The sequence below is a fragment of the Aegilops tauschii genome, chromosome 7 (genome assembly GCF_002575655.3).
Source record: "Aegilops tauschii subsp. strangulata cultivar AL8/78 chromosome 7, Aet v6.0, whole genome shotgun sequence".
NCBI lineage: Eukaryota > Viridiplantae > Streptophyta > Magnoliopsida > Poales > Poaceae > Aegilops > Aegilops tauschii.
In genome coordinates this window covers 272,426,106-272,498,194 of record NC_053041.3, presented here as the reverse complement: position 1 = coordinate 272,498,194, position 72,089 = coordinate 272,426,106, and the positions used below count along the sequence as shown (strand labels likewise).

Below are 72,089 nucleotides of genomic sequence, written 5' to 3'. Positions count from 1 at the left end.
ACGGGACACAATAACTTTGCGAGTGTGAAGATCGAAACACATATATCCCTTCTGTTGGAGAGGGTACCCAATAAAAACACAGCGGGTGAACCGTGGAGCAAGTTTGTGAGGGCTAGTGGCGTAGAGGTTGGGGAAACAAAAGCATCCGAAAACGCGAAGATGATCGTATCAGGGTTGGACGCCGGTGAGAAGGAAGTATGGGGTGTGTGGTGCAATTTTGGTGGATGGGCGACGATTGAGAAGAAGGGTGGCAGTGTGGAGGGCCTCGACCCAAAAATGGGGAGGAAGGCGGGCTTGAAGGAGAAGTGTGCGGACAACGTCGTTGGCGGTGCGTATCATGCGTTCTGCCTTGCCATTTTGTGGCGATGTGTGAGGGCAAGAGAGGCGATAGGTGATGCCGTTGTTCAAGAAAAAGGTGCGGAGTGAGGTGTTGATGAATTCGCCGCCATTGTCACATTGCATGCATTTAATGAGTGTGTGAAATTGGGTAAGGATGTATAGAAAGAAGCGTTGAAGGGTGAGGGAGGTGTCGGACTTGTGGCGTAATGGAAAAGACCAAGAGTAGGGAGTATAATCATCGAGAATTATAAGATAATACGAATAACCAGAAAAACTTGTAATGGGAGATGTCCAAAGATCACAATGAATAAGATCAAACAGGGCAGAAGTAACATTATTTGAGGAAGGAAAAGATAAACGTGGCTGTCTTCCAAGTTGGCAGGCAGTACAAGAGGAGCTACGAGCATTATTACAATCGGGAAGTAAAGTCTTGGAAAGGGAAACTAATGAGGCCTTGCCCGGATGGCCAAGCCGCCTGTGCCATAGATCACCACTCGTAGTATGGAAAGCAGCGCCGCCGGTGGAAGGGTTGCCATGAAACGAGTAGAGTGGACCGGGACTACTGGACTTCATGATGAGTCTCCTGGTGGGAGAATCCTTCACAGAAAAACCATGGGGATTAAATTCAACGGAAACATTATTGTCAGTGGATAATTTGCGAACAGAGATTAGATTTTGGACGACACCAGGACAGACGGCTACATCACGAAGGGAAAGATGGGAGGGAGAGAGAGTGGTAGAGCCCGTGGCAATGATGGGTAGATGAGCCCCATTACCAATAGTAATACTTGAACGAGAATGCTTTGGAAGAGAACGAAACTTAGAGAGGTTACCAGAGTTGCCGGTGACATGGGTGGAGGCGCCGTAGTCGAGGAGGCATTCTGCACCAGTGTTGGGGAGGCCGTGCTGGCTGGAGGCGGTGTTGAAGAGGGCGGTGTGATCCCATGAAGGAGGGCCCGACAGGTACGGCGCGGGAGCGGCGTGAGGCAGGTGAGGCGCTGGTCCAGAGAACATCACAAGGTAGACCTGCGAGTGCATGCCGGGGCGAGGGCCAAGGACCCCCGCAGCATTGGGAGGTGCCCAGCCAGGGCATGGAGGAGGCAGTGCCATGCCGTAGGGCGCGAAGTAGCCCATCCACGGAGTCACCGGCGCCTGCTGAGAGCCGCGGCCGTCGGAGTCATGACGCCCCCGGCCTCGGTTGGAGCCACCGCGGCCACGGCCACGGCCACGATCAGAGCCGGAGCCATGGGCGCCACCGGTGCCGCGCCCGGCAGGGGCGCCAGGAGAGGCTCGGTCGCCGCGATCACCGGAGCCACCTGAGCCACCTGAGCCGCCGGAGCCTCCAGGGCCGCCGTTCGTGATGGAGAGGGCGGAGGCGCCCTCGGTGGCAGCGCGGAGGGAGAGATTGTACTCGGCGAGCTCGAGGCGCGAGAGCACCACGCCGAAGGGAGGGAGCGGGTTCGTGTCCCCCGGCACGATGCGGATCGTCTCGAAGCGAGGCGTGAGACCGTGGAGCAGCTACATGGTGAGCTCGTAGTCGGTGACGGCGGCGCCAACGTCCGCCAAGTTGTCCACCAGAGACTTAAGGCGGCGGGCGTACTCGACGACGGGTAGATCGCCCTACTGCAGATTCCTGTACCGACGAGTGAGATGGAGGACCTGGGCCCCCTGGTTGGCGAGAAAGTAGTCGGAGATGCGGTGCCACGCCGTGAGGCGGTGACGGCACCACCGGTGATGAGCTCGAGGAGAGAATCCGTGAGAGTGAAGAGGATCCAGAGCGTCAGACGGTGGTCGATGGAGAGCCAAGCGGCATCGGCATTAGCAGGTGGGGGGCGATCGACATGATCCTCGACGCGGTATTGGCTAAGAACGATGCGGAAGAAGGTGCGCCACTTAGAGAAATTGTTCTCCGCCGGATCCAGCTTGAATTTGATGTAGTTGGAGACGTGGTCGTTGTGGATGATGAGGGGAGGCTGGGAGGAGGAAGGAGCGGCGTTGAGGGAAAGGGTGGCGGCGGCAGTGGTGGAGAGAGGGGCCAGGTTGGTGGTGGGGAGGGGAGAGGTCCCATAGTGAACCGACGAGGAGGAGGAGGAGTGGGGCGCCGGGGAGGGAAGTTCGCCGAAGAGGTCCTCGAAGGCCATGGCGACCGATACCAAGCTAAGGTTGGGATTTCCACACACTGCTGTTATTGATAGAGAACAGGTACAGGGTACATATAGCGAGGAGCTGAACTGCTAGCGCAGATGTAGGCACGCATGCCACAGCTAGAGGAGCGGATCGTGATCCGGCAGAGTAGCGGGTGGTTACAACAGAACCGGCATGCAGGCCGTATACAATACATGTATGAGTACAAATATACAACACTTGTTAACACAAAGAATAATAAAACGACGAAGTGATAACAGTAAATCTATATAAGACCGAAACTATGCTTACGTCGAATGAGAAGGTGGACCGATGGTTGAATGCTACTACCCACCCCTTGAGCCCAAGCCAGCAAAACTGCATGATGATCACCGCACTACATGGTACAGTTCACGTACTAGCTAGATCGATCGCCAGCTGTATATCTCTTACCGATCTCAACACTAGCACAGTTCTAAATGTTTCTTTACACGTATGTAGGAACCGCATCTGCATGATGATCACCAACCAACCACTAGCGTACCTGAAAAAACAGTGCGTGCGCGTACGCGTGTGCACGCATTATGGATCTGCAAATAAATTTACTACTTCCTCCGTTCCAAAATTCTTGTCTTAAATTTGTCTAAATACGGATTCCTTTCTCTATCGGTCTGTGAGGATGATCTATCGATGATCTCCGCACAGTGCATGCATGCAGACTCAGCGTGCTTGATGGTCATCCGTACAGTGTATGCATATAGCACCTATATATTATCTCGGGTTTGCTTCCATGTTGCACCTGGTCCTCCAGATTCTGGCCTGTTCCAAGAGCATGCTATGTGATGCGAATCTGACAGGAGGTCTGGTCGGCACGAACATGATGGAGAAATTCGATATGTGGTCTGCGTGGTTGGCATACATCCGTCTGCAACTTTTTTTTTTTGCGGGTGATCAGTCTACAACTTCGAGGCTGCTGATGCCACATAGATACTCAGAGATAGGATAATTTATGAGAGAATATAATTCTTTATTAGCTATAGTTCTTCTCAAACACTTCCCCTTAGATTCCAGTGCTCAATCACCTATTATTCCATCATTTTCACTTTACGGCACATCTCATTAAAAGAAACCAAAATATAGCGCGCCCGCTCTTTTCGAAGTTTAACTTTGATTATAAATCTAACCAACGAGACCGACTGCGTATATAATTTTCGCTCCCGCCGCAGTCGGTCTCGTTGGTTAAAATTATGGTCAATGTTGAAACGCAAAAATCGAGGACGCACTATATTTTGGAACGGAGGGAGTATGTGATAATACACTTTCATAGAAGTGCGATTTTTAGTCATCAATGTACATCCATGATAAATTTATGAACGGATCAAGAATGTGATACCATTACTGTCGTACATTATTTCAGTTTTTTTTGTCATTGAAGTGTGCTCTTCCATGTCAGAAAATGAAGCATCATGTAAATGGTTTTTGTCACGGATGACCGGTTCAACGCGGACACAACTGCCACATGGCAGCCGCCATAACCGGTCTTCGTTAAGCTAATGAGTGTGAGTACTGGATCCAAAACCTATTAGCCACATGTCGTCCTATGGAGAGTCCACATGTCGGCTTCTTGTTGGCCGAAGCCTACCATGTGGTATTTGTTCATTGGAACAAGTGTCTTGCATCTATTAGCAAGTACAAATTAAGCTAAACAACTTAATAATGTTGTTCAAGTACTGTTCAAGTACAAATTCTTAATATGGCAGGCTCAACCAGTACACCAACAACTTAAGATAAACAAGATGAGAGCAACGAGGATATTAGCAAGCACAAGTAAGTTGCACCAACTTACACAAGGTATATCACAAGATATGGAAATGATTGATACACACAAGCACAAGTAAGCAACACAGGTTATATCACAAGATATGTAAATGAATGGCATAAGTTAGCAGTTCACACTAAGCACAAGATATAACAATAGTAGCAATTATGAATTGCAAAAAGTAGAGGGGACAAGAGAGAACCGATATGTTCCCGAAGTTCAAGTATCAACCAATACCCTAGTCTTTGATGGAGTGATGGGTGCTACCATGAAGGCACGCCAATAGCACCAAGGCTCACCTTATTCTCCTTGAGATATCACCCTGATTCCCAACCACTATGGCTAGCTTCTTCCTCCACTCCGGAGAAGGCAAGCTCAACGACCACTTCACAATTCCCACGAATGAGTAACGCGGGCCTCTTTATAATCCCCACGAAGGGGTCACCGAGGTCAATCCACCAAACCGTCTAGGAAGTGGTGGCCTACACGAGTAACAAACTCACGTGCTCTCACTCAAACAAATCGACGCAAAGAGCTCAAGCCGATGCAACAAATGCTAAGCAAGAACACAAAAATGCTCAAATTCATCTCTCTCCGCAATCTCACCAGATAACTCATGCTATGGAGGGATGGAAGAGAAAAGGAACAAGGGAGGAGGTCAACAAATGACTCCTAGTGAAGGGGAACGTAGTAATTCAAAAATATCCTACTATCACGCAAGATCTATCTAGGAGATGCATAGCAACGAGAGGGCAGAGTGTGTCCACGTACCCTCGTCGACCGAAAGCGGAAGCGTTTAGTTAACGCGGTTGATATAGTTGAACGTCTTCACGATCCAACTGATCCAAGTACCGAACGTACGGCACATCCGTGTTCAGCACACGTTCAGCTCGATGACGTCCCTCAAGCTCTTGATCCAGTAGAGGGTCGAGGGAGAGTTCCGCCAGCACGACGGTGTGGCGACGGTGTTGGTGATGTGATCCGCACAGGGCTTCGCATAAGCACTAGGACAATATGAGCGAGGTGGTAAACTATGGAGGGGGCACCGCACACGGCTAAGTAACAACTGTTGTGCCTTTGGGGTGCCCCCTGCCCACACCTTAGGGGGGAGGAGGAGGCCGGCCCAAGGGGGGGCGCGCCAAGGGGGGGAGTCCTACTAGGACTCCGTTCCTAGTAGGATTCGCCCCCCTTTCCTTCCAACAGAGAGGGGGAAAGGGGAAAGGAGGGAGAGGGATAAGGAAAGAGGGGGTCCGCGCCCCCTCCCCTTGTCCAATTCGGATTGGGGCAACGGGGCGCGCGCCACCTCCCGTGGCCTGACTCCTCTCCTCCACTATGGCCCATTAGGCCCATTAACTTTCCCGGGGGGTTCCGATAGCCTCCTAGTACTCCGAAAAGATCCCCGAACCTTATCGGAACCAGTCCGGTGTCCGTATATCCTTCCAATATATCAATCTTTACATCTCGACCATTTCGAGACTCCTCGTCATGTCCGTGATCTTATCCGGGACTCCGAACAAACTTCGGTCATCAAAACACATAACTCATAATACAAATCGTCATCGAATGTTAAGCGTGCGGACCCTACGGGTTTGAGAACTATGTAGACATGACCGAGAGACATCTCCGGTCAATAACCAATAGCGGAACCTGGATGCTCATATTGGCTCCTACATATTCTACGAAGATCTTTATCGGTCAAACCGCATAGAACATATGTCATTCCCTTTGTCATCGGTATGTTACTTGCCCGAGATTCGATCGTCGGTATCATCATAACTAGTTCAATCTCGTTACCGGCAAGTCTCTTTACTCTTTCTGTAATGCATCATCCCGTAACTAACTCATTAGTCAAATTGCTTGCAAGGCTTATAGTGATGTGCATTATCGAGAGGGCCCAGAGATACCTCTCCGATACACGGAGTGACAAATCCTAATCTCGATCTATGCCAACTCAACAAACACCTTCGGAGACACCTGTAGAGCATCTTTATAATCTACCAGTTACGTTGTGGCGTTTGATAGCACACAAAGTGTTCCTCCGGTATTCGGGAGTTGCATAATCTCATAGCCAGAGGAATATGTATAAGTCATGAAGAAAGCAATAGCAATAAAACTAAACGATCGTTATGCTAAGCTAACGCATGGATCTTGTCCATCACATCATTCTCTAATGATGTGATCCCATTCATCAAATGACAACACATGTATATGGTTAGGAAACTTAACCATCTTTGATTAATGAGCTAGTCAAGTAGAGGCATACTAGGGACACTCTGTTTGTCTATGCATTCACACATGTACTAAGTTTCCGGTTTAATACAATTCTAGCATGAATAATTAACATTTATCATGATATAAGAAAATATAAATAACAACTTTATTATTACCCCTAGGGCATATTTCCTTCAGTCTCCCACTTGCACTAGAGTCAATAATCTAGATTACATAGTAATGATTCTAACACCCATGGAGTCTTGGTGCTGATCATGTTTTTCTCATGGAAGAGGCTTAGTCAACGGGTCTGCAACATTCAGATTCATATGTATTTTGCAAATCTCTTTGTCTCCCTCCTTGACTTGATCGCGGATGGAATCGAAGCGTCTCTTGATGTGCTTGGTTCTCTTGTCAAATCCGGATTCCTTCACCAAGGCTATTGCTCCAATATTGTCACAAAAGATTTTCATTGTACCCGATGCACTAGGTATTACACATAGATCGGATATGAACTCCTTCATCCAGACTCCTTCATTTGCTGCTTCTGAAGTAGCTATGTATTCCGCTTCACACGTAGATCCCGCCACGACGCTCTGCTTGGAACTGCACCAACTGACAACTCCACCATTCAATATATATACGTATCCGGTTTGAGACTTTGAGTCATCCGGATCAGTGTCAAAGCTTGCATCGACGTAACCATTTATGACAAGCTCTTTGTCACCTCCATAAATGAGAAACATAACCTTAGTCCTTTTCAGGTATTTTAGGATGTTCTTGCTGGCTGTTCAGTGATCCACTCCTGGATTACTTTGGTACCTCCCTACTAAACATATAGCAAGGCACACATCAGGTCTGGTACACAGCATTGCATACATGATAGAACCTATGGCCGAGGCATAGGGAATGACTTTCATTTTCTCTCTATCTTCTGCAGTGGTAGGGCATTGAGTCTAACTCAACTTCACACCTTGTAACACAGGCAAGAACCCTTTCTTTGACTGATCCATTTTGAACTTCTTCAAAACTTTATCAAGGTATGTGCTCTGTGAAAGTCCAATTAAGTGTCTTGATCTATCTCTATAGATCTTGATGCCCAATATATAAGCAGCTTCATCAAGGTCCTTCATTGAAAAATTCTTATTCAAGTATCCTTTTATGCTATCCAGAAATTCAGTATTATTTCCAATCAACAATATGTCATCCACATATAATATTAGAAATGCTACAGAGCTCCCGCTCACTTTCTTGTAAATACAGGCTTCTCCAAAAGTCTATATAAAACCATATGCTTTGATCACACTATCAAAGCGTATATTCCAACTCCAATGCTTGCACCAGTCCATAAATGGATCGCTGGAGCTTGCACACTTTGTTAGCACCTTTAGGATCGACAAAACCTTCTGGTTGAATCATATACAACTCTTCTTTAAGATATCCATTAAGGAATGCAGTTTTGACATCCATTTGCCAAATTTCATAATCATAAAATGCAGCAATTGCTAACATGATTCGGACAGACTTAAGCATCGCTACGGATGAGAAGGTCTCATCGTAGTCAACTCCTTGAACTTGTCGAAAACCTTTTGCAACAAGTCGAGCTTTGTAGACAGTAACATTACCATCAGCGTTAGTCTTCCTTAAGATCCATTTATTCTCAATGGCTTGCCGATCATCGGGCAAGTCAACCAAAGTCCATACTTTGTTCTCATACATGGATCCCATATAAGATTTCATGGCCTCAAGCCATTTCGCAGAATCTGGGCTTATCATCGCTTCCTCATAGTTCGTAGGTTCGTCATGGTCAAGTAACATGACCTCCAGAACAAGATTACCGTACCACTCTGGTGCAGATCGTACTCTGGTTGACCTACGAGGTTCGGTAGTAACTTGATCTTAAGTTTCATGATCGTCATCATTAGCTTCCTCACTGATTGGTGTAGGAATCACTTGAACTGAATTCTGTGGTGAACTACTTTCCAATTCGGGAGAAGGTACAATTACCTCATCAAGTTCTACTTTCCTCCCACTCATTTCTTTCGAGAAAAACTCCTTCTCTAGAAAGGATCCATTCTTAGCAACGAAAATCTTGCCTTCGGATCTGTGATAGAAGGTGTACCCAACATTCTCCTTTGGGTATCCTATGAAGACAAATTTCTCCGATTTGGGTTCGAGCTTATCAGGTTGAAACTTTTTCACATAAGCATCATAGCCTCAAACTTTAAGAAACGAAGGCTTGGGTTTCTTGCCAAACCACAGTTCATATGGTGTCATCTCAACGGACTTAGATGGTGCCCTATTTAACGTGAATGCAGCCGTCTCTAAAGCATAACCCCAAAATGATAGTGGTAAATCGGTAAGAGACATCATAGATCACACAATATCTAATAAAGTACGGTTACGACGTTCGGACACACCATTACGCTGTGGTGTTCCAGGTGGCGTGAGTTGCGAAACTATTCCACATTGTTTCAAATGAAGACCAAACTCATAACTCAAATATTCACCTCCACGATCAGATCGTAGAAACTTTATTTTCTTGTTACGATGATTTTCCACTTCATTATTAAATTCTTTGAAAATTTCAAATGTTTTAGACTTATGTTTCATCAAGTAGATATACCCATATCTGCTCAAATCATCTGTGAAGGTCGGAAAATAATGATGCCCGCCGCGAGCCTCAACACTCATTGGACCGCATACATCAGTATGTATTATTTCCAACAAGTCAGTTGCTCGCAACATTGTTCCGGAGAACGGAGTCTTAGTCATCTTGCCCATGAGGCATGGTTCGCAAGCATCAAGTGATTCCAAAAGCCCATCAGCATGGAGTTTCTTCATGCGCTTTACACCAATATGACCTAAACGGTAGTGCAACAAATAAGTTGCACTATCAATATTAACTTTGCTTCTTTTGGCTTCAATATTATGAATATGTGTATCACTATAATCGAGATTCAATAAAAATAGACCACTCATCAAGGGTGCATGACCATAAAAGATATTACTCATATAAATAGAACAACCATTATTCTCTGATTTAAATGAATAACCGTCTCGCATCAAACAAGATCCAGATATAATGTTCATGCTTAACGCTGGCACCAAATAACAAATATTCAGGTCCAAAACTAATCCCGAAGGTTGATGTAGAGGTAGCGTGCCGACGGCGATCACATCGACTTTGGAACCATTTCCCACGCGCATCGTCACCTCGTCCTTAGCCAATCTTCGTTTAATCCGTAGCCCCAGTTTCGAGTTGCAAATATGAGCAACAAAACCAGTATCAAATACCCAGGCGCTACTACGAGCATTAGTAAGGTACGCATCAATAACATGTATATCAAATATACCTTTCACTTTGCCATCCTTCTTATCCGCCAAATACTTGGGGCAGTTCTGCTTCCAGTGACCAGTCCCTTTGCAGTAGAAGCACTCAGTTTCAGGCTTAGGTCTAGACTTGGGCTTCTTCACTTGAGCAGCAACTTGCTTGCCGTTCTTTTTGAAGTTCCCCTTCCCCCCTTTGCCCTTTTTCTTGAAACTAGTGGTCTTGTTAACCATCAACACTTGATGCTCCTTCTTGATTTCTACCTCCGCATCGTTTAGCATCGTGAAGAGCTCGGGAATTGTCTTATCCATCCCTTGCATATTATAGTTCATCACGAAGCTTTTATAGCTTGGTGGCAGTGATTGAAGAACTCTGTCAATGACACTATTATCAGGAAGATTAACTCCAAGTTGAGTCAAGTGGTTGTGGTACCCAGACATTCTGAGTATATGTTCACTGATAGAACTATTCTCCTCCATCTTGCAGCTATAGAACTTATTGGAGACTTCATATCTCTCAATTCGGGCATTTGCTTGAAATATTAACTTCAACTCCTGGAACATCTCATATGCTCCATGACGTTCAAAACGTCTTTGAAGTCCCGATTCTAAGCCGTAAATCATGGCACACTAAACTATCGAGTAGTCATCAGCTTTGCTCTGCCAGACGTTCATAATGTCCGGAGTTGCTCCTGCAGCGGGCCTTGCACCTAGCGATGCTTCCAGGACGTAATTCTTCTATGCAGCAATGAGGATAATCCTCAAGTTACGGACCCAGTCCGTGTAGTTGCTACCATCATCTTTCAACTTAGCTTTCTCTAGGAACGCATTAAAATTCAAGGGAACGGTAGCACGGGCCATTGATCTACAACAACATAGACATGCAAAAACTATCAGGTACTAAGTTCATGATAAATTAAAGTTCAATTAATCATATTACTTAAGAAATCCCAATTAGATAGACACCCCTCTAGTCATCTAAATGATCACGTGATCCATATCAACTAAACAATGTCCGATCATCACGTGAGATGGAGTAGTTTTCAATGGTGAACATCTCTATGTTGATCATATCTACTATATGATTCACGTTCGACCTTTCGGTCTCAGTGTTCCGAGGCCATATATGCATATGCTAGGCTCGTCAAGTTTAACCTGAGTATTCTGCACGTGCAAAACTGGCTTGCACCCGTTGTATGTGAGCGTAGAGCTTATCACACCCGATCATCACGTGGTGTCTCGGCACGACGAACTACAGCAACGGTGCATACTCAGGGAGAACACTTGTACCTTGAAATTTAGTGAGGGATCATCTTATAATGCTACCGCTGTACTAAGCAAAATAAGATGCATAAAAGATAAACATCACATGCAATCAAAATATGTGACATGATATGGCCATCATCATCTTGTGCCTTTGATCTCCATCTCCAAAGCACCGTCATGATCTCCATCGTCACCGGCTTGACACCTTGATCTCCATCGTAGCATCGTTGTCGTCTCACCAACTATTGCTTCTACGACTATCGCTACTGCTTAGTGATAAAGTAAAGCAATTACATGGCGATTGCATTTCATACAATAAAGCGACAACCATAAGGCTCCTACCAGTTGCCGATAACTTTTAAAAAACATGATCATCTCATACAACAATTTATATCTCCTCACGTCTTGACCATATCACATCACAACATGCCCTGCAAAAACAAGTTAGACATCCTCTACTTTGTTGTTGCAAGTTTTACGTGGCTCCTACGGGCTTCTAGCAAGAACAGTTCTTACCTACTCATCAAAAACCACAACGATTTTTCGTCAAGTGTGCTGTTTTAACCTTCAACAAGGATCGGCCGTAGTCAAACTCGATTCAACTAAAGTTGGAGAAACAGACACCCGCCAGCCACCTGTGTGTGAAGCACGTCGGTGGAACCAGTCTCATGAACGCGGTCATGTAATGTCGGTCCGGGTCGCTTCATCCAACAATACCGCCGAATCAAAGTAAGACGTTGGTGGTAAGCAGTATGACTATTATCGCCCACAACTCATTGTGTTCTACTCGTGCATATCATCTACGCGTAGACCTGGCTCGGATGCCACTGAAGGGGAACATAGTAATTCAAAAAAAATCCTACAATCACGCAAGATCTATCTAGGAGATGCATAGCAATGAGAGGGGAGAGTGTGTCCACGTACCCTCATAGACTGAAAGCGGAAGCGTTTAGTTAACGCGGTTGATGTAGTTGAACGTCTTCACGATCCAACCAATCCAAGTACCGAAAGTACGGCACCTCCGTGTTCAGCACATGTTCAGCTCGATGACGTCCCTCGAGCTCTTGATCCAGTAGAGGGTCGAGGGAGAGTTCCGTCAGCACGACGGCGTGGCGACGGTGTTGGTGATGTGATCCGCACAGGGCTTCGCCTAAGCACTACGACAATATGACCGAGGTGGTAAACTGTGGAGGGGGCACCGCACACGGCTAAGAAACAACTGTTGTGCCTTTGGGATGCCCCCCTGCCCATGCATATAAAGGAGGGGGAAGGAGGAGGCCGGCCCAAGGGGGGCGCGCCAAGGGGGGAGTCCTACTAGGACTCCGTTCCTAGTAGGATTCCCCCCTTCCTTCCAACGGAGAGGGGGAAAGGGGAAAGGAGGGAGAGGGAGAAGGAAAGAGGGGGTCGCACCCCCTCCCCTTGTCCAATTCAGATTGGGGCAACGGGGTGCGCGCCACCTCCCGTGGCCTGACTCCTCTCCTCCACTATGGCCCATTAGGCCCATTAACTTTCCCGGGGGGTTCCGATAGCCTCCCGGTACTCCGAAGAAATCCCTGATCCTTATCGGAACCATTCCGGTGTCCGTATATAACCTTCCAATATATCAATCTTTACCTCTCGACCATTTCGAGACTCATCGTCATGTCCGTGATCTCATCCGGGACTCCGAACAAACTTTGGTCATCAAAACACACAACTCAAAATACAAATCATCATCGAATGTTAAGCGTGCGAACCCTACGGGTTCGAGAACTATGTAGACATGACCGAGACACATCTCCGGTCAATAACCAATAGCGGAACCTGGATGCTCATATTGGCTCCTACATATTCTACGAAGATCTTTATCGGTCAAACCACATAATAACATACGTCATTCCCTTTGTCATCGGTATGTTACTTGCCCGAGATTCGATCGTCGGTATCATCATACCTAGTTCAATCTCGTTACCGGCAAGTCTCTTTACTCGTTCTGTAATGCATCATCGCATAACTAACTCATTAGTCACATTGCTTGCAAGGCTTATAGTGATGTGCATTACCGAGAAGGCCCAGAGATACCTCTTCGATACACAGAGTGACAAATCCTAATCTCGATCCGATGCGGAGCATCCCAAGGTCATCCCCATGGACCTACCTACATCTCCCATGACACCACTTGGACCAATGACAAGAGCCCATGCGAGAGCTATCGAAAACGAGGTTAACTCTCTCCTTGTTGAACTTCCCTTTGACCCACTTGAGACATGGCTACTACCTCAAACGGGGATGCTTTATGTGCTTAGGTACCAAGGAACCAGCCTAGGAGAAGCTATGGTGCAAGATGGACATCAAGAACATGGAGAGCATCTGCCCAGTCCGGAACGGGCGGTACTACCGCCCACACCAAGCGGTAGTACCGCTAAGCCCATCCAAGTGGTACTACCGCCGAACATCCGCTCTACTACCGCTCAACCCGACAAACTCCTGTGATCAAGCGGTATGAGTCCGGTACTACCGCCCAGCCCGAGCGGTACTACCGCCCTGCCTGTGCGCAGAGAACAGGACAAGGGCCCATGTATCCCCCCTCTCACTTACCCCTTCGTGGACGTATACTATATATACTCCCCCACCTCCTCCTAGCTAGGGTTAGCATTGTGATAGCTCATATGTGAGATAGAGACTCGCTCATCCATCCGGATCTACTCCACCGAGAGAGACCGTCGCCTCTTCGGAGAAGATCCACCTTGGATTCAAGACCCCTAACGAGAAGACATCAAGACCTCCTCACGGAGAAGAACTAGTTACCTATGTATCGTCCTTTGTTGGATTCGGATCGTGTATCTCTTTGTGTTTCGAGGATCTAGCATATGTGTGACCTAGTCTTGTTGGTTTGAGTGATTCTCTCGTGTTTCCCCTCGTGATTTCTCCTCGTGTTCTTCGTGTTCATCGCGAGATCCGCTCCTTTCATGAAATATCGGCCACCTAGGGTTCTACCCTACATCATCTTGGTTTCATGAGCCACGTTGATCACGATTTCGGAGCCTCCCCTCTTTGTTTTCTTGCCTTGTTTTGTCCCAGATTCGAAAATTCCCCACATAAATAGCCCCCAAATTTTTTTGTGATTTGTTGGTGTGATGAAGTTTTGTTGGATTTGATCCGTGGATTTGCTTTGTTACTAGTGGATCTAGCATCTCCCCAATTTTCTCCACTTTCCATCCACGAAATCTCTCGAATTTGGACCCCGAAATCATCCTTGTCCGCCCCAAAAACTCATCCCGATTCAGAATTGCGAATTTTCCTGACACCAGCGGTACTACCGCCCCCCGAGCGGCACTACCGCTAAAGTACCACAAGCGGTACTACCGCCCATCCTAGCGGTAATACCGCCCCGCGCAGTTTCAGCCAAAACTGATTGACGTTTTTGCCTAGGTCCTCCACCATATCATCCAGTTTACTTCCACCACTTCCGCATTGTCACCTTCGTTACGACCATTTGACATTGGTTTGGAGAATTTGAGTTGTGGTTCATCGTTTCCTACAGTGTTTCGGCTAACTAGGAACGGTTCGACATTGACATCACCGCCGCTCATCTTCGCCAAGGACTCGACATAGACAACCTCATCTTCATATGTCCTTGCTTACACACGACATACCACGGATGGTAACTTTGATGACATCTTTGTCTACTCCTTGCCATTGCATTGATAAACCCATAGCCCATTTTGCATAACTTACCCATCGAGACTAGCCTTTGAGTATTGCCGGCAACGTTACTTGTGCACATTAGTGATCATACTTCCCATAGCATACATAACATACCATCGTGGTGCATATCTTGGTATCATCTCTTGTGTCACAAGTTTTTCATCGCATATACACAATTGCTATCTTGGTTCGTGAAGTTTTGCATGAGAAAAGAGCTCAAAAGAGAAAGAGCCAAACAAGCTTTTAAGCAAAAAGGAAAGATAAGCAAAGAGCTCATAAGCAAGAACCATAGCATCATACTACATTAAGATTTTCATACTCGATCATCTTGGATCATATCACCGGAATACCATACATATAGCATACTTGGTATAGAAGTCATTGCATTTTTGCTTAGTAAGTTGTGCACAAGTTTCGTATCCGCCTATTGTGCAATCGTGCTAGCGTCTCTCTAGTGTTGTGCAACAAGAGCATTTTCGTGGATTCCACATTTTGGCTCATTCCTTGGTTGCACGACCCCACTTATCTATTTGCGTGTGTGTTTTCGGGTACCATATCTTGCTATTGGTCTACTTGTTGCATTTGCAAATTTGTGAATCTTTTCCAACATTATTGAGGCTCACTAACAATTGCATCAAATTTTGTGCCACCATCCTAACCGAGCTCCACTATAAGCTTTTACTTGTGTAGGTGCGAGGAACCGACAAGAATTGGTACCAATTGTGCTATTTCCTTGTTACACATTTGAGTGATCATTGATCCATCTTCAACATCGGTCAAGGTACATTTGGTATAAGTTCTTCTCTTTCTCCCACTCACATATTTGTTTGGAATCACTACTGCAAGATGCTGCTAACGCGACACTACAATCAGAGACCCTTCGAGAAACTGTGTGCGATGCCATAATCGCAAACGGTGTTGTATGAAAACCGTCAGAAATGTATAAAACGTTTGCGATGACGGATGCATCAAATACGGTTCAGGTTTTAGTTGCGTGTGCGATGAAGGGCATACGATTCAGTTCAATTAACTGTTTGCGATGAGGAGGAACAAAAGAAACAGGCAGCCACATGAAGGTGTGTGCGATACACAGCATACGGTTCACTCGGATGAACTATTTGTGATTAGGCAACACAAAAGAAACGGGCAGCCAGATGAAGGTGTGTGCGATATACAGCATACGGTTCACTCGAATGAACTGTTTGTGATTAGGCAACACAAAAGAAACGGTCAGCCAGATCAAGGTGTGTGGGATATACGGCATGCGGTTCAGTCGGATGAACTGTTTGCGTTGACACAAGAGTACAGAAACGGTTCAACTTAACAAGACGTGTGTGTTGTGCGATGGGATTGCATGCGGTTCACTCAGCCCTTGTCGTCAGTGTGTGACCTCTGTGGCAACCGTTCGCTCCCCAGGCGCCTCTTCATGTACCGTGGCAACCGTCCACCGACTCTTTGCCTTTCTCTCTTGATTTGGAACTGTTGTTGCACGCTAGCTCTTCCTCCCTCCTCCATTTGCCTTCACCCTTCCTTCTGCCATTGTTTGATCGTCTTCTCCATGGGGGAACAAGCCAGAAACGACCCCGTTATTCTTGCCCCAATCTGAATGATGACGCGGTGGAGGAACTCATTGATCGGTGCGACATCATCACCTCGGCTAGCATGGCAGGTTCGTTCAAGACCATTCTCGACTCAACTAATAACATCATTACAAGGAACCCAAGGGTTCAGAAGCGGTTTGATCTCCCCTATCTTCTTCGTCGTGACCTTGCTGACTGGCGCGGGGACGAGGGAAGCCTCGCCTTGTGTAAGTTGATGCCGCTTGATAATGATATGTATGATGTTAAGATGCCATCGCTTGAGGGCAAGGCTTTGGTAGGCGCAAATGGAGATTGGGTTGTTTATATTGGGTACAACTGCGAGTGGGAACTTGTGAATGTGCACACTCGTCACCGGGTTCCACTTCGAAAAATCTCAGACGACTGCCCAGAGGTTGAGTACACCGATATTCTACGTGAGTTCAAATACGACCATGCTGACTGTCGTCTACGTAAGATAGCAATTTGTCAAGTTCCCAACCGCTCTGGGGGTTATAGGAATGCTTATGTTGTCGCTATCTTCGACAAGCTTCTTGCCGCCCTTCATGGTTCGACTCGATGGATATTCCTCAAAAATCAGTTTCTATACACAGATGAGTACTATGATGCAATTCAATACGAGAGTCTTGTGTTTGCTGCCACCACTCGTGGCACTGTTTTTGCATGGAATCCTCATGATTTCGGTACATTTGTCTTCCACCGTAATTATAATTGTTTCATCCACATGCATGCGGGTTAGCTAGTTTCCCTTTACTAATTAACCTTCTTGTGTTTCCAAGGTCCTGTGAACATTCCACCACCTATACTTGAAAATTTTATTCACGAGCATGGGGACGAGCAGGACCCATATACTCAGTGGCGCCTGGCAACTTATTCCGATGGATCACCTCTTCTTGTCTGTATACGGGGCACTGCTAATGTTACTAAGGAAGCAGGTGTTGTCTCGTATGGTCGCACTCTCCGGACCTATTCCAACATCCATTGCAGGGTATTCGGGATGGATACTGGTGTACTAGCGCCAACACCTTCTCCCTGGTTCAGTATTGAAAGTCTTGGAGGAAACTCGCTCTTCCTTGGACACAACTATCCAATGATGGTGGAAGGCGATCCAGCTGCTGTTGACACAACGTTACTACCATTTATGAGAAGCAACTGTATCTATACCTCGGACATTACTATGCTTCCCTACCATCCCAATATGGGTATTGAAATAGGCCGCTTCGGCCTGGATGATCAGTCCTGCGTTGGTCTCGAGATTGACAGTAGCTGGCCCTTCCCAGAGAATCACTTCTGGTTCAAAGCAAGCGTTTCCAACGCCGACGAGTGGTTGAGCTGAAGTTCATTTCATCGCTTTGTTATTTTTTGTGTGAGAAAAACTTTACTAGAATGTTTTGTTGGAAATGATATATAATCCAACGTGTATCCTCGTTGTCGTTGTGGGTTGATGACTTGTTGTATGTAATCAATGGTATATTTGCATATGCGTCCATGAACTCACGCCTGCTAGTGGTGTCCATATGAACAGTGCTAGTGATTTTAGTTGCAAAAATTAGATAGTGCTAGTGATTTGTAGCTGCATATTCTGACAAATCGTAGTGTTACAAGGTTGACAAATGGCAATGTTACTAGATAAAATGTCAATCTTTCCAGTTTGAGAAATGTCAACATACCCAAAATGACAGATATGCAAATCTTACCCAATTGTTTGTACGTGGTTGCACACGGGTCATGCAAAACAACCGTTTGCGTTGAAGGGATGCAGAAATCCTGGTCGGCACATTTCCCTTGGCTTCCTGGGGAAGCTATCGGTTTGCATACGGGTGTTCTAACTAAAACATTTGCGATGAGTGTTTTATATTTAAAAACCGTTGACGTTTTTTTCAAAAGAAAATCGTTTGATAAGTCTGTACATTAAGAGAGAAAAATGCAAGTTCGTTCAAACCATATCTTTCATTCAGTCACACTGCGAATTTATATTCATATGATCGAGAATTCGAGATACAGTATTAAACCCCAAAAAACTATTTCCGGCGGCGGCGGAGGCGGCATGCCTCGCCGTCATTGTCGTTGTCGTCCTCCGGGACGCCGTTGTTGAAGTCTTCAAGGCAGCACAAAATAATCTTCACTTGTAAATCAAACATCATGTTGTAGCGTGATCGACGGGCGGGGCGCGGGAGGACGGCAACTGGCGCCGCTGAGAGATAGTGGTCGACGGCAGCGTCTCATGCCGCTGAGGGGGGGCGCACGGGCACGGGCGCGGCGGGTGCAGCCAAACGCACGGGGACCAACGCCGCGGTGGGTGGAGGGGCGTGCACGGGCGCAGTGGATGCAGCCAAACGCACGGGGGCCGGCGGCACGGTGGGTGGAGGGGCGCGCACGGGCACGGGCGCTGGCGCTGGCATGTACACGAGCTCGCGCGGGTCCGCGGAGACCTCGCTGACGCCCGCGGCTTCCAGCTCTGCGATAGTGCTCGGCGACCAGCCCGTCAATGCTACGGAGATGGTCGTTGGCGCGGGCGCGTGGATGGGAGCTGGGACGGGAGCGGGGGCAGCAACCGCCGCGGCCAGCTTGTTCTGGGCCATGTCCATGAGGCCCTATTCCTCCTTATTTTCTATCTCCTCCGGCTCAGAGTCGACTTCACCAAACTTGAAGACTAGTGGCAGATGATCATTCTGCGCCATGGCGGTGGAGGTCTGCGGGGGGGAGGGGAATGGGAGGCGAACAGTAAGGCCCCCCGTATTAAACAGCGGCTTGGGCACCATTAATGGAGAGGAAGGCAGGCGGCCATGGAAGTCAAAGGGCTCGCTTCCTAGTGAGCATGCGCAGCGTAAAGCTCGCACGCTTCCCGGTGAGCCTGCGCATTGGAGGACAGCTTGCACGCGTCTCAGTTAGCCTGTGCACTGGACTGCGCTCCCACGCCTCCCGTTTAGTCAAGGTCAAGCAGCTGTCTGCACGGCACCTCCTAAGCCATTAAAACCAAGACACGTGGCATCACGTGAATGATTAACAGAACACACACGTTTTGAATTATACAAACGTTTGAGATATTAAGTGGCAGCTATTTTTTCAAAATGCCTTTGTTGGCTGTCATTATTCGAGCGTGCCTTCTCTCAAAATGGACACGAAAAATACCACATCATGTCGGGCGCCATTCCATGATAGCATGCCAAGTTTCATGAATTTCAGACAAGTTTTGGATTTACTAGAATTTAAAAACCAGGCATCTCAATGTTTTGTCGGTAATCAACGGTGCCCTGGTGTTTGAAATTCATTCCCATTTATTGCATGGGACCTAAGCATGCAGCCAAGGCCACAGATTTGATTTTTCAACCAATTTATATGCACTGGAGCATGTGCATGTAGTTCAAATTTGAATTATGCACATAAATGCATTGAAAACTCAATTAATGCATAAAAATGTCCAAAAGAACCCCGAAGAATCACAAAAATTGACACAACAGTCCTGTTGTTCTATGTTGACATGAGAAAAAATTTGGAAGCAATAAGAGGCAGTGGATATCGTTTCGTCCCCAAAGATGGGACGTTTCCTACCGAAACCATGATGCTTGTTGTGAGAAGCTCTGGTTTGTGAGAAGCATATACCCAAATTTGCCCCAAACGGGACAAATTTTTTACCACGGCATGTTGATGCCGCTCCATGAAAGCATGCCAAGTTTCATAAATTTCAGACAAGTTTCGGATTTACTAGAATTTAAAAATGAGGCATCTCAATGTTTTGCCGGCAATCAACGATGCCCTGGTGTTTGAAATTCATTCCCATTTCTTGCATGGGACCTAAGCATGCACCCAAGGACACAGATTTGATTTTTCAACCAATTTATATGCACTGGAGCATGTGCATGTAGTTCAAATTTGAATTATGCACATAAATGCATTGAAAACTCAGTTAATGCATAAAAATGTCCAAACGAACCCCGAAAAATCCCAAAAATTGTCACAACACTCCTGTTGTTCTATGTTGACACGAGAAATTTTTTGAAAGCAATAAGAGGCAATGGATATCGTTTCGTCACCAAAGGTGGGACGTTCCCTACCAAAACCATCATGCTTGTTGTGAGAAGCTCTGGTTTGTGAGAAGCATATACCCGAACCTGCCCCAAATGGGACAAATTTTTTAACACGGCATGTTGATGCCGCTCCATGATAGCATGCCAAGTTTCATGAATTTCGGACGAATTTTGGATTTAATAGAATTTAGAAACCAGGCATCTCAATGTTTTGTCGGCAATCAACAGTGCCCTCGTGTTTGAATTTCATTCCCATCTCTTGCATGGGACCTAGAAATTCAGCCAAGGACACATATTAGATTTTTCAACCAACCTTAGTGCATTGGAGCATGTGCTTGTAGTGCAAATTTGAATTATGCACACAAAATGCCTAGAAAGCCCAGTTAATGCATAAAAATGTCCAAACGAACCCCGAAAAATCACAAAAACTGACACAACACTCCTGTTGTTCTATGTTGACACTAGAAAATATTTGAAAGCAATAAGAGGCAATGAATATCGTTTCGTCCCCAAAGGTGGGACACTCCCTATCGAAACCATCATGCTTGTTGTGAGAAGCTCTGGTTTGTGAGAAGCTTATACCCGAACCTGCCCCAAACGGGACAATTTTTTTACCATGGCATGTTGATGCTGCCCCATGATAGCATGCCGAGTTTCATGAATTTCAGACAAGTTTTGGATTTACTAGAATTTAAAAACAGGCATCTCAATGTTTTGCCGGCAATCAACAGTGCCCTGGTGTTTGAATTTCATTCCCATCTCTTGCATGGGACCAAGAAATTCACCCAAGGACACACATGTGATTTTTCAACATACTCTAGTGCATTGGGGCATGTGCTTGTAGTTCAAATTTGAATTATGCACATAAAATGCCTAGAAAACCCAGTTAATGTATAAAAAGGCCAAACGAACCCCGAAAAATTCCAAGATTGAACACAACACTCCTATTGTTCTATGTTGACACTAGAAATTTTTTGAAAGCAATAAGACGCAACGGATATCGTCCCGTCACCAAAGGTGGTATGTTCCCTATCGAAACCATCATGCTTGTTGTGAGAAGCTCTGGTTTGTGAGAAGATTATACCCAAACCTGCCCCAAATGGGACAAAATTTTCACCACGGCATGTTGATGCCGCTCCATGATAGCATGCCAAGTTTCATGAATTTCAGACGAGTTTTGGATTTACTAGAATTTAAAAACCACGCATCTCAATGTTTTGCCGGCAATCAACAGTGCCATGGTGTTAGAATTTCATTCCCATCTCTTGCATGGGACCTAGAAATTCACCCAAGGACACACATGTGATTTTTCAACCAACTCTGGTGCATTTTGGAGCATGTGCTTGTAGTTCAAATTTGAATTATGCACATAAAATGCCTAGAAAACCCAGCTAATGTATAAAAAGGCCAAACGAACCCCGGAAAATTCCAAGATTGAACACAACACTCCTGTTGTTCTATGTTGACACGAGAAATTTTCTGAAAGCAATAAGAGGCAACGGATATCGTCTCGTCCCCAAAGGTGGTAAGTTCCCTATCGAAACCATCATGCTTGTTGTGAGAAGCTCTGATTTGTGAGAAGCTTATACCCAAACCTGCCCCAAATGGGACAAAAATTTCACCACGGCATGTTGATGCCGCTCCATGATAGCATGCCAAGTTTCATGAATTTCAGACGAGTTTTGGATTTACTAGAATTTAAAAACCAGGCATCTCAACATTTTGCCGGCAATCAACAGTGCCCTAGTGTTTGAAATTCATTCCCATCTCTTGCATGGCACCTAGAAATTCACCCAAGGACACACATGTGATTTTTCAACCAACTTTGGTGCATTGGAGCATGCGCTTGTAGTTCAAATTTGAATTATGCACATAAAATGCCTAGAAAACCCAGTTAATGTATAAAAAAGGCCAAAGGAACCCCGGAAAATTCCAAGATTGAACACAACACTCCTGTTGTTCTATGTTGACACTAGAAAATTTTTGAAAGCAATAAGAGGCAACGGATATCGTCTCGTCCCCAAAGGTGGTACGTTCCGTATCGAAACCATCATGCTTGTCGTGAGAAGCTCTGGTTTGTGAGAAGCTTATACCCAAACCTACCCCAAATGGGACAAAATTTTCACCACGGCATGTTGATGCCGCTCCATGATAGCATGCCAAGTTTCATGAATTTCAGACAAGTTTTGGATTTACTAGAATTTAAAAACCAGGTATCTCAACGTTTTGCTGGCAATCAACAGTGCCCTGGTGTTTGAAATTCATTCCCATCTCTTGCATGGGACCTAGAAATTCACCCAAGGACACACATGTGATTTTTGAACCAACTTTAGTGCATTGGAGCATGAGCTTGTAGTTCAAATTTGAATTATGCACATAAAATGCCTAGAAAACCCAGTTAATGTATAAAAAAGGCCAAATGAACCCCGAAAAATCCGTTCCCATTTCTTCCATGGGACCTAAGCATGCACTGAAGGACACAGATTTGATTTTTCAACCAATTTGTATGCACCGGAGCATGTGCATGTACTTTAATTTTGAATTGTGCACCTGAAATGGCTAGAAAACCAGTTTAATGTATGAAATATCCAAATGAACCCTGAATAATTCCAATTCTTTTCGACACACATACAGTTGCATGTTCACTTCAGATAAAAGGTCTAGCAATTCAAACACCGTCCATTGCCGCTGTGACCCCATTTTGTAATTCAAATCAAGTAGATCCCACACAGTTTATTCTCACCAACCGTGTGAGATGTAGTACAAAATATCTTGGAGCACCGTCGGTGTATAGTACGCCTATGGATTACTAGAAGGTGCGTCGGCTACAGTCCACAGCCGGCATGTCAAGCACACTAGCTCGCTATCCCAAAACTCCCGCCTCTGCATCCCTCTCTGCTTCAGTCCCTTGATTCAAATTTTCAGTAGCCCCGGCATTTTACTCCCGCCTCTGCATCCCTCGCAATCTCAAAAATATCTGCTCGCCCTTGATCCAAATTTTTAGTAGCCCCGCCTTGTTAATCCCGCCTAGTAAAATTTTCAGTTGCCGCAGTATTTCCTCAAACACAACCTCCGCTCACACAGACACACACAACCCTCGAAACCATTGGTAGGTCGCCGCCATCGCCGGCGCCTCCATCCTCAACCTCTGCCTGTGTGCCAGGGAGCTCGAGTAGCCAATGGCCAAAAAGAGGTTTATTGCGGCCTTTTCGCCCGACGCCGGCGAGGTGGCCACCGAGGTGTCCCCGTCGTCCTCCGCGGGCCCGATCCGCCGTCGCCGGTCCCCCGATCCGCCCGCCTCCGCGCCCCTACGCCGGTTCGAGAACTTCCCCGTCCTCCCCCGGACCCGGCAGCCGACGAAGTCCTACCTCGGGGTCCGGCAGCGGCGGTGGGGAACCTGGGTCGCCGAGATTACAGATCAACAGACCCACACCCGCCGGTGGCTCGGTAGCTTCCACACGACCGAGCTTGCGGCCATGGAGTACGACCGCTGGCAGGTTCGCTACCACGGCGCGGCGGCTAGGCTCAATTTCCCCTTCGGCACACGTCCGGTCCACCTCGTTCCACCGGAGCCAGGGATGGTGAGCTTGGCTATGGCGCGGGAGGACCGCGAGGCGTGGGAGCGTCTCAAGGCCGAGGCCGCCGCCGAAGCCTACATGCAAGAGCTCCGCCGGCAGCACCCGGAGCTCATGGAGGCGGAGCGGGTGATCTTTGCCGGCGCGGAGGGCGGCGAGGTTATCGCGCTCTCGTCCGATGACGAGGTCGAAGGCGGCGAGGATGGCGACGCGGAGGGCGGCGAGGTTATCGCGCTCTCCTCTGATGACGAGGTCGAAGGCGGTGGCGACAGCGACGCGGAGGGCGTCGAGGTGGGCCCCCAGGACGGGGAGATCGACCTCGACTAGTGGAGGAGTGCCTTCCCCAACGACCCCGACGACGGTACTGGCCCGGACCCGGCTCGCGGCACACCGTACATGACGAGGAAGGATTGGCTCGACCTCTACTTCGACCGAAAGTAGTTTAGCTTAGTTTAAATTTATGTTTTATGTTCGGTTATGCAAAACTATCTATGTTTATGTTTGAATGCATTCTACTTTCGGCTGAACCTGTTTTGAACTTGATCAAATTGAAGTTTACAACTTTAAGTTTAGGGGATCGACTAGAAAAGACCAAAAATTGCTGGAGTATATATATATATATATATATATATATATATATATATATATATATATATATATATATATATATATATATATATATATCCTCTAAGGGTTTTAGTCCTTTAACTTTTTAAGGTTCGCCTAGAGATGTCCTTATGACTTGTTTATTTCAGTTCTTCACAATGTGATGCTCTATATGTGCAACTATTTGTTGTGCGGATCAATTTCATCAATAACAGTTTCAACAATACCACTATGAATTACGATATTTGGTTGCTGTTAAGGATATTGCAGTTAACATGCCTTTTCGTTTTTCAATTTTTGTTTAGCAACACGCATTGTACTGAATGACTAAATATGCAATCCCAGGCTACATAGCAACAAGGAAGAGTGTTACCTTAATGTTCTGATGATGTCTAGATATACATGTAAAAAAATCTTATATAATGGGATGGATGGAATGTTGTACTACATCATTTTTCAATTGTTGTTTAGCTTCTAATATTAACTTGGTGCTTTTAGGTACATATATCATTGCCAAAGATCCACACTTCGACCCTTCCTGCGCATGGGGCAATGAGATATTCATGAACCAGCATCAAGTGAGGAAACTGATAAAGATTGTTACTAAAATGGGTCAAAAGATGTCAATCGAACTATTTGTTTACACTTTATGCAAGACAACAGTGAACTGCAGGATGGTAAGTAAGAACCATGTAGCCTTCTTTTTACTGCCTGTAATGAGTTGTGTTAGATGACAATATCTGAATCTTTTTTCTTTTGCAGTGGATCCTGAAGCAGTTTACTCAAGATTACCTCTCAAACTACATGATTGGCGGCCGACCATCACAAGGGGTTGGACTAGAGTCCTGCATGCCTTCTGCATCCAAGCGAGCACAATAGGGCCATTCCGCTTCACCTTGTTCAGCAACTGGAATGTCTATCGCCTCTTTCTTTACCATCTATAATAGTACAAGTATAGAACCCTGGTACATCATTCTTTATTTGGTGCTTCGGCAATTCTTAAACATATGCACCTGTGAATCGAATAATGCATTGGTTGTTTGAACCTGATGGATATGAATAAAGCTATAGCCTACTTTTAAGTTTAAATTAGGTACAGTTTTAAATAGCAACAATTAAATTAGGGCGAAATTACGTTGTGCAGGTCATTACGGCACACACGGTTGGTAAAACACAAACGTTTGCGGTATACACCATAAGCCGAGACAGTTCATAGAAAGGAAACGTGTGCAAGCATGCACACAGTTGCCGTTCGCAAAGCGTGTGTGATGTCAGACACTATCACATACGGTGCGGGAAAACTAAATGTGTGTGATTGTCTACCCTATCGTACACGGTTTATAATCATGAACTGTTTGTGATGTGCCAGGCATCGTAAATCTCCCGTGCCTGGAATCTGCCTAGAATCTGCCTGGAAAGCTCACGTGCCTAGAATCTGCCTGGTTTTAGGCAGAACCACAAAACTCTGACTGCGATGGCAATGCGAGCACAAACGAGTAGCAAGGATGAAGCGTTTGGGATATTCGAGATATCGGAAACGGTTATATAGGGACAATTGTATGCATCAAGGCTCCCTATCCCCGACGGTTTCTGGGTCGTGTGGGAAGGACCCCCCTATCGCCCATACTCACTTGGCGACGGTTCCAAATGCCGTCGCGGAAAGGGGTAAAAACCGTTTGTTTAGGACCGACGCGCACCAGTGAATGATGGATAGGCCAAGTTCTTCTACCAACCCACCCTTCCTTGAGCAACACGACGACCCGAACAACTACGTCACCAAGCTCCACCTATTTGGCACACAACAAGCTTTGCATCAAGAGCAACAAGCAATGAGTGACCGCATCGACCATCTCGCCACCGACTTGCGACTCTCCGAGCAACGTACAAGAGACTACTTCGACAACAAGCTCGACGAACAAAAGCAAGAGAGCAATGCAAGAATGGACGAGATTCGTGCTTTGTTGGTCAAGCGCTCTTCTACCACTTCGTCCTACTCAAGGCGGAGCCGCTCGAGTTGACACTCCGATGACACTATCTCCGGCTCAAGTACTCCGACATCGAACACTCTTCGTCGTGCCGCGCATCAAGATCGTCAAGCAAACCATAATCCTCTACACGACAACGACTCTCAAGAGCAAGTTCGCGCGCAAGAACATCGACATCATCAAAACCAAGCTACTTTCGCGCAAGCACAAGAACGACAATGTCTACGCCAACAACAAGAGGAAGAGCGAGCGCGGCAACACCAAGATGCACAAGATACCGAGGCACAACGTCAAGAACAACAACTATGTTAAGCTTAAGTACTTGAGGCACAACGTGCCCTCCGAGATTCAAGTCGAGTCGTAGCCATGCGCAACCGCCAAGCTCATGAGCAACAAGAAGCGCTTCGCGTTGAAGTTCAAGAGAGGATTTATCAATCACGTGTGCGTTGAAATGCTCCTCCACATGCTCGACAAGCTCCTCCACAAGCTCGACAAGAACCCCAAGTTCAACAAGAGCAAGAAGACATTTGAAATCCTCCACGACAAGAGCAAGTTGAGGGGGACAATCCTCCGCATCAAGGACGTCATCACCCTCGACCCCAACACAATGAAGAGCAACGCTATGGCAAGCTAAAGTTCACCATGCCCAAGTTTTTCGGAAGCAATGATCTCGAAGAGTACCTTTCACGGGCATTGAAGGTTGACAAAATTTTCCGCTTGCACAACTATGAGGAAGAGAAGAAGATCGCGATGGCATCCCTTGAGTTCCAAGACTACGTCCTCATTTGGTGGGAACAAGTCATTGAGCGCCGTGAGGCAAGAGGTGAACCACCCATCACTACTTAGGCGCAAATGAAGGATCTCATGAGAGCACATTTCGTGCCAACCTACTACAACCGCGACCTTTTCAAGAAACTCCAACTCCTCAAGCAAGGAACAAAGACCGTTGAAAGAGTACTACAAGGAAATGGAGATTGCCATGATACGAGACAATGTCACGGAAGATGATGAGCAAACTATGACACTCTTCTTGAATGGACCCAATCATCCCATAAAGAAGATCGCCTACTTCCAACCATACTCGAACCTCATCGAGCTAGTACATCAAGCTACCAAAGTGGAACGCCAAGTGCAAGATGACTTCAAATATTCAAAGTTCTCATCCAAGTCCTATGGTTTCTCCAATTCTCAAGCTTCAACGACTCCAACACCTTCTACCTCAACCAAGCCATCTACAAGCAACGGCGACAAGTCAAGTTACAAGAAAACTTCGACCACCTCAAGTCGCCGAGAGCTTCATCATCCTCTGCCCCAACCGATGAGACCATCAAGACAAGTTCTTTCAAATGCTTCACATGCGGCGGCCGAGGCCACAAGTCCTTCGAGTGTACAAACAAGTGCACCATGATCTTCAACGACGATGGTACATATGACTCCATGAGTGAAGGAGAAATGGAAGCCCTTGAGCAAGTGGCCATGCACCGGCAAGTGAACGAAGATGAAGATGATCAAGTCTTTTGTGACGAAGATACGAGCCCCGCTCTTGTTGTATCTAAGGTCTTGACTCTTCAACATCAACAAGACGAAGACCAAGCCATATCTTCCACACCAAGTCCGGTATCAATGGAAGGTCCGTCAAGGTCATCGTCGATGGAGGGAGTTGCCATAACTTGGCAAGTGAACAACTATGCTCCAAGCTCCAATTGGTCAAGATGAAGCACCCGCATCCTTACAAAGTCCAACGGCTAAGCGACTCCGGCACTATCCAAGTCGAGCATATGGTACAAGTTTCCTTCAAGATCGGCGCTTACGAAGACACTTTGGAGTGTGATGTCGTTTTGATGTCCGTTTGCCCCCTCCTTCTTGGACGGCCATGGAAATTTGACCGCGGCGTCATCCACAACGGGCCTACAAACCACTATAGCTTCAAGATGAAAGGAAAGGAGTACGTGCTATGACCTATGGCTCCAAGCCAAGTAATCGCCGACAAGCAAGCCACCCATCGTGGAGAGAATAGTGAGAGAGAACCACCAAAAAGAGAGTGAGCGCCACAAGCCCAAATTGAGTGCCTCCACGATGAGCGACAAGAAAAACCTAGTCCTATTTCCCACCAAACGTGAGATGAGAGAAGTGTGTGAGAACCCATCAAGTGTCATGCACTATGTCCTTTTGTGCAAGGACGCAGCACCAAAAGCTAACGCCTCTCACAATCTACCTTTAGTGTTATCTTCTCTTTTGCAGGAATTCCAAGACGTTTTCCCCGACGAGCGACCTCCAGGTCTACCTCCTCTACGAGGCATCGAGCACCGTATCGACCTCATCCCTGGTGCACCCCTTCCCAACAAGGCTCCCTACTGCGTCAACCCCGAGGAAACTAAGGAGATCCAACGGCAAGTACAACAACTCATCGACAATGGCCATGTACGAGAAAGTTTGAGCCCTTGTGCCGTTCCGGTAATCCTTGTTCCCAAGAAAGATGGTACATTTCGCATGTATTCCGATTGTCGTACTATCAATGCTATTACCGTGCGTTATCGTTACCCTATTCCACGCCTAGATGATATGCTAGATGAGCTTAGTGGAGCCACCATTTTCTCTAAGATTGATCTTAAGAGTGGCTACTATCAAATACGCATCCAAGAAGGTGATGAATGGAAACCGCATTTAAAACCAAATTTGGCTTATATGAATGGCTTGTTATGCCAATGGGTTTATCCGAAGCACCCGGTACTTTCATGCGAGTCATGCATTTTGTTCTTCGATCCTATATTGGTGTATTTGTTGTGGTCTACTTTGACGACATTCTTGTGTTTAGCAAATCTCTCAAAGATCATGTCACCCATCTTAGAACCGTGTTGCAAACCCTTAGGAAATTAAAGAGCACCTTTATGCTAATATGGACAAATGCCTTTTTGGCGTTGATAAGCTTGTTTTCTTCGGTTTCGTTGTATCTTCTAAGGGTGTTCATTTAGATGAATCTAAGATCAATGCTATTAAAACTTGTCCCCAACCAACCAACTTGCAACAAGTGCGTAGTTTTCTTGGTTTAGCCGGTTTCTATTGTAGATTTGTGAAGGATTTTAGCACCATTGCTTCACCTTTGCATGCTTTGAGTAAGAAAAATGTGCCATTTTTTGGGGGACCATCCCAAGATACCGCATTTAATGAACTTAAGAATTTGCTTACTCATGCTCCCGTGCTTTCATTACCCAACTTTGACAAACCTTTTGAAGTTCATTGCGATGCTAGCGGTAATGGCATAGGCGGTGTGTTAACGCAAGAGAAGCGCCCCCATAACATACTTTAGTGAGAAACTCTCTGGAGTGCAACTCAACTATCCCATCTATGACAAAGAACTATATGCTTTAGTGCAAATTTTGCGTGAATGGGAACATTATCTTCGCCCTCATGAATGTATCATTCATACCGATCATGAAACGCTTAAATACCTTAAGGGTCAAACTAAGTTGAACAAGCGTCATGCTAAATGGAGTGAATCCATTGAGTCATTTCCTTATGTCATCAAGTATATCAAAGGCAAGGAAAATGTTGTGGCGGATGCGCTTTCTCGAAAATGCATCCTTATTACTGAACTTGAATTGAATGTCATTGGCTTTGAGCAGATAAAAGACTTGTATGTGCATGATCCTACTTTTGCTATTCCTTATGCCAAGTGTTTGACGCATACATCTTGGGAACGCTATTACATCAAAGATGACTATCTTATGAGAGCTAACAAACTTTGCATTCCTGAGTCTTCACTTTGTTTGTTACTTTTGCAAGAATCTCATGGAGGACTAACGGGACATTTTGGACGCGACAAGACATTTGCTACGCTCTCTAAGAACTATTTTTGGCCAAAGATGTTCCGCGACGTCTCACGCTTCACCACTCGATGTTCGACATGTCGCAAAGCTAAGTCCAAAGCTCAATCTCATGGTCTTTATACACCCATTCCAATTCCATATCACCCATGGGAAGATATTAGCATGGATTTTGTGCTTGGTTTGCCTAGGACTAGAAATGGAAAAGATTCTGTGTTTGTTGTTGTGGACCGATTCTCTTAAATGGCTCATTTCATTCCTTGCAACAAGATAGACGATGCTTCACATGTTGTAAATATTTTTTGTAGAGAAATCTTGCGCCTACATGGAGTGCCAAAGACGATTGTCTCGGACCACGACGTCAAGTTCTTGAGTTACTTCTGGAAGACCTTATGCGCCAAACTCAGAATCAATCTACTTTTCTCCACGGCATACCATCCACAAACCGACGGCCAAACGGAAGTGACGAACCGAACGCTCTCCACTCTACCACGCTGTTGATCAAAAGGAACATCAAGGAGTGGGAGGAGTGCTTACCCATCGCCGAGTATGCCTACAACCGCGCAAGACATTCGACTACCGGCAAGTCCCCCTTCGAGGTCATCTACGGTTTCAACCCGTTGTCCCCATTATACATTCTTCCTCTACCACTACAAGAGCGCATCAACTTGGACGCTAGTGCAAGAGCGAGCTATCTCAAGAAGGTGCATGAAGATACACGGCACACCATCGAGTGCCAAGTACCTCGCGACCAAGCTCAACTTCAACAAGCAACCCATGATATTCAACATTGGTGATCTCATGTGGCTACACCTTCGCAAGGACCGCTTCCCCAAGGAACGCAAGTCCAAACTACTACCATGAGCCGATGGACCATTCAAGGTGATAGCATGCTACAACAAAACGCTTACAAGATCGACCTTCCAAGTGACAAGTACACCGTGAGCGACGTTTTCAACGTCAAGGATCTCTTGCCCTACCATGGTGATGAAGATTTCGATCCGAGGTCGGATCTTTCACAAGGGGGGGGGGAGATGATGCAGAGCATCCCAAGGTCATCCCCATGGATCTACCTACATCTCCCACGACACCACTTGGACCAATGACAAGAGCCAGTGCGAGAGCTATCAAAAATGAGCTTAACTCTCTCCTTGTTGAACTTCCCTTTGACCCACTTGAGACATGGCTACTACCTCAAACGGAGATGCTTTGTGTGCGTAGGTACCAAGGAACCAACCTAGGAGAAGCTATGGTGCAAGATGGACATCAAGAACATGGAGAGGATCTGCCCAGTCCGGAACGGGCGGTACTACCGCCCACACCAAGCGGTACTACCGCTAAGCCCATCCAAGCGGTACTACCGCCGAACATCCGCTCTACTGCTGCTCAACCCGACAAACTCCTGTGATTGAGCGGTATGAGTCTGGTTCTACCGCCCAGCCCGAGCGGTACTACCGCTAAAGCGGTACTACCGCCCTGCCTGTGCGCAGAGAACGGGCCAAGGGCCCATGTATCCCCCCTCTCACTTACCCCTTCGTGGACTTAGACTATATGTACTCCCCCACCTCCTCCTAGCTAGGGTTAGCGTTGTGATAGCTCATATGTGAGATAGATCCTCGCTCATCCATCCGGATCTACAACACCAAGAGAGACCGTCGCCTCTTCGGAGAAGATCCACCTTGGATTCAAGACCCCTAACGGGAAGACCTCAAGACCTCCTCACCGAGACGAACTAGTTACCTATGTATCATCCTTTGTTGGACTTAGATCGTGTATCTCTTTGTGTTTCGAGGATCTAGCATATGTGTGACCTAATATTGTTAGTTTGAGTGATTCTCTCGTGTTTCCCCTCGTGATTTCTCCTCGTGTTCTTCGTGTTCATCGCGGGATCCGCTCCTTTCGTGAAAGACCGGCCACCTAGGGTTCTACCCTACATCATGATCTATGACAACTCAACAAACACCTTCGGAGACACCTGTAGAGCATCTTTATAATCACCCAGTTACGTTGTGACGTTTGATAGCACACAAAGTGTTCCTCCGGTATTCGGGAGTTGCATAATCTCATAGTCAGAGGAATATGTATAAGTCATGAAGAAAGCAATAGCAATAAAACTAAACGATCATTATGCTAAGCTAATGGATGGGTCTTGTCCATCACATCATTCCCTAATGATGTGATCCCGTTCATCAAATGGCAACACCTGTCTATGGTTAGAAAACTTAACCATCTTTGATTAACGAGCTGGTCAAGTAGAGGCATATATACTAGGGACACTCTGTTTGTCTATGTATTCACACATGTACTAAGTTTCGGGTTTAATACAATTCTAGCATGAATAATAAACATTTATCATGATATAAGGAAATATAAATAACAACTTTATTATTGCCTCTAGGGCATATTTCCTTCACCTAGATCCATCTGATAGTTTCCCCACAAATGGATGGAGTGTTGAGACTGGTGGGGGGTGGAGAGAGCTCAAAAGAATGGGAAATCCTCATATCAAAAAACTCTCTCCCCGCCTCATGTTGGGTAAGAAGATCCCTATATTTATGGTCAACCCAAACTCGCCCATTGGGCGTTTTGTGGCACCGGGACTATCAGGCCACAATTCTCCCGGATAGTCCGCCAAACTGTCAGGTTATGATTTTTCACTTTTGTTACCGGAGCACAATTACCCGGACAATCCGACCCTATAAAATTATTATGTAGGCATACAAAGAAAAGGTTGTAAATTTCTCATATGAACTCCATTTTTGATGATGTCAGCTCGTTTTGAAGCTAACAACATGCTCGAAGTCCTCTGATAGAGAACCACCCAAGAACAACTAGAGAATAGGATTAATGATATGCAAAGGTTTGAGCAATATATGTACGATGTGATTGAACTACTTACCCGATAGCCCCTCTTGATAGTACAACTATCAAACTTATAATCTGGTCTCCCCGAAGCACCATGAGACCGGTATAACTAGGGAAGCCTCGATAGGTTATACCATGCCTTTGATCATTCCACTTGAGCTTGATGCTGACGTTCACGCTTGGCTCAAGTTGAAAACACAATCTTGATAATGTCACTTGGTGAAGACTTCACGTAACTCCATAAGCCATGTAGGGAGCATTGCATTGCATACCATATTCACATGTACCAATCATCCATGGATGAAGCTTCAAAATTAAGGCATATATATGTCCATTCATCAATGTCTCTCAAAATCTTGGTGAAGTTATCGAATCTCTTCACCAAATAGCATGTAATCCCTCTGGCGGCCTATCTTGAACTTTCCCTTATCAACCTTGAAGATTGTCTTCACTTGATGTCATCTTCACACATGCTACTTGAAATATTTCTTTCGAGCATGCCCATGAGAATCTTCTAACCCACATAGACGTAGAAAACACATAGTATGGATTAGTTCAAAAAACACAATTCACAAGCGCTTACCATACACTAGATCCCGTGCTCTATGTCATTTGAGCTTGTCTGTTGACCATATAAAATTTGGTCTTCTAGCTTTATCTCGGTCAACATTTTGATGGAAATATGCCCTAGAGGCAATAATAAAAAGGTTATTATTATATTTCCTAAATCATGATAAAGGTTTATTATTCATGCTAGAATTGTATTGACCGCAAACTTAAATACATGTGTGGATACATAAACAAATACCGTGTCCCTAGTGAGCCTCTACTAGACTAGCACGTTGATCAAAGATGGTTAAGGTTTCCTAACCATAGACAAGAGTTGTCATTTGTTAACGAGATCACATCATTAGGAGAATGATGTGATGGACAAGACCCATCTGTTAGCTTAGCATATGATCGTTCAGTTTATTGCTATTGCTTTCTTAATGTCAAATACATATTCCTTCGACTATGAGATTATGCAACTCCCGGATACCGTAGGAATACCTTGTGTGGTATCAAACGTCACAACTTAACTGAGTGATCATAAAGATGCTCTACAGGTATCTCCGAAGGTGTTTGTTGAGTTGGCATAGATCGAGATTAGGATTTGTCACTCCGTGTATTAGAGTATCTCTGGGCCCTCTCGGTTATACACATCATCAGAATCCTTGCAAGCAAAGTGACTAAAGAGTTAGTTGCAAGATGATGTATTACGGAACGAGTAAAGAGACTTGCCGGTAACGAGATTGAACTAGGTATGAAGATACCGACGATCGAATCTCGGGCAAGTAACATACAGATGGACAAAGGGAATTACGTATGTTGTCATAAGGTTCGACCGATAAAAATCTTCGTAGAATATGTAGGAGCCAATATGGGCATCCAGGTTCCCGCTATTGGTTATTGACCGGAGAGGTGTCTCGGTCATGTCTACATAGTTCTCGAACCCGTAGGGTCCGCACACTTAACGTTCGTTGACGATATAGTGTTATATGAGTTATATGTTTTGGTGGCCGAATGTTGTTCGGAGTCCCGGATGAGATCACGGATATGACGAGGAGCTCCGGAATGGTCCGGAGGTAAAGATTGATATATATAGGACGATGGTATTCGGACACCGGATGTGTTTCGGAGTGTACTGGGTAGTCATCGGAATACCGGAGGGGATACCGGACACCCCAGGGAGGATAATGGGCCTATTGGGCCATTAGAAGGGGCACACCAGCTCACATGGGGCTGGCGCACCCCCTATGGCAGCCGGCCAAGTGGGAGAAAGGAAATGGGGGGATTCGGCCTCCCCCTTCCTTCCCTCTCCCCCTTTCCTTCCCCCCTCCAGCAAATATGGTAAAAGGGGGGCGCCACTTGGGAGGGACCCCAAGTAGCATTCTGCCTACTTGGGGGTGCCTCCTGGCTGCTCCCTCCTCCCCCCACCTATATATATGTGGGAGGGGGCGCCACACAAGAACACAACAATTTTCTTAGCCGTGTGCGGCGCCCCGTCCACCATTTAGACCCTCGGTCATATTTCGTACTGCTTAGACGAAGCCCTGCGGAGATAGCATCACCGTCACCGTCACCATGCCGTTGTGCTGCCGGAACTCATCCACTATCTCGCCGTCTTGCTGGATCAAGAAGGCGTGGACGTCACCGAGCTGAACGTGTGCTGAACGCGGACGTGTCGTACGTTCGGTACTCGATCGGTTGGATCGCGAAGAAGTTCGACTACATCAACCGCGTTACTAAACGCTTCTGCTTACGGTCTACGAGGGTACGTAGACACACTCTCCCCTCTCGTTGCTATGCATCTTCTTGATAGATCTTGCGTGTGCGTAGAAATTTTATTGTTTTTCATGCAACGTTTCCCAACACATTTATCTTTACTCCATGCTATATCTTGATGTCTTGAAGACCACAATGACCTTCACTTCACTTCATTGCTTGAAGGCAAGATCACCAATATCTCAATTTTGTCATGACCATATCAAGTTTCTACATGAATATCATATTGGTCATCACTTTCTCTTCTTCATGCTCTATCAAAATCTCTTGGGAGGCATAATGAACTCTTCACTTGAATTACTTACTTCAAGGCTTGATCAGCCATGACTACAGATGATCTCATCTTCAAGCCATATATAAAATTCTTATCAATAAATACTCACAAAATCTGGATCCTTCATAGCGCCGAACCTCTCGATTGCAAACAACAAACATTTATTCCAGTACTTCACTTTTATGTTATTTATGTACTACGCTTGCTACTTTGTTTCACCCCTCATTCGCATGTTTTTTCGACGCCATGCTAATCACTACGGATGCCAAAACGGTTTATTCACACAAAATCTATGACAACTTGCGTGCGACAAAAACACATGTATTAACACTCCCTCGCTCCTCGTTGGGAACGATACAATTTTAGGATACTTATATGAAGGTGCTACAACTAACCATGTGTGTCTTATAGGACATCAGCTGCCACAATAGCCAAATTGATTGCCATGGCAGATTTTCCCGCGGAGTCCCCCTCATCCACGAACGCTACCTTGGAAAAGAAATTTGCCTCGCCTCCATCACGATCCACTGCCATGACAGCGAAAGTTGAGCCACCAGTGAAATGGACGAAGACGCCAAGAGCGTTCGTATCGGTGCACCCGATGATGACTTGCTCCGATGTTCTCACCAAGAAACTTGGGCGTGCCAAGTTCCAGGAACTGCAAGCGAAGACCGACATGGCAGAGATTGACAAGGAGCGCAACCTTTAGGGAGTGAGTATTGAATAAATCTTGTGCACTTTGTCTAGGTAGTTTTTCCCATTGTTTTTCTATCACATGAAATAACAGCAATTCCACATCCTGTGCATGAGCTGCGCATAGTTATAGTTGAGGCACTGGGCGATCTTGTCACGCCTAGACCGCGTCCCTTGCCACGGTGATCACGCCCCGCACTCCTCTGATCGTGGCACGCCACAATGTGAATAGAGGGGGTGGAGCGCTCTCCTGGCCGTTTGCTTGTTGGTTGTTGCTACAAATAAGGTGAAGTAAACCGCAAAAAAAAATGAAGTAAAACAATGCCGTGTTTACTAAGTTCTCTCTCGAGTGGTTTGATTAGCTGAGCTTAGTGTGACATATCCTACCACTCCAACAACCACCACCTACCACATTCAAAAACAGCAATTAGGCTCTTCAATTAGCATGCTGTTTTGGCAAAGGGTAGCTATACATAGTAGCGGAGCAATCGCTTGCTATAGGCTAAAGGAAACAGCAGACCTAGTTGAAGCTATAAAGGAGCGTGCCGCTAGTACTGTACTAGCATAACATTGGCCCGTAGCTTAGCGAAAACAGCTATTGCTAGATAAGATACTCCCTCAGTTCCAAAGTACTTAAAGTTCAGATGGTTACTAAGTCAAGTAACTTTATGTTTGACTAAGTCTATTGAAAAATATACCAACATTACAGTACTAAATATTTTAGAGAAAGTAGTGGCTGCACCCATCTTCAGTGCACCCACGCAAGAAAACGTAGACAAATATTTCAAAAAATTCTGAAACTTTGTGGGAATGGTCATCAACAAATATTATAGGTGCTTGCAAAGTTTGATGGTCAAATGATATTCAAGGAGCTTCGTACAAAAAAGACAAAATTACAAAATCTGCTCAAACAGTGCACGTACATTTTGACTAATTTTCAATGATTTTATCTTTTTTGTACAGAGCTCCTCGAACGTTATTTGACCACCAAACTTTCCTATAACATTTGTAGATGATCATTTCCATAAAGTTTTAAAAAAATTAAATGTTTTGTTATGTTTTCTTGCATCGGTGCATCGTGGGTGCACCGAGCTGGGGTGTAGAAAAACCACTCTCAATATTTTAACGTACGTCTAACATCACTCGTACATGGTATGAAGATCAACAATGCTACACCTACAGGCAGATCTTTACAGGATTGATGTTACGGACTGAGTTGTCAAACTATGTTTGGGGATTAGGGAGGGTGGGGTCCATCACTTAAAATTAAGGGGAGCAGTTATTGGTGGCCTGGTGGGAAAGGAGTCCGTAAGCAGCAGTCCGTAGGGGATCCCGTAAGTATGGCATACTATACACAGTCAAACGTAACCTAGAATTTTAAATATTTTAGAACAGATGGAGTACTTGGAACATTACGATAAATGCGAGGACAGATGGGCAACATCTACTGTAGTGTAGCCTGTATCAGATGGTGCAGATCCAGGTCCTGCTCCTATCATTATCATTACAGGCCCACATACTTTCCTGAAGATTTTCAAAGCCCACAGATCCATACACTGTAGCCAAGTAAACTAGCTAGGCAGCTGTGGTCTTGTCAAGAAAGGACATGCAGCTGCCTTCATCGTGCAGAGCTAGATTGTTGTAGAGCTCCAAACCAAACAGCTAGAGGCCTAGAAGCACCATTCTTGTATTGCTGGGGACAGTTAGGAATGGGTGATGGCATCTGATCTCTGAATGCATATGCACTAGAGGCTAGACTAGCCCAAGTCATCCATGGTGTACTTGCTCTGATCCTGCGTTAGGGACATGCATCGACAGTCTCCATCTGAGCAATATATGTGCACAAGCATAAAATATACATAAACATCTTGTGGCTTGGGTAATAGTTCGATTTGAAAATAACTATGCATGTCCATGATCATGCCAGCCATTCATTTTTATATGTCGATATGTGCATCTCTCCACTAAGTATATTATCCTAGAGACACCGAAAGTGTAGAGTACAGTTCAGACTTACAGTAGTAGGTGCAATCACTAGCAGAGTGATCACTGTTATTGAGTACTAGCATCTTGGAGGATATCTTTTTGGCGGAGGCTGATCGACCGCTTGCTTTATATTATATATACTCTTTTGCGGTGGCGGAGCTACCATAAAATGTTAGGCGGGCCGAATATACAAAACACTGCTACCAAATTAAATGATACATTTGTTATGGGATAAACTTCATGTATTGCTCCAACCCTGGGCGGGCCATGGCCCTTTGAGCCTTGTAATAGCCCCGCCAGTGCTCTTTCGGGTCGATTCAGCCATGCACTCATTTCTGGTTTCGAATGGTGGAACTTTTTGTAGGAAGATGAAACACATTTTTATTTAAACCACATCATTTCTGATAAGCCATAAAATTCAACATAAAGCTATCGTCACCATAAAAATATGTGTAGAAAAATACCACAAAACCAATTGCCGAATATATTGTGTGCCTATATGGTGGGTAAAGGTTTGAAGCTACACTTGAATTATGGCCTTCACAACAGGAGCAAACTTACAATAAAAAAAGATGTTTGATGTATTCATCATGTTGGCAAAAGATCCATGCCTTGCGACCTTATCAATTGCTACGATTTGAAGCACTAGGGTGCATAAACCAAATAAATCCTGCATAAATAAATGGATAATTATCATCAATTGCTACGGACGTGAATTGGTTAGGGTCGTGCTTTGTAGAATAACAATTTTTATAAAAGGATGATAACCTCCGGCCTCTACATCGAGCGATGTGCACATCCGTCTTTATTATATTATTCAATAAATAAAGTATTACAAAATAAATACATGAATCGATCCAAAGCCATTTTCTTGGTGAAAACTATCGCCCTGCCTACAAGCTTGATGATGTGTTATGACCTCTTGCCGACACATACCATGAAAACCGGTGACCTCACCAGATTGCCCGCAGGCTAGCCCGGAGCACCAATCGGTGTAGCAGACCCTCAACACACCGCATGCGCACGCTCTAGAATCCGTCGCCGCCATCTTCTGTCGTCCCATCTTCAGGCATGATCCGAGCATTGATCTTGCATACTCTTCTGTCGTCGCTAGACAACGCCTCCCTCCTGCGGGCGCCCATGAAACGGTGTCCAGAGATGAGTCCGCATTGCACCATGCCGCCCAGACTTGCCATCGTCCGCTCCATCTTGTTCACCGCATGAGAAGCATGCAGAGACTTGCGTCCGGCCACCGAAGCCAGACACTCGTCCCTCCAGCCGATGTATGGCTCCAAAGATGTACTACTGCAGGAATGCCCTACAGTAGCGGGCGCTAAATGCTCAGCAGTGGCGGGCGATGCTTTTAGGGCCGCCCACCACTAACTTCCCGCCACTGATAATATGTCACATGTGGCGGGCGGCACCGGTGATTGTTGTATCAGTGGCGGGCAATTTACATCGCCCGCCACTAGAGCTGAAATTTTATAGTTCTCTTCTTCATTTTTTTATGCTGACCACAGTGGCATAATCTTCTTTGTTTTCTTGATGTTGCATAGAGCTGGGATTAGATAGTTTTCTATGTTACGGTTAGAAAAAAGATCAGCTCCTGATCAAGCAGAATATTGACTATCTCTTGCGACGCAACCTAGAACGAGAAGTTGAGTTCGTCAATCTGGTGGACAAAAAACTGCTCTGCCAGCTCACCAATAGCCGATTGAAGGATGGTGGCAACGAGCGTGTGTTTAGGAAGAATTTGGCGAAGGCAAAAGAAATTATGAGAGCATGAGACTCAGCTGGGTTGGGCGAGTTTTATCTTTTTTTAATTAACCGAAACCCGTAGAACATCGTTCTACGGTATATATATATTAAATAAAAAAGTCTAATATGTACAAGCAGCTACGAGAAAAGAAAAAGGAGGAGGTCTATGCAATCCCTGTTCTAGCGAAACCTATCATAGTCCAGTAAAATTAACTCAAGAACTGATCAATCCAGCTGGAAAGTTGAGCTGTAAACTTATTCTTGATTCTGTGTTGGAGAAGAAGTAAGTCGTTCTTCAACAATCTTCTCCATGACTGAACTGAGTGTGGCTGCGATCTGAAGATTTTTCCAATTTCTCCGAATCTAAATGTTCCAACAACCCATGATTAGGATTTCATCGCAATGGATGTAGGTAGAACTTGAGCTAAAAGAATGATCTCGTCATAAGGGTTGGGCGAGTTGACGAGAGACCACCGTGCAATGGCGATTTAAGCTTGAAAGTGGAGACTCATGGCATCGCCGATGCGTGGGATGAAGTCGTAGCGCCACTTGAGCAGCGCGAACGTAGATGGACTCCAAGGGTTCATCAGGGAGGGGCGCTGGTGGTGTGGGGGTGGGTGTGGGAAAAAGAGAGAGCCGTTGCCATCGCCTTTGGTTTCCACAAGCATGCTAAATTAATGCTAGTCCTTGTATTTTTGGTTCGAAACTTTGGTAAATTAATTTCTATGGAGCGCCGTCGGCATGCATGCACCAACCAGCTGCACGTTTGGTAAACTTCAATAATTGCGTGACCACCGTCGTCAGACAAACCCCATGCTAAGTCGTCGTCGCATTCGCCTAGCTAAGGAGCCTATGTGCAGTACAGCCTCTGATCTAGCTGCTCGCTCACATCTCCTACTCTTCCCTCGCCCCTCTATATATACCAGTCACGGCGCACAGCACAGCAGCGCTATACATTTGCTCGATCAGTCTCTCCATCGCAGTCGCAGGCCGCCAAGTGCAAGAAATGGAGAGCGCAAGGGCGCCGGCCGGCGACGTGAACCTGGACCTGCGGCTCGTTCACCCAATGGCGGCGGCGGCATGGCGCCCGCACCCGCAGACGCCGGTGGCCGCCGACCGGACCTTCTCGTGCACCTACTGCCGGCGCAAGTTCTACAGCTCGCAGGCGCTGGGCGGCCACCAGAACGCGCACAAGCTCGAGCGCAGCCTCGCCAAGCGCAGCCGCGAGCTCTCCGCCGCCAGCCAGGTGGCGATCGCCTCCTCCAGCGCCGCGTCTTCCCCGCCGCCCTCCGACTTGATCAGCTGGTATACGCCGGGAGGCGGGGATAGTGGCCAAGCTACAGGGTCGGCCGCCGCAGCCGCGGCCGTCGTCAGCTGGATCGCCGATGGCGGGCGCCGCCGCTACGTTCATCGCGTGCACGCGGCCGGCAACGGGGAAGACGACATCGATCTGTCGCTCAAGCTGTAAGACGCACGCACGCACGCCCGCGTATGGAGTGGACTAGAATGCATCTAGTAGCTTGTCCGTCCGTACGCTATAGTTCTACTTCTACTACGTACGTACGTCAGTTGTTTCTGTACGTGCAGGTACGGCACGACGTTATTTGTTGTTTAAATTCTTTTATTCAAGTCCAGTTTGTTGGCCGGGTTGATTATACAATAAACCAGTACCCCCTACGTACGTACATATAGAAGCCACCATCATATCATAGTAACCAAATCAGCTAGCGTATGATGCTTTTGCGTTGCTCCCTTTTCGAAGGCATTGATCAGATTTGCTCCGACCTATTCTTCAAGATGAAAACCTAGAATTTAATGGTTGGATCCGATAACGGATGCGCTTGAGCGTCATTTTCTTTATGAAGACGTTGTTGTTGAAGAACGTCGTTGTCCTTGTGGTGTCAAGAGATGGTTGGTGGCGGATATGGTTCATAGTTCATATTAGTTTGTCGATCGATGTTGATCGCTTCAAGGTCTATATATATATATATATATATATATACTCGCTTGGCATAGCTTTGGTCTGGTATAACTTTGCTATTTGCCGGTGTTTTTATGCGTGTGTGTTGGAATTGGCTGTGTACATCTTAGATATGCAGAGGCCGAGTGTTGCTCATTATGTCTGTATCATCTTTATGCTTCATTCAGCTAGTTGATGCAGTTACGCAGTTCATACTTGCTTCAGTTGAAATTTTATCACACACGCTAGTATCGCATGCTACTCCCTCCTTTCAGAAATTTCTGACTTGTGAGATTATTGATGTGATTTGTAAGATGAGCGATGGTGCTGCCATACTAGATACTATATCTGTCCGGAACACATAGGGCAAGTCCTGAAGCAACTGGGATCGATGTACGTAATACCACTTCACATTCGATCACAGCCACTGGGTCTACTGTCATGCTTAAATCGGACATCAAGCATTGGATGAGTAGTACTCCCTCTTTTCCGGTTTCGGAACTATTCTGTGCCCTGACACTTCATGCCTGATTTTCAGACGATACTGGATCCATTGGCTATGCGAGACTTGCTCCTAACCATGCTTGGCTGGATGAGTGGATGCATAGCATCCTCTCAAAATCGGGCATGAAGTGTCGTCCGTATAGCAACGCTCTTTCGATTTATAAGGCTTATCTTTAAAAAAAAAATTTACAACTTGTCATCACATGTTTAGATTTTAAGATACATTAAATTACTGAATGCGAGGATCAAGAGAAAAGTCATCAATGCATGTAAAAATTCTTGGTCATTTAGTGCTCATGCATGCATGCATTGTGAAACGCAACTTTTTAAGAAAAATGAGTGCACTCCCTCCTTCCGGGTGCATAGGACATCTAAGGCTAGTCATTGTGAGAAGTAACTTAGAGTAGTAACATACATATGTTACTAGTGTATATTACTACATTCATAGTAAAAAGTGTCATGGGTGTAATAATATACATATCTTCATTTATTACTGTGTAGAATCATTTTACATTGGGAATCGCTATGTGATGGTAACATAATATGTTACACTATTTGCCTTTCTCCTCATTAATTGCTTGACACATCATCATTTTTGCCTATGTGGCATCTTTGTTACTACCTATGTTACTCCCAGTATGACCAGCCTAAAAATACTATAATGGAAGTAGCATAAGTGGTAGCATCACATATATCTAGGCAAAATATATGATGTGGCAAGTATTAATAAGGAAAGAGAGTCATGTGGTAACATAGTATGTTACTCACACTATGAGTAACGTCACACATATCAAGACAAGATGAGTCTACAACCTAATAAATAAAATGTTGCATGACATCACACATATGTTACTCTTCGCCGTAGAGAAAGTAACATTGACTAGTAACATACTCCCTCCGTCCGTGAATAAGTGTACATCTAGTTTTTATTTTAAGTCAAAGTTTTAAAATTTTGATCAAATTTATAGAAAAGAGTAGTACCATATATGACATCAAATTGATATATTATGAAAGTACATTTCAAAACGAATCTAGGGATACTAACTTGGTGCCATAAATGCTGCTACTTTTTCCTATAAAGTTTGTCAAAGTTTTAAAACTTTGACTTAGTACAAAAGCTAGATGTACACTTATTCGTGGACTGAGGGAGTATGCATGTTACTATTTACTTCCTCCTTTTCAGTTTATAGGGCTCAATTCAAAAATCTCACCAACCAAGGTAGATGGTGAATGGTGGAAAACTTTTTGTAGTTTGTAAAAACACCCAATTAATGCTCTTGTTTTTCTTAAAAAATTATGTTTACCAATGCATTAATTGCAATACATGCATGCATAAAGTACATGCATTGGTCAATTTTCTCTTAATACTTGCATGCAATGATTTAATGCACCTTGGAATCTGAACTTGTGATGGGGAACAACCAAACTGAGCCTTATAAAATGGAAAAACTAAAATTTTGAAATAAGCCCTATAAACCGAAAAGGAGGGAGTAAGTTACTATAGCATCAGCGCATCGCAATCTAGGAGATTGGGCTAGATGCAAAATAACATTAATCTCTCCCCCTAATAAATGAATTCTCCCGCGCCAGTGCATGAAGGTTTTCTTGTTCATTAATTGGACCATGCATGTGTGTAGTATCTTGGAAACCGAACAAACACCTCCACCGGTGCATGGGAGGCAGTCGTTTCACGTGCATTAATCATGAAAATTAAGGCGGTACTAGCTTCTTGTCCCGCTGCCTATGTTTTTTATTTATTTATTGGGCTTGTTGAGTTGTGCCTTCAGACTAGCCACAACGGGGAGTAACTTAGACTAGTAACATAGGCATGTTACTAGTTTATGTTACTACCTCTATAGTGGGAACTAACATATATGTGGTAACATGCAATACTTCATTTATTAGGCTATAGACTCATATTTTCTTGATATGTGTGATGTTACTCATACTATAAGTAAGTAGCTATGTTACCACATGTCTCTCTTTCTTCATTTATTGCTTGTCACATCATCTATTTTATCTAGATATGTGTGATGTTACTACTACCACTCTCTCGGTTTACAGGGCGTGCGCGTACCCCTAGGTCATCAATTTGACCAACCTAATACAAATCATATATTACAAAAAATATACCAACATAAACTTCGGAGTTTCTATTTTCAAAAGGTATAATTTTTGTGTTATATAGTTTATATTAGGGTGATAAAATTAGCAACCTAGGTATACGCGCAGGACTTGTAAACTGAAACGGAGGTAGTACCTATGTTACTTCCACTGTGGGTAGTCTCAGCAGAATCTTTTCATACCTTGTATTGTGCTACCTTGTGTGCGGCGTTGTTGCGTGTGTTTGCTTGGTGGTTTGCTTTATAAATAAAGCAGGGTGAAACTCTTTTCCAATAAGGCGGTACTAATCACATAATTAAGGGGGTTTTGTTGGATTTTGATTGGCTATCTTTCATAGGTGAAATTATTGCTCAGGGCAAACGAGATGCATCTTTGAAGATGCATCGTGACTTATTATTGGATTATACTCCCTCTTTTCTGGTTTATATGGCTCATCTCAAAAAGTTTGTTTTTCTGTTTTATAAGTCTCAATTCTACTACTTATCATCACATGTTCAAATTTCAATGTGTATTAAATCACTGCATTTAAGGATGAAGAAAAAACTCACCAATGCATGTAAAAGTTCTTGGTTATTAAGTGATCATGCATGCATGTGCTGTAATTAATGCATTGATATATATAATTTTTTGAGAAAAATGAGAGTACAAATTAAGTACTTTTGCAAACTATGGAATTAATTCCACCATTCATCCTCTACCTTGGTTGAAGAGATTTTCAAATTAAGCCCTATAAACCGGAAATGAGGGAGTATAATTTTAGTTAGACTACCCACAGTGGAAATAACATAGGTAGTAACATCACATATATCTAGATAAAATAGATGATGTGACAAGCAATAAATGAAATAAAAAGAAGAAGAAAGTGGTAACATAGCTAGTTACTACTACCTCCGTCCTAGTTTATTAGTCCTTTTTAGATTCTATGCCAAATTTTGACCTTAAATTTAACTAACAAAATATTAATGCATGTCGTAAAAAATAATATAATTAGAAACTATGTTCAAATATGAATCCAACGATATAAATTTTGGTGGCATGCATTAATATTTTGTTAGTTAAATCTTTAGTCAAAATTTGGCACAAAATACAAAATGGACTAATAAACCAGGACGGAGGTAGTAGTAGTATGAGTAACATCACACGTATCAAGGTAAGATGAGTCTATAGTCTAATAATAAAGTGTTGTATGTTATCACACATATGTTACTCCCCTCTATAGAGGTAGTGACATAGACCAGTAACATATGCATGTTACTAGTCTATGTTACTACCCATTGTGGCTAGTCTTAGGTGCCCTATGCACCTGGACGGAGGGAGTACTAATTAGGTACTTTAGCAAACTATGAAATTTATTTCACCACTCATCACCTATCTTGATCAAAGAGATTTTCAAATTGAACCATATACAACCACTTCCAATGTAAAGATGCTTAGATGGGGTGCTAAATGCATTAAATAGCTTAGCAACTCAACTCCCTAATGCATAGGTGATCAACTTGTTGTTGCTAAGCTCATTTTATTTAATGATGTAGCACATAAACTCTTTCATGCATTGATACGTTTCTTCCATTTAAGTGGTTTGACTAGGTTCATGGACTTCATTGGTGCTTCCTGAGGTCATCAAAATGCTCTCTCTCATTAATTACTGTGTCATTTTTTTGCTTATGTGACATGCTTAGCAACTATACACCGCGAAGAATTGGGAAGGACCTACTAAACCGCATAGGAGCGAGTAGAAATAGTAGTTTCGCATTTGATATTGTGTGTTGATTTTCCTGTGGGCATCTGCAGTTCAATTACTAGGGAGAATATCTGGTGCACCAGTGCTTGTGGTGCTACCGGTGAACCGAACTCAAGTTGCACATTTTAAATGTTTGTAAAATTCTGAAGAAAAAAGTATAGCACATTCAGACAACATTAATGTAGATTGTCACAAAATTTCAAGTCAAAATTCGAAACACAGCTCCTAAAACAAAAATGACAAATTCAACACTAAATAGTACATAACATAAGTTGGGCTTTAGATTTGGCCCATTATCACACTGATGTGAATTTTGTCATCTTTGTATCTTAAAAAATATTTTAAATTTTGATATGAAATTTTGTGATGACATACATTGATGTTGTGTCAATATGGTAGAATATTTTCAGTTTTTTTAAATATTATACAGCATCCGGTGTACCGGTAGCACCACAAGTATGGTGCACTTCCCTCAATTACTACTACTCCTTTTCTTTTGGTCGACACTTCTTGGTCCTGTAGCTTTCAGTTGCAGATCCTACGTCCATGCGTCATAGCGGACACTAGCTAATGCTTACCCCTAGTTCCTATGGAGCTATAGACGACTTTCTTTTTGTAAAACTTACTGCTGGCATGTACCTTTTCTTTTTGTAAAACTTACTGCTGGCATGTACCTTTTTCTTTGTCAGATACTACTTTTTGTGCTAATCACGCTACATCCAAAAGCCAAGCCTGCAATTAATGGATCCAATGATCTGGAGACGTACATGGATTGGTGAACCGAGGATGGCTAGCTCTGGCTCTGGCGACTCGCCCGCGGCGGCCGTCGCGCCCGGCACCCTTGCCTGCCCCGACCTCTCGACGGCGCCCTCGCCACCCCCGCCGTTGCCGGTCTCACCTCCTCCTGCTCCAGCCGTGGTCCCCCTCCCCCCCTCCCCCGCCCCGGCTCGGTTCCGGTGGGCGGATTTGGCCGAGGACGACGCCGACTCCCCCCCACCTCCCCTCCAACCCCTCTGCCGCTCGTCTGTCCCGTCCCTACCCGGCCACTCGGCGAGCCGCGTCGCCCTGCGTGGCCGGTAGCTCAGCCTCCCCCGTGCGAGGCTATGCTGCTGCCTCGCGGCGGCCGCTGCACTCCGCCCCGGCGCCCGGGCCGCAAGGCTCGACCTTGCGGGGAGCCAGTGCTCGACACCGCCGCCAGCGCTCCTGGGGCGTGGTCGGCCGCTCGGAGGTGGGTAGGGCCAGGGCTTCGTGGCGTCGGTTCCCGGCCGGTTCTACTCCCTCGCCGGCGCCGCCCCCGCCGATGGTTCGTCGCGCCGATGACCTCGCCGCGCCCATCGTGCGCTCCTCCCCCTTCTGCCCCTTCATTGCGACCTTCGGGTCATCCTCGCTCTGTTTCCAGTCACTTCAGCATTTCAGTCGGCCCTGGTTGGCCCTATCCAGCGGATGCGCGCCGCCGGCGGCGGTCGCCCGTGGAGGGGAAACCCTTCGGGTGGCTACCCCCCCCCCCCCCCCCGGGGCCCTGCCGATCGGAGCCGTGGCCTGCTGGGCCCGTGCCCGTCCCAGCGGCCCCTAGCTCTTGCTGGGCCGCCTCCTCGCGGACTGGGCCAGCCCAGCCACGCTGGGCCTCTCTTGTGCCCTAGGCCCGCCTTAGCCGCCCCAGGGATTTGGCCCCCCTATGGTCTCCCGCACGCATCGACGCCCCTCCCAGCCGCCACCAGCTCGCAGGTCTTCGCTTCCCCGAGTGCTCCGCCCGCCGCGTCGTCCCAGCCGCCTGCCCCGCCGCCCTGCGCCCTGCCCCCTCCCCCTCCTCCCTCCCCACTCCCCTCGGTGCGGCCGGCCATGCCGCGGGAATGGGATGATGGGGAGGCCCGTCACAAGCGACGCTACGACGACAGACCCCGGCCTTCCCCGGACGCGGTCCGCCGTGAAGAGGAGCTCCGGTGGGAGCTTCGTGAGCTCCGTGACGGGCATCGGGAGGATCGCCGTTCCCCGGGTCGTTCTGACCGTCGCGGCCGATCCCGCTCGCCCTCCCCGGCCCGCGTCACGGCCGCTCCCCATCGCCTTCGCGCGCTCCCCGCCTCCTGTCCCCTCGACCCCAAGCCCTTCCGCCTCCCGCCGCGGCCCGGAAATACGTCCCTCCTCACGCAGCTGCCGCGGCTACTCCGGCTTCCGCGGCCGTTGCGGGTGGTGCTCCGGCCCGTGGCCACCAAGGCCCGAACAAGAAGAAGAAGCGCCGCGGTCAGGGCCGCGGCATCTTGGCTGCTCCCGCTCCGCCTGCCTCGGGCTCTTCGACCGCCCCGGGGCTGGTGTCCGGTCTCCCCCGCCCTCCGTGCTTCAATTGCGGTGTGGCAGGCCATTCTCAAGTCAACTGCATCAACCCACAGTGCTACTACATCTGCAAGGACCCGGGCCACCCCGCCCTTCTATGCCCGGATCGTCCTGTGCCGGCTGAGCTCGTGATGTACGGTCACGGCATCGAGGGGTTGGGGTTCTTCCACCTCAAGGTCTAAGGTCGTCATCCGCCAGATGTCCCGGATCCTGGGCAAGGTGGTGGTGGTGGACGAGCTCTCCCTCCGCAAAGAGGAGGATGTCCGGGTCAAGGTCAAGTGCCTAGACTCCTCCAAGCTGTGTGCCACCATCCGGGTGTTCTTCAACGACCAGGGCTTTGACCTCCGGATCGCCCCTGAGCCCCCCAACCACGTGGGCCGCCCTTGCTTCTTCATTGATGGGCCTCCCGGTGGCAACCACGGGACCGACGGAGACTACCACAGCCGTCACCACCACCGCTCCCACCGTTCCCACCGCTCTGATGATGACGTGGGCTCCGACGACTCGCGCTCCCGCTCTCCTTCGCCTACTGCTGGGACCCAGGGCTGCCAGGCAGCGCTTGCCCCCCTCCCCGCCTTTCCGCTGCCCCGGGACAACTCCCCGGACCCGGGCGGCGAGACCATAGAGGGGAGCGACGCGTCGAGCGTCGGCCTGGTGGTTTTCCCGGCTTCCTCGCCGCGCTCCCCTGTCGGCCTCTCCTTCGACTTGCCGGTCATGGGGGAGGCGCCACCCCCTCCCCTGGACGTCTTGGGCCCCTCCACTGACGACCACACCCCGACCGTGGTTGGCCCCGTGGGCGACGCCGTGGACCAGGGGGCTGACCCGACAGCCGTCGGCCCCCTCCTCCTCGGCCCCATCGCCACGCCCGAGTCGGGCCCGCTAACTCCTCCTGACGGCTCGCCCGCGTCGCCGGGTCTGTCCGCGCCAGCCCCTCTCCAGCGACATCCCCTCCGACTCCTGCTTTGCTTTGGCTCTTCGACCCTCGTCCCCGACGGCTTCGCCCCCAACTCCTTCGCTCCTCGGCTGCGCTAAGCCAGCTCTCCAGCTCATCCCCATGGCGGTCCCCGACGCGGACGGGGAGACCCGGGTGACCATCCCGTAGCCTCCCAGCCTCCCCCTCCGCGGTCCGCTGCCTACTCCCGCCGCGGCCGGTCTGCCTCCTCCCCGGTGACGGCCTCCCGCCGGAGCGCTCAGCTCGACGCTGCGTGACCCGAGGGCAGTCCAGCTCTGCCCATCCCCGCGCGGGCGGAGCTCCGAGCTGTGGCCCGGAACCTGGAACCAGGTACCCCTACTGCCCCCCCCTCTGCCTCTACTTGCTTGTTTTCTGCTCTCGAGTCGGCTCCGCTTGGTCACCTTGCGAAGGTTGCGACTGACTCCGCGATCATCTTCAGTGGGGAGGCTGCTCCCCCTTAGTCCAGATCGAGGCCATCAGGACCCGCGAGATTCTCGACGGTAGACTAGCGGAAGCCCATGCGGCTCTGCTCACGCCTCCCGCTCCCCCGCCCTCTGAAGTGGACGCCACCCCGGCGCAGCCTAGGCGTGTCGGTGGCCTTCTTCCACTCCCTGCGGCCGAGCTCCGTGGTCGCACGCGTTCTCATACCGCCGCCCTCTACGCCCAAAGCGCGTCTTGTGTCCTGGGGTCAAGCAGCCCCCCAATGGCTCCTTAATGCGTGCCCTCTTCTGGAACATCCGCGGCTTCGACCATGATGGTCATCGCCGCCAACTCATTGAGTACATGCGAGATGAACACATTGACATTGTTGCCATCCAAGAAACCATGCGCATGGAATTCTCTCTTCCGGAGCTCGACCGTCTGAGCTCCCACCTCTTTGCTTGGCATTGGCTCCCTTCTAGTGGGAGCACCGGCCATTCGGGTGGCATCCTTTTAGTGTGAAGGATGCCACCTTTGAGGTGGGTAGCATGGACCGGGGCCAGTTCTTTGTTAGCATGGAACTCTACGAACGGGCACTTAACTTCAAGTGGGAGGTCATCATCGTCTACGGCCCGACAGACCATAGTAGGCATGCCTCCTTCCTCGAGGAGCTCCACCGGAAGATCTCGGCCGCCTCTCTTCCGGTGGTGGTTGGAGGCGATTTTAACCTCCTCCGATTCGCGGAAGACAAGAACAATGCGAATGTCAACTTTGCGCGGATGCAAATGTTTAATGACTGCATTGCTGACCTTGGTCTCCGCGAGATAGGTAGGATTGGTGCCAGGTTTACCTGGACCAATCGTCAGACATCCCCGACCCAGTCCGTCCTGGACAGGGTCCTAGTCTCCCCGGAATGAGACCTCCGCTGCCCCCTAGCTTCCCTTCGGGCCATCACCCGGATTGGCTCTGATCACATGCCCCTCCTCCTGTCCTCTGCCAACGAGCGGCCGCCGACCCCCCCCCCCCCCCCCCGATTCCGGTTTGAGACATTCTGGTTGTCCCAAACTGGTTTCATGGCGGCAGTCGGCGCTCGCTGGGTGGAGGCTCGTGCGCACCCTCATCCCCGCCCTCCCTCGGCCATCGACTCGTGGCAATTATGTGCCAAGCGTGGCCGGCAGTTCATGAAGGGATGGGGTGCCAACCTGGGGCGTGACCTCCGCGAACGCAAGAAGGCCCTGTTGACCGCCATCCAGGCCCTGGACCTGCGTGCGGACGCGACCGGCCTCTCTCCTGACGAGTGGCTCTCTCGATACGACTTGGAAGACCAACTCTCCGTCATCTACACCGATGAGGAGGCCTACTGGCGTCTCTGTGGTGCCCAGAAATGGGTTTTGAAGGGTGGCACGAACACGGCCTACTTTCTGGCCATCGCGAATGGCCGCCGTAGACACAACACGATCCCCCTCCTCTGGGATGGCGCGACCCTCTTGCAGGCCCCCTGTGACATTCGGTCCCATGTCGACGGGTTCTATAGGTCCCTGTTCTCCGCCGCTCCTAGGAGCGGCCTTTCTCTGGCCCGTGATTGCTGGACCGGCCTCCAGCTGGTCTCCAATGCGGAGAATGCGGCCCTTACGGCCCCCTTCTCCGAGGGAGAGGTCTGGGCTGCCATTAGAGGCATGAACCCTACCTCAGCTCCGGGTCCGGATGGCCTCCTGGTTAAATTCTTCCAGACCTTCTGGAACGTGATCAAGCCTGAGATCATGGCCATCTTCGACGAGTTCTACGTTGGGTCCATCGACCTCGGGCGCCTCAACTATGGGATCATTTCGCTCATCCCCAAGGTGCTTGGGGCTTCCGACATCCGCCAGTTTCGACCGATCACAGTCATCAATGTGATTTTCCGGATTCTGGCGAAAGGGTACGCCAATAGGGTGACCCTTCTTGCTGATCACATTACCCATCCCAACCAATCCGCCTTCATTCAAGGGCGGTATATCCTAGATGGGGTGCTAGTTCTTCATGAAGTCCTCCATGAGGTCCGGTCTAAACACCTCAGGGCGGTTTTCCTGAAGATCGATTTTTATAAGGCGTACGATACTGTTAGTTGGTCCTTCCTTCGGGAAGTTCTACTCCGGAAGGGCTTTGACGACCGGTGGATCACCAGAGTGATGCAGATGGTTTCCTGCGGTCGCACTGTTGTGAACATCAATGGGGAGATCGGCCCTTACTTCCCCACCGTGGGGTTAGACAAGGCGACCCCTTCTCCCCGTTCTTGTTCAATATGGTGGTGGACGTGCTTGCCGCCATCTTCAATAAGGCTAAGGATGCTGGCCATACGTAACGCCCACGATGCGGCTATATCTCCCACGTGTCGAGGCACGACTTAGAGGCATAACCGCATAGTGGTTTTGTCGCAAGAAGGGTCATCTTCACACAATCCCATGTAATGAACAAGAATGGGATAAAGAGTTGGCTTACAATCGCCACTTCACACAATACATAAATAAATATCATACATCATCCAAAATACAATCATATAGACCGACTACGGTCAAAATCCAGATGAAAATAAGACAACCCCAAATGCTAGATCCCCGATCGTCCCAACTGGGCTCCACTACTGATCATCAGAAAAAGACACATAGTAACGGCCACGTTCCTCATCGAACTCCCACTTGAGATCGATGCCATCCTCTGCACTGGCATCGTCGGCACCTGCAACTGTTTTGGTAGAATCTGTGAGTCACGAGGACTCAGCAATCTCACACCCGCGAGATCAAGACTATTTAAGCTTACAGGAAAGGGAGGTGTAATAAGGTGGAGCTGCAGCGGCAAAAGCATATATGGTGGCTAACTTGCGCAAATGAGAGCGAGAAGAGAAGCAACGGAACGGTCGTCATCTAGCAATGACCAAGAAGTGATCCTGAACACCTACTTACGTCATGCATAACACAGACCGTGTTCACTTCCCGGACTCCGCCGAGAAGAGACCATCACGGCTACACACGCAGTTGATGTATTTTAATTGGGGTCAAGTGACAAGTTCTCTACAACCGGACATTAACAAATTCCCATCTGCCTCATAACCGCGGGCACGGCTTTCGAAAGATAATACCCTGCAGGGGTGTCCCAACTTAGCCCATCATAAGCTCTCATGGTCAACGAAGGATAAACCTTCTCCCGGAAAAACCCGATCAGTCTCAGAATCCCGGTTTAGAAGACATTTCGACAATGGTAAAACAAGACCAGCAAAGCCCCCGAATGTGCCAACAAATCCCGATAGGAGCTGCACATATCTCGTTCTCAGGGCACAACGGATGAGCCAGACGTCGGGTTGGCATAGACCCTGGTTGCCCAGGGGGCGCCGGACATCGCTCGGTTTGGGCCAGCACTCGAAGGAGCACTGGTCCGGGGGTTTAAAATAAAGATGACCCTCGGGCTCGCGAAAACCCGGGGGAAAAGGCTTAGGCGGCAAATGGTAAAACCAAAGTTGGGCCTTGCTGGAGGAGTTTTATTCAAGGCGAACTGTCAAGGGGGTCCCATAAATCACCCGACCGCGTAAGGAACACAAACTCAAGGAACATAATCCCGGTATATCAGTAACTAGGGCGGCAAGAGTGGAACAAAACACCAGGCATAAGGCCGAGCCTTCCACCATTTACCAAATATATAGATGCATTAAATAAATAAGAGATATTGTGATATCCCAACATATCCATGTTCCGACATTTAACAAACTTCAACTTCACCTGCAACTAGCAACGCTATAAGAGGGGCTGAGCAAAAGCGGTAACTTAGCCAAACAACGGTGGTCATCTTGCCTGCAAGGTTCTCAGAGTTTTTCGAGAGCTTGATCCTCGTAAGCGTACTCAACAGGTTCCTCGTTCACGTACTCGTCTCCCGGCTCTACCCAAGACAAGAACACAAGCAACGAAACCACAATCAATCACGAGAAAAGCACAAGCAACATGATGCAAAACATGTATGATATGCAAGATATGATATGCGATGCATATGCGTGCCCCGAAAGGAAAATGATGAACAAGGCAGTAACTTGGCAAACCAAGCATGCCACTGGAAAGATGAGATGATTTCGATCGAAATCGATATAAAGATCACCGGAAACGGATGCATGGTTTGCAAATGGCAAGCAAAACAAGAATGACACGAATCTGCGATAAACAGCAAGATAGCACTTAAAATGCAACACGTAACAATGCTGCAGCACCCCAACATAGCAACAAAGCACATGGTAGTAATCTACAGGAGATGCTTGACAAAAGATGAACACTGAGCTACGGCTAGTTCACAACATATCAAGCTCAAACAAGCATGGCAAAAGTGCAAAAGATAACAGGTTCACAGACTTAGTGAAAAACTGGACATGGCAGTAAACAGCATCAGGTAACAATGTTCAGAGCACGAAATCAACATGCTACAGGAACTTAACATAGCAAAACAAGGCATGGAAGTGTTTTACTAAATGCACATGACAAAAGTCCCTTACTGACCATAAGCCAAAAAGAACCAGAAGATATGATGGCAAGCATGTAAACATAGCAAGTTTCGTTATCAGGTCTCCAGACTTAGCAGAAAACAGAGCATGGCAGAAACGATAACATGCAGGCCTCTTTGTGAGCTTGATGCACTCACTACAGAGCAATGCATGACAAACCAAGCACACCTACAGCAAGATGGCATGTTTATGAAGCTATACATGGCAAGAACAATTGCATAGCATGTATGGATCAAATACAATAAGCTTGGCAAAAATGAATATCATGTTAAGAATCTGCCAGGAATATTTTATAGCAAAAGTAGAGCAAGATTGAGTCATGCTATGGCACTCCATAATTGCAAACAATTGCAGGAACGGATCAATTACAACTGTAGCTACAAAACATCCTTACTGAACATCACCAAAATATGCATGGATCTCTCTGTAGCATCAAGTTTACATGGCAACAAAATAACAGCAGACAAGGACTTAGAGAAATCACGAAGTCCCTGAAATCAGAAATATTACGGGGCCTACTTTGCATGCTTGTGCTAGTCACCACAGAGATCACAAAAATATATGGCATACACCCTTGGAAAGATGGCATGGCATACTTCAAAACACATGTAGAGCTCATGTCCATGAGATGCACAGATTTAAAGATACAAAAATGACAAATCTCCAAGTTCTGATAAGAACCAGCAGATAACAGCAACTAGCCCTCTTCCAACAGAGATTTGGGCATCAAGATGACCTCTAATGAACATGGTGCAATTGAACAAAATGTAGAGCATCACGAGACGAACAATTTGACATATTACACACGCGAATCGGAGCTACATGCAAGGAGTTATGGCATCACGAACAGAGGCATATTGCTATAAAAATCCATGACTTAGAAAAAACGGGGACGGGGAGAGGTCAACGCCAGTACCAGATCCGATCGAGGGAGCTCGCTCGATGGAGTTCGCCGGCGGGAGGAGAGGAGAGGGAGGCCGCGGCGGCGAGGGGAACCGGAGTGGCGCCGGAGGGAGGAGGAGGCGGCGGGCCTCGGGCCGGCGACGGTGATGGGATCCGCGGTGCGGCGGCGGGGGCGGCGCCGGCGACCGTCGGCGAGGCGGCGGGGGCGCGCCGGCGCGAGGCGGCGAAGGCGGCAAGCCACGGGCGCGGGGCAGGCGCCTCGGGCGGCGGCGGGGTTCGGGCCCCGTGGGCCGGATCTGGGCTCGCGGGCCCGCGGTGGGAACAGCGGCGACAGGGACAGGTGGCAGCGCGGGATTCGTCCGGGATGGCGGCCCGGACACGTCCGGCGGCGGGGAATTTCGTCCGGGCGCGAGGTGGAAGAAGGTAGGGTTTGGACTACGATTGTATTTCGGGAGTCTCACATATAAATAGGTAGAGGGAGCTAGGAGGCTCCAAATGAGGTGCGGTTTTCGCCCACACGATCGTGATCGAACGAACTAGAGCATGAAAGAGAGTTTGGTGGGTTTTGGGCTGGTTTTTGAGGGGGGTTTTGCTGGACACTCAAATGGACTTTGCGGATGCCCGGTTAACCGTTGGAGTACCAAACGACCTCCAAATGCAACGAAACTTGACCGGTGGTCTCCGGGTGGTATATTAAGGCCACTTGACAAGCCTCAGTCCATTCCGAGAAAGTTTGACACACGCACACGAAAGAAAACAAGAGGGGGCGCCGGAGGAGATAGGAGCGCCGGATTGCAAAACGAACAACGGGGAAAATGCTCGGATGCATGAGACAAACACGTATGCGAATGCAATGCACATGATGACATGATATGAAAATGCATGACATGACAAAATGCAAAACGAAAGACAAAACGCGACCACGGAGGGAATATCATAACACATAGCCGAAAATGGCAAGAGTCGGAGTTACAAATATGGCAAGTTACATCCGGAGTGTTACACCATATTCGCGGGATCACCCCCACCTGGCCGATGGCTCCGGGATCTCCCTTCTCCAGTACGCCGACGACACCATCATCATGGTTGAAGGCTCGGAGGCGGACATCTCTAATCTTAAGTTCCCTCTCCTCTGCTTCCAACAAATGTCTGGCCTTCAGATCAACTTCGACAAGAGTGATGTGATGGTGATGGGCTACTCTCCGGCTGAGTGCCTGAACATTGCCAACCGGCTCAACTGCCGCCTGGGCTCCTTCCCCACGACTTGCTTGGGAATGCCCATTAGCAACTCCCGGCTTACCGTCGCGGACTTGCGTCCGACCGTGGCCAAGCTGCAAACGCGCATAGAGCCATGGCAGGGTAGGTGGTTGTCAAAGGCAGCTCGGACGATTCTCGTCAACTCCTCCCTCTCCAGCCTCCTCTTGTTCCTCATGAGCTTCTACAGCCTTCACGAGACTCTACACCATGAGATCGCCAAAGTCCAGTCTCGTTTCTATTGGGCAGGCGACAACAATAAGCAGAAATACCATATGGTCAGCTGGCCTGACATTTGCAAGCCTCGGGAACAAGGAGGCCTCAGTATCATGTGCTCTAAGAGCATGAATATTGCCCTCTTATCCCGATGGCTCTGGCGCATCTCGCAAGGTCACGGTGGCCTCTGGCTAGACATCATCCAGAACAAGTACCTGCGTGGGCAACCCCTAGCCTTCTGTCAGAGATCTGGCGGTTCCCAGTTCTGGCAGTCGGTCGTCCAACTTCTCCCAGTCCTCCGCATTGGGACCTCCATCTCGGTTGGATCTGGGGCTGCGACTCTGTTCTAGTTTGACCGGTGGGCCAGAGACACCCCCTTCGCTGCGCGCTTTCCCGACCTCTTCTCCATCGCTGTCGACCCTTCGATCTCAGTAGAGAGGGCCCTTATTGACTTAGGGCGCCTTGCATTCCGGATGCCATTTGGGCCTTTGGATTTCGCCGCCTGGCGTGAGTTACTTGATTGTGTCGCTCTCCACCAGCCGGTAGTGGACGCTGGCCCGGATCAGGTGAGATGGCGCCTTGAGCCGTCAGGCCAATTCTCCACCAAGTCCCTCCACCAGGCCATCGCCCCCTCCACCGCCCCTCCCCCCCTTGCGGCGCTGTGATCCATCTGCCTGCCTTTGAAAATCCGGATCTTCATGTGGCAATGGATCCGCGGACGGACCCCGTCTGGGGTCGAGGTCCGCAAGCGCAATGGCCCGGGCACTGGCCTCTGCTCACTTTACGGTGTCCCCGAAGACTCGAACCACATCTTCTTCTCTTATGTGTCCGCTCAATTTGTGTGGAGCTGCTTTAGAGAGGTGGTGGGCGGAAATTGGTGCCACACCAACTTCCCCGACCTATTTGCCGAACTCTAGATCTCCCCCTGCCTTCTCGCCACATTAGGTGGCTTGAGATTGGGGCCATCGCTTGGACCCTCTGGACGATCCGCAATAAACTTGTGATCCAGCGTACTCCTCTTCGACGGGCTACTGACGCTCTCTTCAAACTGTCTGGTTACTTGCAGCTTTGGCGGCCGCTTAACCGCCCACTGGACCGGGACGCCATCTCCGCCTTCATCGCCGACCTTCGCTCGATGGCCGTCCGACTATCGCCGCCGCCCCCTCCGCCTCCACCGGAGCCAGACTAGGCGCTTGACATGTTCTCCGGCGCTCTTATTCCTTTTGTTTGGGCTTGTTGAGCTGTGCCCTCAGCAAAACCTTTTGTACTTCCTATTGTGACACTTGGGTGCGAGTGTTTGAACTAGTCCTTGTATGTGTGCTCTCTGGCTGTTTGCTTTATTTGTAAAGCGGGGCGAAAGCCCTTTTCGGTAATGATCTAGAGAAGCTAACGCCGCCATTCCTCTTTGTGTGTGTGTATGTATGTATGTATATATATATATATATATATATATATATATATAGAGAGAGAGAGAGAGAGAGATTCATCCAAAGAGAATGCCCGAGCCTATTTCTGATCTAGTGCTCATTTTGCAAAGCTACCACTGTTCCCTCTCTGATCTTGTGGATGGTTGAAACAATCCTCTATCCTGCGGCCAACAAAACACACTGGAATCAAGGGAAATGCATGCTGAAGCAACCATTTTGGATAAACGTCAAAGAGGCTAAGACCATCATCAACCCAACCCCCTACTCCCCCATCTTTCCAGGCAATAGCCGGGACACGGCCCGAACAGAAAATCGCCACACAACTGGACCCTCCCTACCTAGCCTATATGTTGGACTCTGCTCTGATCCGCTCCCCGGCCCCTCCTCTTTGGTCATCTTCGGCATGGTGGGCAGCAGATCTGAGTCTGCCCGGTCCCGGTCCAAGGACGATGTTGATTGGGAGCTCGTCGCCTATTTGGGGGCAACGAAGAGATAACCGTCTAGCTTGCGCTTCGTCGTTCATGGGTCGAGACTCGAGCTCCGTCGTCGGAGGCACAGTTCCAGTAGTCAGGCGCCTTATCTGCCACTCCGACCTGAGTCCAGCTGTGATGTTGCGTCCGATTGAAGCTCGCGCCCATGTCCGCTCGATCTTTGCAGCAGGGCTAACAAAGACTTACTAATGGAGAAGCCGTTGGCGAAGTCATAAGGCCCTCTACTTTTTATTATAAATCTAGTAATGGAAAAGATGGATTGTTTTGCGAAAGAATATTTTGACCCATAGAAAGCAGGATTTCCGCTTGTGGCAATTCTCGACAAGTGAAGCTAAAAAAGAAGACAAAATATTTTGCCAAAAATGCAGGGTAGAATTTGTGGATTCTCATACACGAAGATATCAAATGGGATACATCAAACTTGCATATCTCGCGACTGATGTGTGGTATTTGAAATGTCTTCCTAGTTATATTGTGAGGTGGTGAGAGCGGATCCGCGACGTCGGAGCCAACCTAGGAGGGTGCTTGTCCCCGCAACATCGGCCTCGGAGTCTGGGGCCAACGACAACAACGATGATACGGATGCGACGGTTATGGTAGCTATGACGGCTACTTCATGGTCCAGGCACGGCGTGCCTACTGTGAGAGGGTTTAGGCGCGCCATGGCTCCTGCTCGTTTGTCACTTCAGTTGCGGGTGCCAGTGCCATCTGAATCTGATGACACGGTCCCTATCCTCCAAGGAGTCGGACATGCTCGACCGCCAACAGATCAACACCAAGACATTGAGAAGCATTGAGGAGCCGCGCCATGCCTTGGATAAGAAGGATGCCCAAGCCCAGATCTGGTGAAGCGGCAAGCCGGACCGCCCCTGTCCTCACGGTGGAGCAACCCGGGCTGTCCGTGTCCTCGTCGACCTACCCCTGAAATCGTTTGAGAACATGTCTAGTGCCTCCTCCGACTCATCCAGCTCCGAAGCAAGCAGATCCGTCTCCACCTACGTCGCTTCGAGTGCAACTTCCGTGACAAAGAAAACAAGGGCAAGGACGGCCGCCCATGAACTTCCCCCATGTAAGTCCTAGTTTAGTTATGCTATCGAACTATCTATTCTTAGTTAAATGTCGTCTTATGCTATCAAACTATTTAGTCTTAGTTAAATGTTGCCTTCATTATCCTATGATGTTCGTTGTTTGAACTATGTCCTATGTATGCTATTTACATATTGCTTGTATGGATTCGAGGGTTCAGGTACGAGAAAACACCTATGAGGGTGAATAATTAGAGGTTGATCCCCTCCTGTCCGCGGATATATGAGAGATGAAATTTGTCTACTAGCTCGACCCACATGCAGCTAGCGTCATCCTCGTCTCACTCTCACGTGTTCACATCACTCGGCTTGAGGTGTGCATTCTATTCTATTCTAGCACACTATTCCTGTACTTCACATGAACGTGGAGGGCTGGCTCGCCCCATCTCTCTCTCGCTTTTGCCCTCTCTTTCTTACTTTGTCAGCCAAGAGCCTACTTTCTCGAGAGTGGATTTTTGGAACCCAGGTGTATTGGAGGACTTTATTTTAAATACTTTAAAAATCACATTTAAGGTTTCAAAAAATTATGAAAAAAATTCTACATGATCATATGGATGTATATTAGACATGTGTAAAGTTTGGTGATGAAATAAGTAAATATGCGACCTATACAAAAATGATAAAATGATGTCCAAATAGTGAATAATGTATGCATTGTTCATCTTTCCAAAATTACAATTTTGTCATTTTTGTGTAACCACATGGTTACTTATTTCATCATCAAAACTTACACGTGTAATATACATTCATATAAACATGTTAATTTGTTTTCAGAATTTTTTGAAACTTCAAAATAGCATTTTAGCACAGTTAAAAAAATAGGGTTGCAATGCACCCGGATTCCAAAGTGACTTTTTGCTACTTCCTCTTACTTTTGTCAGCCAAGAGCCTACTTCCTCTGTAGGATCCCATCTTAGTCTGCAAGCTGCTTGTTGAGCTGAGCTGAACAATTGAGAGTGACGAATAGAGCTGGAGCACCCGTCCACAGTGGAGCGTTGGCCGTGCCCTCAGGAACAAAGTAAAGATGTGTTTTTAGTAGCCTAATTTGGTTGGAAAGGTGAAGTTTCCCAGGGCACTGAGGGCGTGTTTGGTTGCCCGCATGCAGCCCAACCAGGCCCGCGCGAGATGTGCGCGGCCTGTTTGGTTGGCTGGGCTGCATGCGGTTTGTGGCCCGCACGGAGCTTAAAGCAGCCCGCAGCCTGGCCTGGCGGAAACTGCCGAATCGGCGGTTTCTCGCGAGCCTAGCTGGGCGCGGCCACGCGTGCGAGGCAGTTGCACGTCTCGGGCAGCGCGGGAGACGGAGGGGACGTCTCATAACTCGCCCCCCACTTTCCTGTCACCGCCCAGACGCACTGTTCCCACCGCTCCCTCTCTCTCCCTCACCACCCCTCCCTCTCCTCTCCTCCGATGGCTCCGCCACGCCCACCGCCGCGCCGCCCTCTGACCCCCGTCGACCAACGCATCGCCAGCATCCAGGAGCGCTGGCTGGCCGGGCTCCATAACTTGGGCCACGACCTGGCGTCGGCGCTGCGAGCGCCATCCCCCATCTGCTGCCGGCCACCACGAGCGCCGGCCAATGCGGTGCCGGCCGCTCCTGCTCCGCCGCCGATTTCGGGCCTCGTGGTCCTGGGCTCGGCGTCGGCGCCGTCCACGGAGCCGCCCCTTCTTGGGACCCCATTGGGCACGGGGGTTTTCTTGACCCCCGTCCAAGGGTTTTCTCCTGTCGGCGGGCCGTCCTCCTCGACCTCCGGCGTGGCCTTGAGCACGGGGCCGATGCCGCAGGCCGTCGCCAGGGCCGGCTCCTCCTCTGCTCCGTCACCTCTCTCCTTCCTGCCAGGGTTTTCACCCAGCCTCGGTTCGCCGCGGCTGCGCGTGCTCCGGTGAGTCAAACCCCCTCAATGCTTGCTCGTAGATGTAGATTAGGGGTTTATTTCTTAGGCATGTGCTAGTAGTTAGTGGATTCGATAGGATTAGATAGGATTCTAGCAGATCTGATTGGATGCGATCCCAATCGAATCTAATCGGACTGATTTGTTCTTGTTTTGTACAGTGTGTGCGCTAGGATAATTTTCTTGGGCTACAGCTACTGTGTCCTATGATCTATGTTCATGATGTAGCTGTGTTCATGCTAGAATCTTGTTCATGTTGACTGATGAATGTTATACTGATGGCATGTTCATGTTGACTGATGAATGCTAGAATCATGTTGACTGATGGCATGTTCATGTTGACTGATGAATGCTAGAATCATGTTGACTGATGGCATGTTCATGTTCAAGCTAGGATCATGTTCATGTTTCATGTTGCTAACATACATGTTCAAGCTAGCGTTTGTGTTGAATGTTATACGTGCATGTAGTAGGACCATTTTAGGATGGTGCCAAATCTGCATGGCTGCGCATGGGTGCTATTGGCACTTGTTGTTACTATTTTTAGATGTTTCCATGGTTAGGATAGTACAGTGATGAGTGCTAGTTGCAGCAAAGCAGATGCCACTGATAAGTGGACTTGCCCAACAGCAAGTCAACTGATCAGTGCCACTGATCAGTGGCATTTGCCCAACAACAAGTGTCATTGATAAGTGGCATTTGCCCATAGGGTTTAGGGTTAGGAAAATGCCACTTATCAATGGCACTTGCTATTGGGCAAGTCCACTGATCAGTGCCATTTGCCTAACAGCAAGTGGCATTTGCCCGAAGAGTTTGTGCACAGATCAGTGGCATTTGCTCTTGGCAGATGTTTCTGATCAGTGCCATTTTGCAAAGAGTTTGTGCACTAATACTTGTCATCTTACCTGACAAGATATTGAAGACTGACTAGGATGTGCCGGGAGGAGGAGCTCAGGTGGTGGCCGGAGCTGAGCGCGCCAAGGATTTCATCCCCACGAACAGGTGGCTCAGGACGGTGGACCTGCCTGGCAGGATCGCCTTCATGAGCGTGCCTCATTCAAGGGGACGATCTCCGAGTCAGGGCCACGAGGAGGGGGCCAGGGAGCCGCTGCGCTTCTACCAGCAGATCAAGGACAACGAGGACCTCGCCATGCTCGTCGTCCCTCCCAAGTTCGTGGAGGTGATGAACACCTGGCTGGTCATCAAGCGGCTCCCGCGCGTGGTCAGGCTGTCGGCGAACAAGCGGTGTGTGTTTTGGGTGCAGGTCCAAAACTTCGAGGGGCACATGGTGCTTGGCCAGGGCTGGAACTACTTCTGCCGACGCCACCGGATCGTCCCGGCGACCTCGTCGTTGTGCGCATCTCAGGACTCGGATTGAAGGTTCAGATCTACAACCACGACTCCTCGGTCATGTGCAGGTTTCGTTGTAGCAGGCACAATTGCGTTGGTAACATCGAGCAGGCTATGTAGTTAAGTTAAGTAAGGTGTTAGTGGAGAACTTTTATGGTGTGTGACGAGACTTGTGCTGGGAACTTGTTCATATTTTGGCCAAGAGCAGCACCCTGACATGGAGCAGGGAAGGAGGATGCCCCTGCTGTTAATCTAGACTTATGCTATGTAGTTAAGTAGTTTGATGTCATTTCCTTGTTTGCTGTGTTTGATTTCATTTGGTTGCCTGCTGTTGTGTTGTTGCTGTTGTGCTGATCATGTGGTGGTAAGGCCACCACATTTGAATGGGGTGAGCAGAACACAAACAATGTTTGCAACCAAACATCTGAAGTTTGCATCTGCTCACACCCTAAGCACAAAAACGGCAACCAAACAGCAGGGGGGTAAGTGCCTCTTCATGCGATGCAGGCAACCAAACAAGTTGCATCTGCTGCATATGAGGCTGCATTTCATCAACCAGGCTGGCTAGAGATGGACATGCAATGCAACTACTGTTGCAAACTGCAACCAAACACGCCCTAATCCACCTCAGGGAGATTTACATGGTTTTGGGGGATCCCCTCTCCCACCACGGGGAGACCACCATCCCAGTTTGGACGAGATGCCAGAGGGGAGGTCGGGGGCGGGGCGGGGGCATCACTTTCAATTCAGCAGCGTGAAGCACGGAGACTGAGGCTGAGCGAGCGAACAAGGAGAGGCTTTTCTCTCCGACCAGTCGATACAGGGGAGATCTACCAGGGATGGGCCATGGAAAGGTCAGGGTTCTTCCTCCCTCGCGCGAAACCAAACAGCGATGTTTGCTTGCCCAGGGCGAACTCAACACGTGGTTTGCCCAATCGGGGAAAAGGCAGGTATCCCACAGGGATCCCTCGCAACCAAATGGGGCCTTAAGAGCATCTCCAGCCGCGCCCCCAACAGGCCCTCCCTAGGCATATTTGTCGCGCTGGCGCCCAAAAATCGGTCCAGTCGCGCCTCCAGTAGCCCGTTTTTCGTTGGCTCGGGCCGAAACTGGTGCCGGCGGACCCAGGCCGAACCCGGCGCGCAGGGGGGCGCCTGGGGGCGCCGGCACAAGCGAAAAGGGACGTGGGGCCGCTCTGTCGGCGAGTCGAGAGCCTCTTCCCGCCGTTTCTTCCCGTTTTTCCCCCACTTCCCTCCCATTCTCTCCATTCCTCCCGCCAATCTCCCTTCCGCTCGCCATTTCTTCCCTCCCACTCGCCGTCCGGCTTGGCCGCCATGCCGCCGAAGAAGTACGTGATCCCCCACGTCGCGACAACCGCGGCCGCCTCCGTCGCCCAGCCGAAGCAGAGGAAGCCGAGGGCGCCGCCGTCCAAGCCACCGGGCATGACGAACGCCGAGTGGAGGGCGGAAGTTCAGCGACGGGAGGCTGTCACCGCCGACCGGCGAAACAGGGCAATCGCCAAGAAGGCTCGTGACAACGCGGCGCGTGCGACGGCGGACCAAGCCGACGCCTCGGCGACTCGCATGGGGATGATGAATCCACCCGGCGGCCACGCCCAGTACGCGCCCTGGAGCCAGCAAAGCGTTGGCTCTCCGTCCGGCTTCTCGTCGTCGCCGCAACCATGGGGATGCACGCCGTCGCCGGGCTACTCCGACGGGGACGTCCATGGTGGGTTCAACCCCAACGTCACCTTCCCCCATGGGCATCCGGCCCAGCGCACGCCCTCGCCCGCCTTCGCCGGCGTGTAGTACCCTCCATACAACTACTCGCCGCTGGCTTCCGCGTCCCCGACGCCCCCTCTCCGCCGTGGCGCGCTGCCCTTCTCACAAGCTTCCACGTCGCACCTCGGCGACGTCAACGAGACCGAAGGGGACATGGACGACATCATCACAGCAGGCTCAGCCGCCGCAGCCGCGTCCCCCGGGTTCGCTACCCAGGACGAGATGATGGACCTCGACGGCGACATGCACGGCGAGCCCGAGTACGGCGAGGAGGAGCCGGACGAGGAGGAGGAGGAGGACGGGGACGGGGAGGAGGAGGAGGCGCCGGCGACTGTTCCGGCGAAGAGGCGCAAGAAGAAGAAGAAGGGGGCGGTCAGGACCGGCGAGCCGCGCATCAAGTGGGCGACCAAGGAGCAGGAATGCCTTGCCGAAGCGTGGAAAGTCGTCTGCCTCGACCCAACCACCGACATGAACCAGAGCATCGACACATACTGGGAGCGCATCAAGGCTGAGTTCGACGAGCGCAAACTCATCGACCCCTACTTTAAAGGCGTCTACATCCAGCACGGGGCGAAGGCAATGGCGAACCATTGGGGGCTCATCCAGGCGGCCTGCAACAAATGGCATGGGATCGTCGAGGAGGTCGCGGCTCGCCAAGTCAGAAAGGTTGAGAAATAGAACCATCTGATTTGATTCGTTCCCAATAGTCATGAGATGATCATCTTAGGGTGATCCTTTTGTCAACGGATGCTCCTATTACACTCGTAGTCTCTGAAGGATGAGAACCCACTATGTAGCATCTACATCGATAATTCAAGCATTGTATACGTCATTAGTCCGATTCTTTGTAGGAACTACCCGTAATAACGAACTTGCAAAATGGATCTGTTTATCATAAAGAGATTCATTGTTCCTGACCCTGCTTCACCTTAATCGGGAGAGCGGCGCCAGCGTTGAGGATCAGGTATGGCACGCCGTTCTCCCGCTTCTCTTCGCCTTGTGCGCCCGCCAACTGTTTGTTCCTCCGCGCAGCTGGTGCGCATGTTCGCCATGTATCGCCAGACCAACAGCGACCAAGAATTCAAGTACCTCCACGTTTACAAGCGCATTGACAAGTGCGAGAAGTGGGCGGAAGTCCGGCGCACCCTCGACATGGCCAAGAAGACCTACAAGCCGGACGCGCCGACGCCGGGCGCGTCAGAAGGGCGGCCTGACGGCAACAAAGGGGCCAAGAAGGGAAAACACGCCGATGAGGCTACCGCGCGAGTGCAAGAGTCCATCGAGCATTGCCTCGCTGACGTACAGGCCCGGGCCGCCCTGCGTGAAGAGAAGACAGAGGCGCGGTGGTCGGCGTTGATGTCGAGCAGCGCCGTCAAGCTCGATCTACTCCGGACCAACGTCGCCGCGAAGAAGAGGAACACCGACCTGGCTTTCCTGCTGGGCGCGGCGGACATGCTCCAGAGCAACGACGAGGCGGTCAAGGCCTGGTACTTGGCGGAGCGTGGCCTCATCCTGAACCAGCTGCCATCGACGGCGCCGCCAACTCCCACGCCCACGCCCACGCCGCCGCCAAGCCCGAGCGATGATGCCAGCACAGAAGCGACGCCGACGCCGCCCAGCACAGAAGAAGCTCCGGCCCCGCCAAGCCCGCGCACGCCGACTCCGCCGACTCCGGAGGCCGACCTCGCCGTCTGATGCGCTGCACGCGCGTCCTTTCTTTTTTGTACGCCGAACTTTTCATTCGATCGCCGAACTGTGGCCGCTTGATCGCCGGATTTGTGGCGTCTATTTTGATGAGCGGGAATGTACGTCTGAATTTGCCGCGGCTTGGGGGGCGGCGCCTGAGGCGTGGCTGGGAGCTAGGTCGTTCCAAGGGGCCGATCTAGCGCCGGTTCGCCCCCAGGCCGTTCTTTTTCAACGCCCTGTGGGGCTGAACGGCTGAAGATGCTCTAAGCAACATCTTTTTCCCTTGCTGCTAGCTTGTGGTAGCACTTGCATGCAAGTGACAGACACAAAGACAGGCCATCGTCCCAGGCATGCAGGGATGCACGCATGCTCCTACGAAATCACCTGGCGGCCTTGCTGCAGTTAGGTGCCTCCATTATTTCACTGGGGCCTTGGGAATTGATTCAGGTATCTCAAGGACCAGTCCCGGTCCCACACCATCGATCGATCAATATGATGCATGCTGCTGTCGCAAGAGGCAAATGGACAAACTGGGGGGCCGGACACTTCCATCGACTTGTCTTGCTCCGTCCATCGGCTTATTATCACTCGTGTTATCTTATCTATCTATCTATCTATCTATCTATCAATATGATCCATCCCATAGGTTGGAATTATTCAGATACTAGTACCACCTAACGTGGCTAGCCTGGTCGCCTGGTCGGTGGGAAACCAAGGCAAGCCGGCATATATAACTGTACTAATGAGTTTCAACTATTTCCATTAACCGTGGCATAACGGACTAGTCACGACCACACAACGCAGCCCCTGCGTTACTGAATTTAAACTGTACAAGATCCGACTTCCAAAAGAGCAATAATCGATCTCATAGGAGTATTTGGTTAGTTAGCCTCGACGGTGACCAAGTAAAGTGCACTCGCCTTCGTTTGCCTCATTCGTATCCAAATGGCAATAAGAAGATGAGTGGCTCGTGTGTCAAACCTGGGATTCAGATGTTTCACAGCTGGGGAAGAAGGCCAGATCCAGGCGCTGGAACAGCAGCACACGCCACTTGTTTTTCCTTTTCCCCCTTTGCCACCGAGGCATAAGATGCTGGATCATATCAGCCCCCGCGAAAACGACCTTGCACTGATCAAGCATAGACGCCCTGTCAATGAGGCGAAGAGGGCGGTTGAGATTAACCAAGATAATGCAAAGACTTGAAAGAGCATCAGATTGATTAGTTGTCATCTCTCTTCACAAGATTTGCTCTTGTTATGCAAGTAGAGAAAGGGGGCAAATGGTACCTGCTGGCTGGAAAGGTGATTTTCTTTCTATAGTTTGAAACTAAAAACTGTATTTGCAAGTCTCTCAAGAATAGAAGACAAGAAATGCAAGGCAACGGTGTGAAGTGAAAGGTACCACAGTTATAAAGATTTATGAATCAAACACTGCCAATGTTAGATCCATCCATAGATTCTGAAGTTTATTATAGACTAGTATCCGCATATCTAAGTCTAATTAGAACAATTAATCATACGTACTTGGTTATAGCAAACTGGTTTGCAGTAAATACACACTCACAAGATGAAATAACTAAACATTCTTTGGTTATGTCTTGGTTCTGGCTGTTCAGTGGCGAACAGATGTTACAGAATGCCAGCTTTCTGGACAATCTTTCTGTAGGTAAGCATCCTGAAATTGATATGCAGAACATGATATATTATGAATATGTGAGTAAAGGGCAATGGAACAATATGTGCTTACAGAATAACAGCAAAACAATAGATTCAGTAGCTAATTTCTGGAGTAAAAAAAACTGTAAACAGGTCAATCAAATAACTTGTGAGTAATACATTTTCAAGTCTGAGGCTGGAAGTGATCAGCACAGGAGTTTGGAAAAGACATCCAGGTCCAGCTTTCCCTGGTAAGCAGCAGGAGCCACCTCCCTCGCCAACCTTCCAACCACTCGCTCAATGTACACTACATACAGCCCATTTATGTTTTCTACGACTTCCAGGTCTTTGCGTGCCTTCAGAATAGATCTGACCCATTCTTCAAATATTTCTGGATAACAGTTTGTAAAGTTTGATCAAACTCTCTGCAATGAATTGCCGGGAAGATATAGCATAGTATGATGCAATGAAGCTCTATTAGCAGTGTGTTATTTGGATATACATTTCAGTATTTATCAATTCAAATTTGTAATTAAAGATGCACATCTATATAATAAAAAGCTCTCAACTGTGGCTGCCAACTAAAACATAGTATCTATATTTAGATATTTGATACGACGCAATTTCTTTAAATCAAGTGATGCGACCCTGATATTTTTCACACTGTCGTGTTTAATGTTGATAATGTCAAGAGAGGTTGAGCTACACCAAACTTGACATGGGAGGAGTCCATAAAGAGAGACCTGAAGAACTGAAATATCACCAAGGACTAGCCATAGACAGGGGTGCGTGGAAGTTAGCTATCCACATGCCAGAACCATGACTAGGTTTCGAGATCTTATGGGTTTCAACTCTAGCCTACCCCAACTTGTTCGGGACTGAAAGACTCTGTTGTTGTTTTAAGGGTTGAATGCAAACACAATTCAGAAAACTTGATAGATAGGGAAAAGGATGGCCAGGGGTAAGAAAACACTAACTTTTGTCAAATTGCTCGCAACATAGCCAAATTTTCATGTAATCAGATATGAGGAACTCGATTAATTGAATCCTGCAACACACGAATAGGATGACCACACGCAACATTTAGTTATACAGTCAGAATCAAGGTAACAAAAAAAAATCTCATACGAACTATAGAAACGGCATTCCATACATGAGCACACATCGCATTCTTAATATGTAACTTTGACCGTTATTTTGTGTGTCAATATGTTACTATTTAAGAGCATGTTGTGAAAATATTTTCCATCACAAATCTAATGATAAAGTTCCAGGTAGCCAACCGAAATAGTTTCTTATATGTTACTTGTCTGACAAATTTGAAAATACATTTTCGACACCATCATCTATTTCTGAAACTGTTGCAGGAAGTAGCAACTGTTGTATATCCCCCTTCAAATGTTCAGTTAATTCTACACATATCCAACCATACAGTCTGTGAAGATCAATAAGACAAAGGAATAAATTTGGACCAATGAAGAATAACATAGTTGATGCACATGCAGGATGCTAAAAGTTAATGAGCAATCCCGCAAAACAAAAAACTAAATGGGCTGTAGGCTGTCAATTAACCAGATTTGACAGCCAATGAAAGCTCAAACCCGTTAACTAATCTCTGTGTATCCTAATTGCGACACTTTGGGCCAGCGCTAAATTAATGGGCAACTGATTGGCTATTCAAAGCATTTTTCACTATACTGCTAAAGTGATAATGGTAGCCTCTTCAAACTATTCTTCATCCAATAATTCAAGACTAAATGACTATGAACTACTGCACATGTAGGAATAGCTGCCCTGTGCAAACTGCTGGTATAGTTTTTCATCCAGATTTCAATGCTACAGGTCAAAACGTCTGTTATAAACTAGTGAATTAAAATGGGTACACTGGAGAACAGGGAATCATGAGTGCCTTTGGATAAGTTAAAATTCTTCGACTGTAATATAAACTAGAATGAAAAGAAGATCAGCTTAAGCTTACATAATGAACATATTGCCATGCATATCAGGGAAGGAATCATCAAACGGATCTAAGAGAAGCAAGCTTTCTGATACATTTGAGATCTTTTGAGAAACTGCAAGGATTATCCGCTGACCAATGAATTCTTCATTTCCTAACTTGCGGAACAAGTGCTGCACATTGAATTGGGCATCTGAGCAGTCAACTGGCCCTGCAAACTTGAACAAAATGGAAGGCGACAATCAATGTACTATTGGTTGATATTAGGAGCACAGACACATGAATGCCAAAATTCATAGTTTATGTCATTGCGATTACTCTGCACTGAAATGACCAAAACTAACTAAATGAAACTACAGACGTGACTACTCAGCAGATCTATTCAGAATAAAACATGATTCAAAGTGATCATGTAAAAGAATATGTTGATATGATTTGCCTATAAGAAAGAATGTAAAACAAACACCATGAAGCCTATAACTAATCTATCATACTTGGTGGGACTTCCACACGTACTACAAGTTCAATTTTGGTACGCAGGAAGTATTTCACGTTATTTTGTGGACCCATATAAATATATAAAGTAAACATACATTTGTTATCTCTAGTTGGGATTGAAAATTTGTTTGACGATAAGTTGGGATGGAGGCTGCAAGCTAGAATGCTACCTAGTGTACTGTAAATAAACCGAAATAATAAGGAAAGCATAATTTATTTCACATTGAATATCTCCCAGAGCATATCATCGATGATTTTACAGCATAACTTAGGGCTGACCTCAAGAAAGCCATGACCCTGAGTAAAATACTACCAGAAGCATAAAGCAACTTGTGCTATATTGATGTATTGCAAAACAGCCTGGGATTGTGGTCGCAGTAAATATTTACAAATTTGAAAACACTCTATGAACTAACTAGAGTAACTTGCATGCCAGAAATCTGTATCAGGAGTAAGGTTGCATTGCATGTTTCTGTCAGACCATCACCTTGTGTGTACTGTTCTGAAAGAATATAGACAAAACATCCAAAGTACTTGAAGAGTATATCAAATAAGTATCACCTGAATCTGAAGTACCAGCATTTTCAGGAATGGTACACATCCTTTTCATCAAACGTGTCACTAAACCATCAATTATCTCCTCAACCAGTTCCTTTTCCCTTTTCGACAATAGAATGTTCTTCAGTAAAGCTGAAAGAAAACATATTTTACAAATTGGTAAAAGACTGTTGTCTCAACCAAATATGGATTGAACAGATAAGATAAACAGAAAATTTAATCATTAACATAATGGTAATTTTGTCTGCACTGTATTTTGAACATGCATGTTTTGGTCTGACATTGCAGATTTAAGAACTCGAAAAAGATTCTGGATCACCTACAGTGGTGTACGTCTATAGTAAACAGTAAATAGCAACCCACTACGACAACAGAAAATAAGGCTGGAAGCTGGAAGTGAATTTGTAAGTCGTATTCTGCAAAATATGGCAATGTTGATTTGTTGCCTAGATTCCATGCCATTGGTCTGGAAACGGCCTCTTGCAGAAATGCGGGGAAAGGCT

The 72,089-nt window shown here is 47.7% G+C and overlaps 2 protein-coding genes across 6 annotated transcripts in view; one reads left to right on the top strand and one right to left on the bottom strand.

Annotated features, from left to right (window-relative positions):
• The first annotated feature begins 41,180 nt into the window (after positions 1–41,180).
• LOC109746840 (uncharacterized) lies at positions 41,181–42,466 on the top strand. The gene has a single exon (XM_020305947.4). It carries the CDS (start codon positions 41,300–41,302, stop codon positions 41,759–41,761), a length of 462 nt encoding a protein of 153 aa, XP_020161536.1. The 5' UTR covers positions 41,181–41,299; the 3' UTR covers positions 41,762–42,466.
• Positions 42,467–52,784: 10,318 nt separating this feature from the next.
• The window catches only part of LOC109746839 (protein MULTIPOLAR SPINDLE 1), a 21,095-nt gene continuing 1,790 nt past the window's right edge, over positions 52,785–72,089 (bottom strand). Inside the window, exons 7-13 of one of the 5 annotated variants that reach the window (XR_012188529.1) lie at positions 71,590–71,718; positions 70,552–70,741; positions 69,551–69,621; positions 68,754–68,964; positions 68,482–68,592; positions 67,900–68,065; positions 52,785–53,043 (exon numbers count right to left, since the gene is read on the bottom strand). Coding sequence is in view for 2 of the 5 variants with exons in the window: in XM_020305946.4 (XP_020161535.1) it covers positions 68,780–68,964; positions 69,551–69,621; positions 70,552–70,741; positions 71,590–71,718 (575 nt within the window). In the remaining 3 variants the exon portion in view is untranslated. Of the gene's footprint in view, positions 53,044–53,948; positions 54,229–67,706; positions 68,066–68,320; positions 68,593–68,753; positions 68,965–69,550; positions 69,622–70,551; positions 70,742–71,589; positions 71,719–72,089 lie in introns of those variants that run through there. The other 4 variants (XR_012188527.1, XR_012188528.1, XM_020305946.4 and 1 more) reach the window with 4 other exon arrangements.

Coding starts and splice junctions, on each gene's coding strand:
- LOC109746840 (XM_020305947.4), top strand. CDS start 41,300: ATGGAGAGCGCAAGGGCGCCGGCCGGCGACGTGAACCTGGACCTGCGG.